We start from the raw sequence: 72089 nt of genomic DNA on the forward strand, positions 1-72089 counted from the left end.
ATGTTTCAATAAGTAAGGTGTGTATAACTGTATAGTTGAGGAATTGGAGGTGTGATTGATTCTTTGCATGACTGTCTAGGTGTATGAGTAACTCCATGGATGAGTGACAATCTGTGAGTGTCTGTTTTCACTGAGTGTATCTAAGGATATATCAGAGTCTGTAGAGGTTCATCGTATTAACACATGAATGATGTCATCTGTGATGTTGTCAGTGATGTCATTTGAGTTGTCATCAGTGATGTCATCAGTGATGTCATTTGAGATGTCATCAGTGATGTCATTTGAGTTGTCATCAGTGATGTCATCAGTGATGTCACTGACCATGTCATGAATGATGTAATATGTGACATCATCAGCAGTGGATTGCGGGTGCGCGATATATAGTTAGCGCATCTAACTATATATGGAATTTCAATGGTTTTATGCGAGTAAAATAAGGTTTTGTAAATGCAAATCCCTAACTATATATGGCCTAAAACCAATGGTTTTTTCATTGAATTTTCAAGGTTTTGTAAATGCAAATTCCTAACTATATATCCACTATAACCTATGGTTTTTTCTGTGAATTTCATTGGTTTTTTAATAGCAAATATGAAAAGCTTTAAAATGTCAAGTACGTGATAGATAAAAACATTTTCGTATTTATGCACGCTGATGTGCTTTGAACGCTGCACCCCCCCCCTCCCCTCTTTTCTCTTAGTAGTACTCTCTCTTTGCAGATAGTGAACGGTAGTTAACGCAGGCCTTTGCCCCCGTTGTAATCCGTCGTGCCTGCTTGTCTCTCCATTTGATTGATTGTTATCCAAGCATTTACTGTTTTAGAATTGGTTCTCTTTGGATCATTCTCTATTTACAAACAAGCACAAAGTCGCAATACTCTGTTTAGTCTTTGCAGATAGTGAAAAATCGTGTAAAAAAATAAAAGTAATCGAGCAAAATCAGTAGGCCACTAATTGGATCTCTTTTTGACCTCGCTAAAATAGAAATATTAGGAACAACCCTTCATGAGAAATACGAAAATAGTGAGATGAACTGAGCTCCACACCATGAGGGCTGCAAGACAGCTCGACTCCGTCACCCACCCCGCCCAAAATAACGACAAACCCTATGCAAATATTAAAAATATAGACAACACACCAGCAAAGAAACAGGGTAAAACATTTTAATAAATAACTATTTACATAACTATTTTATTTTTTTTATTGCCCGATCCGGCTAGCTCAATCGATCGAGCATGAAACTCATGCACTCTGATAGCAAGCGTTGCTACTGATGCTATGCAGACCAAAACTGGTTTTCAGTTTGTACATTTTTCTAGATTTTTCAATCCAAGGTTGGTTGACTTTGTAGAACGATGGCTTCAGATTTTCAACATACGGTGTGGTGGCGCGGACTGGGAGGGGGCGCTTCGCTCCTGCCCCCTCCCCAAGTAAGATTTTCATACGTGAAAGTACGTTAATTGTTTTGGTCCCTGAGTTGCTTCAATGTCACTGCCATTCTCAAATGGCATAAGTTCTGGATGTTGGGTGCCATAGTTAAGAGTTCTGAGCAGTGCTTGTAACACTGTCTGAAGCTTATTTCCACCTACTGCAGCTTCACTATTCTCAAAGTAAGTGAGTGTCGTTTGTGGACCTGACTGCAATAGAAAACAATGTGATATGTTACCTTCCTAAACAGCTTGACGGAGGCCCCTGAGGGGCGGTGTGATGGCCATGGACTCGGAGAAGACGCTTGGCTCCGACACCCTCCCCAAGTCTTATAGCACTGGTGTAGCCTGAGATCGCCCCCGACATAGGCGGCCGGCTCCCGGGGTCCGGCGGAACTTTTTGCCTTTTGATGACTCTTCAATTCTGGACCTTGTCCCACAATCCGTTTGACCTGAAGACACGCTGTAGTGGGGCGCCCCTTTACCGTTTCAGTTGCCATTCCGCCCGCTTTTGCTACACTGTGCCTCTTCCGCCATTCAGCTGTTTACCGCCCGCTCTTGCGACTACAGCGTCTCGCTCATCATGTAGTTGAGTTGCTCCCGCTCTTGCGGTGCAGCGATAGGCGGCTGCCACAGGACTCTCAAAATGGCGGCCGGCTCTTCGGTTTTGGGCCTGGTCCACTAAAATGGCCCTGGGACACCTTTGAACTCGGACGCTTGCCTGATAGGCCTTGGGCTCCATTCTCGAAAAGCGTCCCCTCAGCCGTGAAGATTCTACAAAAGTCTTGGGGGCCTCCGACTCCCGCAGGCTTCTGGTGGGGAGCGGCTGCCATGATTGCTCGTGGAATGGCCACGACGGAGCTACGAGATGGTAGTGCTCTCATGCTGATGCCAGCTTTAGTCTGAAACATCCAGAAACACTGTAGACTACCAATTCGATCAGTTCCGGTAGCGCCCCAACATGACCCGGAAGAGAAGAACTTGCCCTCCCCTCTTTGACTGATGGTTCTTGTTGCCTGTCCCCTCTGTTGTCATTTAACAGAACTTTTTGGACTGCTGAAAGGGGTTGTGTTCCGAACGCTGGTTGGTGGAGACATTTTGACTATATTCTTGACCTACGTTGTCGCGTAATGCGTTATATGACACGCCGCGTTAGCGCACCCGGAAGTGATCCGAGGCGCGGCGCGCAGCGCGTAACGTAAGCATAACAGGTCATGTGACTTGTTAATAAAACTTTTCATTGGTTCATTTTACTTTTGTTATTTTAATGATGAAAAGCTTGGTCATATGACCTAAAAATTACGCTTTTTATTGTTTTCGAACATTATTTTTTTTTAAACATATGTTATAATATTCCAGGCTAATGTACTTTCCCGGAAAATTTACAACTGTCCTGCAAGTAAAATATATTCCTTTTTCGAGAAAAAGGGCGTTTCTTCCTTCCATGACGGAGCCGTTGAGTAAAAGAGATTCGGCCTGCTGTCTTAGTCGCCGATACGCCTGATTATCAGATTCTTATCGATCACTTTATGTTGCAGAAATGAAAAACGCAACTGCCCTTGACCATTTATCTTTACTGCGTTCCTACATATTATACCTTTTATCCGTCATGTAATTGGACTGCTTTATTTCACTTGCCTTTTACTGATTCGAAAACAGTGACTAAAAGTAAAACTTTACCAATGTAAATACTACTACCGTGTTTTGTTTTAAAAACCTTTATTGTGAAAATGTCAGTATACAAATACGGGCCTATAACCACGTAGGCCGGCCACGGAGCAAACTGAAATCGTATATGATGAGGAGACATTTACACTGTAGAGTAACGTAACGAGCGGGCCATTAGGTTGCAAGAACAAAGGTGTCTAACAGTTGCGGAATCGGTGGACGTACATTTTGTAATTAAAATACGACAGGGCCACTTACAATAACATTTTCTAGATATACATTTGCGGGCAAGGAGTTACGAGTCCCATTTATACCGGCGCCATTTTGGGCGAGGCCGGGCAGGTCCAAGATATAGTCAAAATGTCTCCACCAACCATCGGCCAGACCAGAACCCCTTTCGGCCCTTTATGCTACAAGATGGTGTCTTCCATTCAGAAAATATTGTTGGCAGCATTTTGAAAGGAAACAGAAACAGCCGTTCTCCTAGTGAGTTTCACATTGTTACATTTAGGAAGAATGTTGAAGAGTGGTATGTGGAAAATCTGAAGCCATTTTTCTACAAACTCTCAATCAGACTTGGATGGAAAAAAAAATCCTGAAGAATGTACAAACTGAAAACCAATTTTTGTCTGTATAGCATCAACAGCAACGCTTGAGTCAGCTTTGTGTCAAGCCGCCATTTTCATTCAATCAATAGCGTCCCCCTGCACACATTCAGGGACCTGGTCGTGTCTTCAGATGAAAAGGATTGTAGGAAAAGAAGCAGAAAGGAAAAGGAAAAAAGTTCCGCCGGACCTCGGGAGCCGGCCGCCTATGTCATGTGCGACCTTTGGCCACACCAGGGCAACAGTGAAGCTGCAGCAGGTGCAAATAAGCTTCAGACAGTCTTACAAGCACTGCTCAGAACTCTCAACTGAGGCACTCAACGTCCAGGACTTGCCATTCGGATCTTGGCGCCTTGTGCTGGTTCCGACCTATTCACACATCGGTCCACTACTGACATCACCTCATAAGCCAACGGGGCACCCCACGCCGACTTTCGGCGCAGCATTGTAGGATGGCCACACCAGTGCGGCAACTTGCTGGACACAACCTCGGTGCCATCCGGATCTCGGCGCGTTCGACTCACTGTACCGCAAGAGTGACCGGAACTCAGCTGGACACGCCGTCTTTCGGCGCAGCATTGTAGGATGGCCACACCAGTGCAGCAATATGCTGGACACCACCTTGGGCAACAGTGAAGCTGCAGCAGGTGCAAATAAGCTTCAGATAGTCTTACAAGCACTGCTCAGAACTCTCAACTATGGCACTCAACATCCAGGACTTGCCATTCGGATCTTGGCGCCTTGTGCTGGTTCCGACCTATTCACACATCGGTCCACTACTGACATCACCTCATAAGCCAACGGGGCACCCCACGCCGACTTTCGGCACAGCATTGTAGGATGGCCACACCAGTGCGGCAACTTGCTGGACACAACCTCGGTGCCATCCGGATCTCGGCGCGTTCGACTCACTGTACCGCAAGAGTGACCGGAACTCAGCTGGACACGCCGTCTTTCGGCGCAGCATTGTAGGATGGCCACACCAGTGCGGCAATTTGCTGGACACCACCTCGGTGCCATCCGGATCTCAGCGCGTTGTGCTGCCTTCGGCCTATTCGCACATCGGTCCGCTACTGACGCCGCCTCACGTGCCAACGGATTTTCTACGCTTTTTGTAGCCCTATGCCGCATAACAGGTCATGTGACTTGTTTATAAAACTTTTCATTGGTTCATTTTACTTTTGGTTTCCTAAAGATGGAAGGCTTGGTCATATGACCTAAAAATAACACTTTTCATTGGTTTAGAACATTTTTTTTTCCCAAACGATGAAAGCCCCACCTTGTTTCTGGATGTTTCAGACTAAAGCTGGCGTCAGCATGAGAGCACCACCATCTCGTAGCTCCGTCGTGGTCATTCCGCGAGCAATCATGGCAGCCGCTCCCCACCGGAAGCCTGCGGGAGTCGGGGGCCCCCAAGACTTTTGTAGAATCTTCACGGCTGAGGGGACGCTTTTCGAGAATGGAGCCCAAGCCCTAGCAGGCAAGCGTCCGAGTTCCAAGGTGTCCCAGGGCCATTTCAGTGGACCAGGCCCAAAACCGAAGAGCCGTCCGCCATTTTAAGATTCATGTGGCAGCCGCCTATCGCTGCACTGCAAGAGTGGGAGCAACTCAACAACATGGTGAGCGAGACGCTGTAGCCGCAAGAGCGGGCGCAACTCAGCTGGATGGCCGCCACCTGGGGAGGCCTGTTCACGCCGCCTCCCCCACGCCCCCCCCCCCTCCGGGCCGCCCCACGCCAATTTTCGGAGCAGCATTGTAGGATACCAAAACCAGTGCGGCAGTTTACTGGACATCACCTGGGTGCCATCAACATCTCAGCGCGTTCTGCTGCCTTGGGACTATTCGCACAACAGACCGCTACTGACGAGGCCTCCCCCCGCCCCACCCGGGACGCCCCACGCCAATTTTCGGAGCAGCATTGTAGGATACCAAAACCAGTGCGGCACCCAGGCGACATCACCTGGGTGCCGTCCAGAACTCAGCACGTTGTGCTGCCTTGGGACTATTCGCACAAAAGACAGCTTCTGACAATTGTTGCTTTTTTGGGTGAAAAATGTTTAAATGTTTTTACAGTTTTTGTTCCGTTCATTATAGTTAAAAGTTAATAAAGTTTTACAATCTAACTTTGTTGGAGTGCTATATATGTTTAAAAAATCGGGTGAATGGGCCCTTGAATCGGGTTATTGTCATGTGTGGGCTTTGCAAGTGTACTGCTACAAGATCGGACATTTCAAACTCAAATGCACGTTCTTTTTCATACCTTTCCGAAGCATGGAGCGCAATAGCAGGCAGAGAAAGGGTGATGCACGTGTTGAACACTGCCTGGCCTGGCAAGTTGCTGGCAGTGCCCCCCCCGCCCGCTCATGCGCTTGTTCATGAGGCTTAAATGGTTTATCACCCCTTCTAGAACCCCTGCATCGACCCTCTGACGTTTCCTGGAAGAATTAGCACGTAACACAATACCAAGCCCTGTCAGCTGAAACCCCCGAGAAATCATGGGGCATATTATCAAGGGGGTTTATTTCCGCTTTTTGGGCTTTAAAAGCCAAAAAAAAAAGAGATAAAATTATCTCCCTATTACCAAGCTGTCGCTAACACCAGTTAGTGACATCTAAAAGGAGATAGCGACCATCTTGGGCCCCGCTTTGCATATCAGTGATATTTATCACTAATGACATGCAAAGTGGGCGTGCCAAGATTTTAGCGACTGGAAACAGTCCCCAACCATCGCTATCTCCTATTACCAACTTTTGGAGATATTCGCGCTAAGCGCGAATATCTCCAAAACCTAACACCTGCCCTGAGCAGTTTTAGCCATGTTATCCAATGGGAAGTGGATAACATGGCTAAGAGCATTTGCTGGATAATGCATGAATATCGCTGACTTTTCAACGATATTCATGCATTGCGGCCGTTTTTTATCGCATTTGCGATAAACCTTGCTAATAGCAAGGTTTATGTGCGATAAAATTCGCCGATGTGCGGCGATAATTTTTGTCTCTAAACAAGTTAGAGACAAAAATTATCGCTAGTTGTTGGTAATATGCCCCCGGGTTTTTGCTTGCAGGAATCGGGAGGCGGGAGACTAGCACTGAAATCAGTAGTCTCACGCCTGAATCGGGAGGGTTGGCATGTCTGGATACTCTACAGCTGGGGCCATAAACTACATCCGCAGGGCTAGGTGATAGCCTAGGTCCGGCCTGGACAATCGGACACAGAGGAAGAGGAGTGTCAGAGGGTGCGGTAGTGAATAGGGTGAAAGGGAGGTGTCGGGCGGGCACAGGGTGTGATTCTCAGAGAAGAGCAGCGCAGATGGGGGGAAGTATATGGCCCATGCATGAGAGAAAGAGCGGGGGTGACCAGTGCGTGGGGGAGATGCTTGCGAGGGTGGGGAGCCATGCTGAGGATCGGCGGCGTGCAGAGAGTGGCCCTGGTCAAGGCATCTAAAATGGCTGCCGTGCACGACAAAATTGTGGCATTGGACAAAAACGCAAGATGGCGCAGACAATGTTTATCAATAAGGATTCATTTATAACAAAATATTTACTCGCAGTGACAAAATGGTGGTCAACACTTCCTGATTTCCATCGAATCGAACGTTAACAAACGTCACGCAGCAAAAAAAAAAAAAAAAAGCTCACGCACAGAGCAGTTTTTAGCCATGTTATCCAATGGAAGGTGGATAACATGGCTAAGAGCATTTGCTGGATAATGCATGAATATCGCTGACTTTTCAGCGATATTCATGCATTGTGGCCGATGTGCGGCGATAATTTTTGTCTCTAAACAATTAAAACGAAGCACAAAATGGCGAATTCCCGTTTCGCTACCAGTTTGCGGCCCAGTTCGCGGCCCGTGAAGCGCTTCTACCGTGAAAAATCATTTTTTTTTATTTTCCCCACGGGACCCTTTAATAACCCCAACAACATTCCTAGGGGGTCAAGAGGGTTATACCTTGCCCCCTTTCAATAAATTCCCCCTTCGTTTTTCACCTCTTCTTCTCTCTCGATCCTACCGAGAGATAAGATGGCGGCCGCTCCGGACTGTTTAGAATGTTGACAGACACCGGAGAGCCAATCAGCTTTCTGCGCGCAAAGTTCCGTTTCGCGAAAAGTAAGCGGACCGGATCGCTGCCCGGAGCGCTGTTACAGATATATATCTTGTTTTGAACGTTAATTTCTCAAAAACTACTGGAGCACATATATTGAGACCTAGCAAAGGCACATCGGGCTAACAGTCCCTACAATTTTGCCAAGTTTCGTGCAAATCCATTCAGCCGTTCGAGCTAAAAGTGAGTCCAACCGCCCTATGGAAATTAACATGGGAAAAACGCGTTTTGGGACCCCCCTTTTTTCTCGGCCCCCCCTCGACAAAACCCCCCAAAATTTTCAAGGGCTGCTCAGAAACAAAATGTGCCATTTTCCTGAAAATTTCAGCCGATTCCGTCCACAAACGCCAAAGTTATTAGACATAGAATTTTCAAAAATCCCATAGGGAAAAAATCCTAACTATATATATATATATATATATATATATATATATATATATGTAAATTCTGCCTGGAAAGGAAGAAGCAGGAACCCAGGGGGACAGGTAGAAGAGACTTTACTTTAATGATGAGGATACTGCTCCAGTGGCGGTAAATGCATTTCAGAGATTTCCTTCTTCAGCGCCCTGCACGGGACCCAAGAATCATGGTGAGTATAATGCTGCAGTTAAGAATAGTTCCAACAGGTCCGCTCCTCCCACTTGATGATCGCATTCACCTGTTGCAGTTTTTTCACATCTTGGAACTGCAACTCCCACAATGCCATGTGGCAGCAAGGTTGGTCGATGAAAATAACGGGGATGGAGGGTAAGTTGTTTATAGCGGTTCCCAGTAGCTGGCTGGCACAATGACACCATCTGCTGAATCCTCCCACGTCCGGTCTCCCCTCGAGTCCCCTTTACTACCACAGCCCCCAGTGTCAAGAGTCAATAAAGCAGGGACTAGAATGCGCAATGCAAATTGTCCAAGAGAGGTAAATTACCTCAACTGCTTGCTTACTCCTTCAACCAGGGCGGGTGCCAGGAAACTCCTTATCCGGACAAGAAGAATAGCCGTGAGGCGTGTCAGTAGAAGCCTGAACCCAAAACGTGGCAGGGGTGTCCTGAACTGCGCTGCTGGGAAATGCAGGAAATATATGAAGGCAAATTCTGCCTGGAAAGGAAAAAGCAGGAACCCAGGGGGACAGGTGGAATAGACTTTAATGATGAGGATACTGCTCCAGTGGCAGCAAATGCATTTCGGACATTTCCTTCCTCAGTGCCCTGCACCGGACCCAAGAATCACCGTGAGTATCCTCCTGCAGTTAAGAATAGTTCCAACAGGTCCGCTCCTCCCCCTTGATGATCGCATTCACCTGTTGCAGTTTTTTCACATCTTGGAACTGCAACTCCCACAATGTCGTGTGGCAGCAAGGTTGGTCGGTGAAAATAACGGGGATGGAAGGTAAGTTGTTTATAGCAGTTCCCAGTAGCTGGCAGGCACAATGACACCATCTGCTGAATCCTCCCACGTCCAGTCTCCCCTTGATTCCCCTTTACTACCACAGCCCCCAGTGTCAAGAGTCAATAAGGCAGGGACTAGAATGCGCAATGCAAATTGTCCTAGAGAGGTAAATTACCTCAACTGCTTGCTTACTCCTTCAACCAGGGCGGGTGCCCGGAAACTCAGTATCCGGACAAGTAGAAAAGCCGTGAGGCGTGCCATTAGAAGCCTGTACCCAAAACGTGGCAGGGGTGTCCTGAACTGCGCTGCTCGCAAACGCAGGAAATATATGAAGGTAAATTCTGCCTGGAAAGGAAGAAGCAGGAACCCAGGGGGACAGCTAGAAGAGACTTTAATGATGAGGATACTGCTCCATATATATATATATATATATCCAACAAGAACAAGAGTTGTCCTCAAAGTCAACAGGAGCCACAACAGGAGGGTAAGTATCCGCGATTTATTGGTGGCAGAAACCAGCTAAGCAGGCAAAACCAGTCACCAATGTGAAGCGCCAACGTATTTCGTGTAATATTCTCACTTCAGAGGGAAAGAAACCACTAGTATGAGTTGAATAATAATTCCTACTCCAAATTATAGATTTGATTTCGCAATTTTTGGAGTAATGTTCCTCAGTGTAGAAATGTTCCCCAAAGGCTTAGTGTTTCTCCACCCCAAACAGTTGCAACTGGTAAGCTAGTGGTTTCTTTCCCTCTTTTTTAACTGGAATTATTTTCCTATTGTGTTGTCCCATACTTTGTATTATGAATTTTGCAATTTTTATAAATGTATTGTTTTTAATTTCTATGTTTTTTTAATCTTCAATAATAAAATGCACATTTTCATATGACTGTTTCATGTTGATCATTAGCTGCTCCTAGTTTACATGAGTGCATGTTTTGTTATGTATGTTAAGTGCTAAAACTGTGGCTTTCTTATATGTTCACCCAAAGGGGAAAAACTTTATTGACAGTTTGTCTTTCGGTACCCTACTCCTTTGGGTGTGTTTGGGTCCCTCTCTTTTATTAGAGGCAGCTCTAATCAACGCCACGTGGCCGTGGGCTCTTGCTAACCGCTGCCTCCTGCCTACACTGCGGTCTTCAGAGCTCACAATTAAATAGACTCTTGATTCATTATTTGCAAAGTACAATACCAAACTAAGTATAACACTTATCAAACCTATATAATATCTCTTTAGTATACCTCCTTCAAAAACTTATTTTATATCAGTTATAGATTTAGTTGAATAATAAAATTCACGCTGCAAGTGCAAAGGCACACTTAATGGCAATCTACACTGCAGACAGCACAGGTCACAATTTGAACCTCGCTTTTTCTTCATTGGAAACCTGAATTTCTCATTAATGTAAAAGTTGCGTTGTAATGGCTATCTGATGTATGATGATACAACGCATGTTATTACAACGCATGCCATTACAACACATTTTTTACAACGCATATACTGTTACAACGCAATATTTTACAACGAAAATTATTACTATGGCAAATATATATGAGCTTTTAGCTCGGGTCACCTTTCTCTGCAACTATACTTTACTCTAGTCTTTTTCTTTTGAATTCACTATGAATATACTTTGCAAATGCATTCTTTGTATCTTAATTATATATAAGCTCTTGACCCAACTTGGGCATAAACTGACAATATGACTTCAGACATGTGACGTTTTTAAGTTTGCAATAATCTATTTACATCTATAAACCTCCCTCCTCTCCCCTTGCAATAAATGTCACTATTGCAGAACATATAATAACTATTAACAAGTTTTAAACCTTTGAGTGCCTCTACCTTGCTTCTGCTTTGTCCTTCCTCGCAACACAAAATGGCTGCCTTCATGTTGAATGTCACTACATAAACGTCATACCGTAAATCAAAAAAAGAAAATGGACCAAATATTTTTTTTAATCATTAACTTTAACTTTGATTTCATTAAAAACAATATTTGTTTTAAATGATATGAATATAATAGGTATGTTTATAAAATGTTTTTTAAATAAGTATTTATTTTGATCTACATTCATTATTAAAGTATTTTTAATCAAAAAACAGTTTTGCATTTTTAAAAATAGATAAGGGTGTGCATATTTAACATATTTGCTTGGTATTGTAGGAGTACCAATTTCTATTTTAAGGTCAATAAGTACTGGAGAGTGTAAGAGTAAGAATTACTAATCTAACCTCAGGGGGGTGCATCTGTAGGGTAAGTGCAGGTTAGTGTAGGGGTAACAATTACTATTCTAACTCCAGAGGGGTGCATCTGCAGGGTAAGTGCAGGTTAGTATAGGGGTAACAATTACTATTCTAACTCCAGTGGTGTGCATCTGTAGAGTAATTGCAGGATAGTGTAGGGGTAACAATTACTATTGTAACTCCAGGGAGGGTGCATCTGTAGGGTAAGGGCAGGATACTGTAAGAGTTGCAATTACTATTCTAACTCCAGGGGTTGCATCTGTAGGGTAAGTGTAGGATAGTGTAGGGGTAATAATTACTATTCTAACTCCATGGGGTTGCATATGTAGGGTAAGTGCAGGGTAGTGTGTTGGTAATTATTACTATTCTAACTCCAGTGGGGTGCATCTGTAGGGTAAGTGCAGGATAGTGTAGGGGTAATAATTACTATTCTAACACCATGGGGGTGCATATGTAGGGTAAGTGCAGGATAGTGTGTTGGTAACAATTACTATTCTATCTCCAGGGGGGTGCATCTGTAGAATAAGTGCTGGATAGTGTATGAGTAAAAATGTATATTCTTAAACCAGAGGGTTGCATCGGTGGGGTATTTGCTGGATAGTGTATGAGTAACAATTACTATGAAAAAGAAAGGAGTTAAAGGAGAAGCAGACACGAACTTTCACGGTCAAGGTGGACGAATTGAAAGTGGTGAGAGATGATTTTTTACGTGTTTAGCCTTGAGAGCCTCGATAATCATTATATGGGGTCTGGCAGATAATTGGGTTCTTATTCTGCAGAAGCCTTTCAGGGTCTTTCTAAAGCAAGTCATCCTCAATAATTCACATCGCACTACAATTGTTATACAAATGTCACTCATGTTCTTTTTAACTTTGAAAGTGAAGTACGTAGCGCCAGACAGTGGTGAAACGTGAGTCTGGTAATTGATCGGTAATGCAGCGATAAAGTTAACGCCATGCCTGATAATAACCCCAATAATTTGTTAAAGATTGTTGATTATACTTCACCATGGAAACTTTATTTCATCAAACACATGTGTGTTTTTTTCCAAAGCGCTCTTTTAAACTACCCTTTTTTTTGTTTGTTATTATGTATTGTAAGCAATAATTGCCGCCCCCTGTGCGTACTTGCAAAGTTATCTGATTAGCTCGTATGTTAAAAACAGAAACATTCTGTTTGTCTTTTTCATTGATTGTGAAGCATAATAAGGAGACGTTTTACCAACCAATCCCTTCCCTAGCGCAGATTTTCAAAAACATTTGATTAGCTGGTGTGTGCTTAACTGTAGCTTCCTGAGACTAATGTTGATTGGCTTGTTTTTTATATGTGACGTTATGATACCCTCACCATGTACAAAGCCATTTTGTAACGCACTTTATTTTGACAATGCATTTAAAAAAACTTGTTGTGGTAGGGTGTTTTTAACTCACACTGTCTACTGCTTACGAGTTTGTTGACTGTGAAGGTATTTAGAAATATTTTTCTAACTTCTATTCTATCATGCTTGTGCTGACTTTTCTCCAAATATTTTTATTGAGTCTTTTTAAATCATCACATGGGTGAGTTGCAAAATCTTTTTTTCATTCATTGGTATTACGCGTTGAACCACATTTTTTTAATTTTATCATAAGCACTCCTTCCTTATGTTTACATCATAGAAGTTTTGTAGAAGTGCTACAACAAACACTCCCTCACAACTGCATCTTTCTATTTTTATGTACATTTCATTTCATTATTACATTTAACAATCATATTTAAAAAATAAAAGCATTATTAATTAATATTTGAAGGCACAATTATAATATTTTTTTCATAAAAAGTGCTTGCGAAGATAATCCTCCTGTTCTTTTCGAGTGAAAATTGGTAAAAGCACTACTCAATATAAATACTTTTAACCCATTTTCACTCTAGAAGATATAGAGTATTCTCCATTATTCCAAATTATTTCCTTTTCACGTCAATAGTGCATTTATAGTAAATTTTTCAATCAATATAAGATACTTGCACTCTTAAAAAATTGATATTTATTATTCCTTCAAATCCTCTGTTGAAAGTCATCCAACTCCACTTGAGGGATCATAAAGTTGAATGTAAATTAAATTATACATTAACAATATGTTCCCTCTGTGGAAATGAAAGATAAACTCAAGATGATACCATCGCTTCGAATCATTACCTTGCACAAATTCCTTAATTCATCTATATTTCTTGTAATGGTTCTTTCGTCAACTCTTTATTATATTCCATTTAAACATAAACATACTACATTCTATAATCATTTAAATATTTTTGCTTTCTTTTTAAAAATATCAACCATACACCCTTTCACATAATTTACCTCTCTTCGATATTCTTTCCTTACTCCATCGTTATTCATCCAACTCCTCTGGAGGGGAAATAATGTTTTATGTATTTTTAAATATACATTAACAATATGATCCCTCTGAGGAAATTAAAGATATTCTCAAGATGCTTTCGCAGCCTCGTATCACTACCTTCCTCGTAGTTTCTTCACCCGTATTGATTCTCTGAAACAAAACTAATCATCCCACGGGTGTGGTTTATATACTTTTTGGTTAGTTAACACTCTATGGGATCAATGTATTGCTCCTCCCTGTTTTAACTCACGTTTTCAGTTGACAGGTGCTCTCATTTCCACTGAATAGTACGTCACATGTTTATGTAAACGTGCCTCTTTCCATACTTTTTAACTTTCTAATAATTTCCAAAATGCTTTATTTAAACTCATTTTTCTTATAAAAACATTTCTGTAAGGCTAATCTCTTTTTTTAATACAAGTATTTACATTCATTCCCCCTTTTTTTCCGACTCATTATTCTATTAACTGCCTTTTATCCTAACCTTTTTTTAAATTCTGTTCACCACCCTAAACCCCTATTTTCACTGCATCCCATGCCAAAGATACTCTCTATTAATCTTTGAGTATTCTAATTCATACCCGAGTATTAATTTATTTCATTCCATTAATTAGTGTTTTCATACATTTCTGTAACTAATATTTATAATCTTTATTTATAGTTCCTGCCTACATTTGTTTACACTACCCCATCCACAACCCCTATTTTCCCTGCATCCCCTGCCAGAGATACTCTCTTTTGTTCTTCAAGTATTTTAATTCATACCCTAGTATTAATTTGTATAATTCAATTAATCCGTGTTTTCTTACATTTATTTATCTAATATTTATAATCTTTCTTTATAGTTCTTGTCTTGATTTTAATACACTACCTCACCCAAAACCCCTATTTTCCCTGCATCCCCTGAAGGAGATACTCTTGCAGGGCCGAGTATTTTTATTTATACCCGAGTATTGTTTTAACTAATTCCACTAATGCGTTAATTAACTAAATTGTATATTATAAAATAATAACTATGTATTATTTTTTAAAGGGTGTTCTTATTTTCATATTTTTTTTAATTGCGTTGTAATGGCAAGAGTTGTAATTGAATTATCGTTGTAATGGCATGCATTGTAATAACATGCAGTGTAATGAAAAATACGATGTAAATGTTTTGTTGTAATAGCATTACGATGCATGGTCTGGACAGGCCGCACTGGGAGTAATGTTTTTTGCCTACTGAATTTTCCCTCAATAAATAAAATCCAAACCAGATTGCTTTTCCACATGCATGTTAGCAGCTCCCCATGTGGAAAAGCAATGCCAGGTCGCGAAGAGCGCAGGGAGCTGGCGAGGCCGTGGGGGTATTGGGGCTCCCCCCACGGTTCCCAACATTTTTTTTAAGCCCCAGGGGATGGTGCCCCTGAGGATATTAGAAATGACTGATAGGGGCTATTTTTTTACAATAAAATTTGAAGTTGCGCACCCATTGCGGCGCTTAGTGCAGCCCCCTGGTGTGCACGCATTAGATGCACAATTCATAATCTGTAGGGTGCGAGACTCCAGCCCGTTTGGTGTACAACTTCTACGCATTTGGGAGCCGGCATTGCTTTTCCACATGGGGAGCTACTAACATGCAGCTCCCCATGTGAAAAGTAATCAGCTTTGGATTTTGAAAGAGAGAACAGATTTCCCTGCTCTCTCTTTCAAAATCCAAACCAAGTTTGCTATGGGATGGCGGGAGCCGTGAGACTCCCGCCCTCTCATAGCAACCAGCAGTGTCGGGGGTAGGCACGCCGGGACACTGCAGGAGCCGGCCCTGGAGGGTGCCGGACCCCAGGGCCCTCAAGGGCTCCAGGAGGGGGGCTACACAGCCCCCACCACAATCCAGAAAGCCCCAGGGGGTGGTGGTCCCAGGCGCTTTGGGGTGGTCATTGAAGCCCCCCACCACTAATTTTGCAGGGGGGGCCTTGAATCCCCCCAACCATTTCTTTTATAGCCCCGGGGCTAATTATAAAAGACGGGTTTAAAAAACAAAAAAAACATTTGACTTTTGAGCCCTAGGGTCCCATAAACAGGTCTAGAGGATCAGGATATTTCTACCCCGCCCCCTTTATATGTTTTGCATACTTGTTCCACTAACTTCTTCAGCCTCGCTTCTACCGAGGCACAAAATGGCTGCCAACAGTTCCCGGTTTCGAATGTTGACAACCAATTGACAGCTAATTAGCATTCAGTGAGTGATCGGAAGGGTGCGCCTATGGTACGCTCATGGTGCGCTCATGCTGCGCTCAGGGTGCGCGGATCCACCGCGGCCATAGATATATAAATGATTTTAACTGTCATTTTCTCAGGAACTACTGAACAGATTGACAATATTTATGCAAAAGGCACAAGTCTGAACTGAGGACTACCTCTTTACCAAATGTGGTGTTAATCCGTTCAGCTATTCGGGATGTAGGTACGTCAAAAGGTCCTATAGAAAATTGCATGGGGAAAACACGTTTTGGAACTCCCCTTCTTTCTCGGCCCCGCTACACGAATCATCCCAAAACTTGAGTGGGTCTTTGAGTGGGTACATGACTCTCTGAGTGGGTATGTGAGTGCATACATTAGTGTCTGAATAGGTCTGTGAGTGGGTGTGTGAGTGTCTCACTGGGTCTCTAAGTGCATGAGTGTCTGAGTGGGTCTATGGGGGAGTGCATGAGTTTCTGAGTGGATATGTAACTGGAAGTATGAGTATCTGAGTGTGGATGTGAGTAGCTGCATGATTGTCTGAATGAATCTGTGAGTGGATGCGTGAGTCTCTGAGTGGGTGAGTGAGTTGGTGCATGGACATCTGAGTGGGTCTGCGGGTGATTGCATGAGTCTCTGAGTGGGTCTGTGGCAGGGAGTAGGAGTTTCTGAGTGGCGGTGTGAGTGGCTGAGTGGGTCTTTGAGTGGGTATGTGAGTGTCTGATTAGATGTGTGAGTAGATACAAGAGTCTTTGAGTGGGTTTATGAATGGGTGAGTTTCTGAGTGGGTCTTTGTAGGACTCTGGCTCTCTGTATAGTGCACTAAAATGACGTACACTGTGTAGAGTCCAGTGATTCCCCAATAGGTATGCAGTGGTAAAAGTAGATAAATCAATTGCTCTTTTTGTGGCAGTGTGGGCGAACAGTTAGAATTATTAGAGGGTAGTGCTATGCATGTGTTGTCACACACAAAGGCAATAAATGAGACACACACTCAAGAATAAATCTGAGACCAATTTGTAGAAATAAATACTCTTTTTATTGTTGGAGTCCAAGAACACAGTTCTAAGGTGAGTACCTTTCGAGATATGATTATTAAAGAGTTTGGAAAATGTATCACATCTGCCCTCTGCTGCCAAGTCTGCTCTTCTGGGGTAGGCCCGAGCAACCCCTTCAAGTGTGGCCCTGAGGCAAAGTGGCACTCTTGCAGCAATCTCACTCCATGCTGGCACTGCCTTTCTCTATTCAGCTACGCTGATGGTTGGGAAAAGCCACTCGGCGGTACGCAGCGTCTACCAGGAGCTCTTTCATCGCAGGCTGCTGTTCTAGGCCATCTTGCTGCACCAGACTCCGTCATTAGCCAGAGCAGCCTCGGACTGGAGGAGACAGCCCCCACTCTGAATCATTCTGCTGGGACACTCCCTGGTGCTGCTCGGTGGTCCCACTGGGTCCCCAATGTGCTGGAAACGGCCACGGCCAGTGGCGAGGATGTGAGATGAGAGAGACGCATCCTACACACCTGCCATCTTGTTTAATTTAGAAAATCCAATATTTAAAATAAATATTTTAAATCTGCACAATCCATCTGTGAATGTTTTAATCTTGTTGGAAGGTAATTCCTATTTAGATTTTTCAAAGATTTTGTTCTTTCTTCAGTCATCTGAGGAAACCGCATTACAATCCAGCACTAAATATTACCCTAAACCTTCAAACTGGTTATCTCTAATGATATATGCAAGATTCATAAATATAACAATGCCAAGATGTTGAATGAGAGAGATCCACAATCTGCATTGTTTTCGCTGTACTCAGAGAATTACATATGCTATTGACTGCTAAATGTAGTTTGTGTGTGAGCATCCAAGTGCTACTCTTGGCTGATTGTATTTTGTAGCAATGGTGTATCCGGGAAAGGAATAATCACAAGGTTAATTTCAGATGAATGACTGTCTAGATTAATAATTCAACTCAAGTGCTGAGATATATTGTTACCTGCAAGAGCTACAGGAACCCCGACTGTCAATGTTTGTGCTGTTATAGAGCATCGGCGACAGGCGAGTCACTATCCTTTCGGTAATTCCAGGACTTCACTCTGAAGTGTTTACTGCGAACGAGTGTGAATAATGCGTAGACATTCATCGCTTACGGGAGTGACGACAGGAGGGGACTCCAATTTCCAGCTGCCCCACCCGCACCTGGATCTTGAGAAGCATACAAAACGCCAACGTAGCCCCGCAGTGGGTGTAGCTGCTTTTGCACTGGGAATAGCTTACCGGGAGTGATGGCAGGAGGGGCCTCAAATTCCCAGCAGCCCCAGCCGCACCTGGACCTTGGGAAGCGTACAAAAAGCCAACGTATGCACGCTGCGCAGGATACGCATGGGGACGCACACAGGCGAAGCCCGAAGGAGGCTGGGCTGGGCCCACCCTCCAAGTCCCTGCTAAATCGAACAAGGTACTGGCTATACCCTTCATTTCTTTATACTATTATTAAATAACTAACAGTATTAATGTAGGGGAGACTGATTAAACTGCATAGGATCTCCTTGCTTGGTGCATGATGTCCAGACGTAGGGGCCAGGGAATTGTGGGGACACTCGATTATGCAGAGGGAACCCACATTAGGTGAAGGAGAATGGAGCGTATTACCCGACCAAACGACATTGGCAACAAAGACCGGAATAACCACCAGGGGCACAGGGGGACAAAGGCCAGCGGATGCACTTTGGAGAAAACGGGGACGAGAAAAAGAGGGGGAGGCGCACAAAACAAAAAACCGACAAAGGCGCCCGGCGCAAGCTAAAGTCAAGGATAAACTAGGAGGGAACTGTGATGAAGAACAAACCCCCCAGAATACCCAGGAAAAAAAATATATCCCAGTAGCCCCTATAACAATTATTGACCCTTTGACAAATGAGAATATGTGGTGTATCATGGAGACTCATCTGTGAATGTTTTAATCTTGTTGGAAGGTAATTCCTATTTAGATTTTTCGAAGATTTCAAAGATTTTGTTCTTTCTTCAGTCCTCTGAGGAGACTGCATTACAATCCAGCACTAAATATTACCCTAAACCTTCAAACTGGTTATCTCTAATGATATAACCAAGATTCATAAATATAACAATGCCAGGATGTTGAATGAGAGAGATCCACAGTCTGCATTGTTTTCGCTGTACTCAGAGAATTACATATGCTATTGACTGTTAAATGTAGTGTGTGTGTAAGCATCCAAGTGCTACTCTTGGCTGATTGTATATTGTAGTAATGGTGTAATAAAGGAGTAATAACTAGGTTTGTTTCAGATGAATGACTGTCTAGATCAGAGGTCTTCAAACTTTTTGATGCCGAGACCCCCTTTTAAAACCTTTTTAGGCGTAAGGACCCCCTTCCGACAAAAGATTCTAGAAACTGGTACTCTTCATCATCAACAACTATCGACAAACATAAATGCGCCTGTTAGACCTCATCCATCCATCCATCATTCATCCACCCACACATCCAACCATCCTTCATCCATCCACCCTTTCATCCTTCCATCCATAAATCCATACTTCATCCATCCACCCTTTCATCCTTCCATCCATATATCCAACCTTTACCTATCCACCCATCCATCCATCCACCCATCATTCATCCACCCATCTTTTCACACATCCATCCATCATTCATCCATGCAACCTTTAATCCATCCATACATCCATCCTTCATCCATCCACCCTTTCATCCATCCATACATCCATCCTTTACCTATCCACCCTCCGTCCATCCACCCATCATTCATCCACCCACCTTTTCACACATCCATCCATCATTCATCCATGCAACCTTTTATCCATCCATCCATATATCCATCCTTCATCCATCCACCCTTTCATCCTTCCATCCATACATCCATCCTTCATCCATCCACCCTTTCATTATTCCATTCATATATCCATCCACCCTTTCATCCATACATCCATCCTTCATCCACCCACCCTTTCATCCATCCATCCATCAGTCATCCCCCACCTTTTCACACATCCATCCATGCATCCATCATTCATCCATGCAACCTTTTATCCATCCACACTTTCATCCTTCCATCCTTACATCCATCCTTCATCCATCCACCCTTTCATCCATCCAATCACCCATCATTCATCCAGCCACCTTTTCACAAATCAATCCTTCATTCATCCATGCAACCTTTTATCCATCCATACATCCATCCTTCATCCATCTACCCTGGCATCCTTCCATCCATACATCCAGCCTTCATCCAGCCACCCTTTCATCCATCCACCCATCATTCATCCACCCACCTTTTCACATATCTATCCTTCATCCATGCAACCTTTTATCCATCCATACATCCATCCTTCATCCACCCTTTCATTTATCATCCACCCACCTTTTCACACATACATCCATCCTTTCATTCTTACATCCATCCATCCTTCATCCTTCCTTCCTTCCTTCCTACCATCCATACATCCATCCACCCACCCATTCATCCTTCCTTCCATCCATACATACATCCTTCATCCATCCACCCTTTCATACATCCATCCACCCATCATTCATCCACCCCCCTTTTCTGTGCCTCTCTCATGGAGGGGGGTCAGTATCTCTCTGCGTCCTCCTTCTTCTTCCTCTCTCATGGGAGGGCATCTCTGTGCCTCCCTGCTTGGGAAGCGGGGGGGATGGGGCAGACAGGCTGTATAAACATCTAACTGTGAAGAACAGACTCTCATCCACATTTCTCCTGCACAGGCGCCAGATATGAGGGGGACTTGAACCAATGATTGTAATGTCCTTCTGCTGTTTACTGTGTGTTTGTAAAGCACTCTGATACCTTCGGGTTAAACTAGCGCTATATAAAACGTTAAAAATAAAAATAAACCCCACAGCTAAGTCCATTGACCTCAAAGGGCTACAGCCTTCTCCCCCAGCCCCCCCCCCTCCCCCAGCTCGTGTATGTGAGCCTGGCTGAAACAGCTTCAGGGACACACACAAAGGCACACCAGAGTACTTCACAGGACTTCAAAGGACCTTTAATTGTTAATGAGGCTTTGATGTTTGTCGTGAGTACCCTCAATCAGACCAACGCCAGAAACTGCACTCTGACAGAATCTGCGACCCCCTTCCCAGGACTCCACGACCCCCCTGGGGGTCGCGCCCCACAGATTGAAAACCTCTGGTCTAGATTAATAATTCAACTCAAGTGCTAAGATACCTTGTTACCAGCGAGAGCTACAGGAACCCCGACTGTCAATGTTTGTGCGGTTATAGAGCATCGGCGACAGGAGAGTCACTATCCTTTCGGTAGTTTCAGGACTTCACTCTGAAGTGTTTACTACGAACGAGTGTGATTAAAGCGTAGACATTCATGCTTCTGTTTGCTTTTGCACCGGGAAAAACTGAAGGGGCGGGGGGAGAGTCGCAAGTCTCTCAAGCCGGATGATCATGGCCAGAAGGGCTGTGTGGGTGGGTCCAGTGAAAAAGGAAATGGCGGGAGGCTGTGTTGTATTACATTTTAATAATGAACTCATAGTCAGATACATATTGGAACATTTGGGAAATGGCACCATAATAGATTCTGAAATTGTCGTACTATCGCTGAGTTATTTTTATAAACCTTCCTATCTGCCACCCCAAAGGCCTAATTTATTTCAAAGAGTTTACCGCCCGAGGAAGAATAAAGGCGTTCCCCCGAGGATGCAAAGTCTAACTCTTGAAAATCGATTTGCCCATTAACTGACCTGTAAGAGTGCGATTAACTACACTGACCCACCCAAATCACTCAAACTAATTTTGAGAGCCAAGGGCTCCGGTCTTGCCCAAATGAAACAAATTCTTATTTAACTGAGCCACAAAATGGGCCCAGTAAAAGACTCTTAAAGATAGTCTCATGGAACTTGGCATTTTTTTTCCCAATAATTAAGTGAGGTGAATTGGTTGAAAATGTTGCAAGACCATGATATTACATGCTTTCAGAAGACATGGCCCATTGATCCTGTTTATGTGAATGGCTATTGCTCTTATCAAACCCCTGCTAAATCTTCATCTTCAGGAAGGGCCAAGGGGAGTATTCTGACTTTAATCCCGAATACCTTCCCAGGGAAGGTATCAAAATTCGAACATTTAAGTGAAAATTCTCATATTCTTACACTGGAGATACATAAAGAAGGCAGATGGCTTTTAATAAATACTTACAATAACGAGACCAGCCCAAAGAAATATGCTATTGCGGAAGAGGTTGATAAGGTGGTAGAATAGGCCATAAATAATAGTAGAAACTGTGTTTTTAATCTCGTATGGGTGGGAGATTTTAACATATATTCTTGCAAACACAATACTGCTCCAATATGTGGTGTAGAGGACCTGGGGAGTGACAGTTTTAATCTTTTTGCGCATAATGAATATGGCAATTGTTTAAATAGGATCCTAATTGGTGAATTAGAACCAATTACTGGTGAATTAGGGAATATTGGAGAAACCTTTCATAGAAATGACTTGGAGTCAACCATTGACTATATGCTAATCACTGCCCCCATCAGCTTAAGAGCCACTAGGTTGGCAAATCAATTTACAATTTATAGCGATCATGCCATCCTATCACTCCAGATAAAAGTATGTAAAGGGGAACCTTTAAAAACTCAAATTATTGATACTCCAATAGTGGCAAGGAGGAATGGGATACAGCTAAAATGGGCCCATGTTAATCAAACAAAAACGACTACAAAATTCATGTCCACAACACTTAGCAATATAGCAATCTGTCTAGACCCAGAGACCAAGGCGGGAGAAATGGTGAAGGCTTTTAGCGATCTCCGACAGCAGGCAGAACGAGCTCTTACAGGTACTAAAGTAACTAGTAAGAGACCTGCAAAAGGGTTGGTTTGACTCATCTTGCTCAGCAGCAAGGAGAGCTTTGATGCATGCTTTGAAAAGCAGACCCAGAAACCAGGATGAAATTAGGGGTTTCCGGGCTACTTACAAACTCAATAGGAGAAATAGAGAGATGGAAATTAAAGAAGATATAAGGGAGGATCTTAGAAAGGCAGCAAAAATGGGTAACACCCATGATTTCTGGAGGTTAATAAATGTACCACACTTTAAAAATCCTGCAGATCCTACAGTAGATAACAATGTAGATGTGGAAGCTTGGGTTGCCCAATTTGAGAATATATTTGCCTCAATACTCCAACTTCCATCTGTCAATATAGAACAAGGTCAACATGCTCCCTTCTTCTTCTCACTCAGGGAAGCAAGGAAAAGCTTGATGTCATGCACCTCAGGCAAGGCCCCTGGACCAAACAGTGTCCCCATAGACCTTTACCAGGGAACACCAGACCTATGGGCACCATTACTGATGAATGTGATGAATAGTATAATTCGAGTCGGTCCCCCTCAATCTTGGTCTACAGGTGTCTATTTTTAAAAAGGAGACAGATCTGACCCAAAAAACTACAGGCCAATTTGCCTACTAGATACGAAAACGAAACTTATGGGCCGGCTCCTCTTTTCTAAGCTGGAGGAGAACAATATCCTAATTCAGGTCCAACATGGTTTGCAGCAGGGAAGGGGAACCGTTGATCAGTGCCTACATTTGGCACTCATAATAGAAAAATACACCAGGATGAAGGAGGGGAATATATACATGGCTTTCATGGACCTGTCGACAGCATTCAACTGTGTGATACATGAAAAGCTGTGGACTATCATGAGGGAGATCGGAGTTGATCAATCATTATTACATTTTGTCAGAGACAACTGGCCCCCGTCCTTTTGTGGCACTCAATTTGGAGGAGGGACACAGTCCCGCTGACACATACAATAATACAAAATGGTTTAAATATGGATACTTGTAGAAGATCCAGATGGTTGTCCTATGTAGAAACACTCCTGAAAAAAATTGACCTACCACAACTGTCCAAGGACCCACTTGAATGCAGAAAGGTCTCAAAGGAAAAGATCAAAATATGTTTATGAGGAGGGTGGAGTATGAGAGAAAGGAGCATCATTGACAGAAGCAGGCAGTTGTTAGCTTTAGATCAATTCCTTTAGTGGGAGAGAGAGGACATTTATTTTATCTTGCCGACGTAACAAACGCACACCATAGATTTATATTGTTAAGGTTTTGTCTGAATATGATCCCACTTATGTTAGGTTACCCTGGTAAAATATACAACCATGCTGATTTTTTGTGTGCCCATGTGACAGAATGTCAAGACAAACTGATTTGCACTTGGTTTTATTTTGCAAATTGTATAAGAAGGAATGGAACGATTACTTAAAACCGTTATTACAGAAGATGAATTTTAAACAATGCCGGGTGGCATTACATTTTTTAAAAAGTTTATCTGTTCCTTAGGCTTGTTTTACATTAGCTTCGTTCCTATGGGCCTGTATGAAAAAAAGAAAAAAGACAACAATAGTGGTAGCTACTGGATGAAAATCACCTTATAGGACCATATCGGAGATTGGGTCATTATTTATAGCGTTGTTTGTCAATTTTTACTGTGGATAAAATGAACTATTGTATTTTAACACTAAAACTGGAATTGTATATTCGGAAATTGGTTTTTACACATATACTTTTATGATCATTTTTGTATCTGATCGAATACAGGATTTGACTATGACTATGATTGCTAAATGTGTTAAATACATTGCAGAGATCTAGGGTAGCTTCAGGGTATATGTTAAGTTTCAATAGAAAAGCTCAGAGTATTGAGTATTTGCACCAGAGAAATATGTGACCAGCAAGTTAATGCTCCTCTATGGCACTTATGTGTAACTACCAGGATACTGAATTCAATTCTGTAGAATACTGTTTTTAAATAATATTATGTGAGGAACAATATTTGTAATCTGCAGCTCAAAGATATAAATGCCAGTCAAATAGGTAAGTGCAATTTTTCACTTGTTGAAAAAGTTTGTTTTAAAGCTATCAGTGGTGTGTTCTGGTATCAATAAAACAGCAAGGGGATGAACTGCAGAGGTGTGTGTGTCTGTGTGTGAGTCACTTTTAGGTCTCATGTTAAAAAAAAACTGCACAGCAATATGCATACAGCAAGCGTTTATATTGATGATGATGTATGCAAAGATACATGTGTGCATAAAAATGAAATTGAATCACTGTTGGCAAAATCACCCAATATGACCTCAACCCCGAGTCAGAAATACATGGTCAGGCAGCCTAGGACTGAGGCAACTGATTGACAGATCGCATGTGGGGTGACACATAACCAGCAGAACAAAAGTGCAAACAGGAAAAATCCAGATTAATCCCACAGTTAGGCAGTGACACCCCAATGATTTGGGGAGGTGGCCCCAATAAAGCACACATGGCAGGAGGGGTGCGCATTCCCAAAACACCATAAAGTTATATGCCGTGTGAAGTTAGGAACACTTAGCCAATCAGGATACAGCACATGCAGTGATCACATGCTCCCCATGCAGGACACCTAAAAACAATACCCACTGGCCCTCATTATGTCCAGGCAAGGTCGAGACCCTCCTGCATTTGGTATCAATTGGGAACAATTTATGACTCCATGATTAGGCCTACCTTCCTCTACCTAAAGAGGATCTATGAATTATTTTTTGATGGTCCAAGAAAAGTATATAATGGTGCTCAAATTGATTGTACTTTGATATAGTCCTCAGACCCGCTTCTGTAACTGTGCTCCCAGCCGAAGTATTTAATTTAACCAACTATTCCAGTTTTGCCAAACAACTCTTGCCTTCGGGTTTTCAAGTTAAATTCAGATTGGAGAAACACACACTTTACTTAAAACTCATTTCCTTCAAGGAAGCTGGAGGTATGAAGTTGCTGCATTTATTTACCTGTAATTAAAAATTTACAAGTTCCAGTCCCCGTAAAAATGTTTTGAGTTTGATCTTGTGTTTACCCTGAAGAAGTGTATCAGGTGTATGAGGCGATAGGACCATATTCCTTGTTGGGTTTTTTTAAAGAGGAAATTCTCTAAAGCTTTGTGGTGCTGGGCCTGTATTGCCATCTTGGAATGACAGTTCTAATGTGACAAACCTAAAAATAACTTCTGAAGTCTCTGAATTGGAGAAGGATTGGTCCTGAGGGAAGATCTGAATGCAGAACTTTCCAGGTCTTTGCTGCTGCCACTGTAATGACCTTATCACAGTACGTGGCTGTGAGCAGGAATGGATGTGATAAGCAAAGAGCATGGTTCAGAATATAGTAGTGTAGTAGTACAGTGTTTTGCTTGAAATTTCAGAGGCTGTTGATTGTTCACTCCTTGGACTAAACTTATGACTTTGAAAATGTTCTAACTTTTGATGGGTAGCCAATGCATCTGATGTAGCACATCCTTCATGATGTAGCACAGAAGGGATGCATGAACACGTAGAAAGATTGGAAATTATTGCATGGTGGCATTTGCCACCAGTTGAGGCTAGTGGAAGATCATTTCTGGGGCAGTTAGATACATTGAGATCCCATTATCTAATTTCGAATGAAAAAGACCATTCAAATTTGGAACGTGGAAGTTAACATCAATGAAAGGTATTAACATTTTTAAGCTCTTCAATTGCTGGAAACAGGTCATACAGACAATAGCAGCCTAGATTTTCACAGACTGATCGGAGTTGATGCAGCTACCCTGAGTGCAGACTGAGCTGGAGTTGCTAAGTGGTCTATAGCAGGAGGGCAGTAAAGGACTTTATGTTGATTCAATTGTAGAGGTCAGAAGAGATTGGGTTTGTGGGATTTAACCACTTCGATGGATCGGATACACCCCGATTGTCCAACGTCACGGTGGTCGTTTGCGGAGGACGACCCAGGGTCGTTCGAATCGTGCATGCGTCTGATTTTCCAGCACCGTGGGGGAATTCCAGCCGCAGCGAAGCGGCTAGTTTCTGGAAGTTGCTGACAATCCACCACAGAGTAGGTGAGTGTTTTTGGCAAATCCAAAGATAGACTGTGTCATGTACATACACATAGAAGTGTGCTTCCATCTGATGGATTATCTAGGCATGGAGGTACTTGTAGTTTTTAAATAGGAGGACTGACAGTATAGCCCCATGAGCAACACAGCTGAGAGTACTTGGGCCAGAATGATGGGAGGAGTTCTACAATTGTTCACCTTGCTTCAGAAAGTATCTTAACTAATCAAGGGCTCCTCCAGAGATAACAATATCTGTGAGTCCAGAGAGAACAGTGTAGTGATCAATGTGGTATTAAGCAGCCAGTGGATCAAGAAGGATAAGAGGCTCAACATCACCTCCATCCAATAAACTATATCCAATACACTTTGTTGGTCATCAAGGACTGAGACAATGATTAATTATTTCCCTCTAACAGGCGGACACCAGCCTGGTCATTATCCCAAATGTGATTAGCTTTAAAATACCTCTGTAAATATTAAACACTAACTTCTCAAGTACCTTGTTTCAGAAGGAAGTAAAATAAATGGATCTACAGTTGTTATTGCAATCAGGATTTAGAGAGTTTTTAAATGTAGGTTTAGAGATGAGCTATTTCCATAATATTGACATTATGCTAAAGTGGGCAGAGATTATATTGAAAGATAAAAAAAGTGTTGGGTTGTAGATTGATCTTCAATTTCACCAATGTTACATCGCATACATTCCCTGGATATGGATAGTAGTTTTACAAACTAAGGTAATCAGTCACTGCACAGCAAAGCAAAATATTAAAAGGATTCTGTAATTTTTGAACCCAAATATTGGGAATGCTGATGGAGCAAGGATTCGCACGAAAGGCGACTTGCTTGAATTCATGAACCGCGAATAACCCTAACTATGTAATCAACATGTTTGTCTTACTCATTTACCCTTTTTTCAATTGATATTGGGTATCCGAGTGAAGCTTGCTTATGTGTTTTCTAATTCTAATACGCTTGCAGATAAAATGGCTGCTGCTTTGCAGGAATTTCTACTGCGCATGCGTCTGTCATACCCACGTGACATGACGTACTCCCAGTCTTTGAGGGAAGTCTGTCGCATCTCCGCACTAGTGTTAATATGGCTGCTCTGTGTTCTCACATGCGAGAGGCTTGCATTGCTGCTTTTGCTAAGCTGTTCGTTCTGCCTAATCCTAATGCTATAGTTTATTATAAATAGGTATAGTGTCGAAATTCATGGTATACAGTGTAATCATTTATTCTGTGTTCTAAACTGTTTCTTTTCCATTTCATTTTACACTTTAAAAACTGGCCTGTCCCGTAACGCTGTACTCCATCTTTGTTGAAACTGTGACTGCGCGACAACCGCAAGTCTCAAGAACAAGTGACCTTTGGACTATTTCAAAGGAGCTGACTGACTAGAAGATGCTCCTGAGAAAGTCACTGAATGAACTCTAAATTGTATACATTGTAATCGACAATAGAACATCCATTGTTGGGTGTAAGGAATCGGCATGAGAACCTAAATTTGTTGGGCGTGGACATAAATTTAGACTTTAGAAAGTCTAAATTTTAGGTGGTGTGATGACCTGTCCTCCTCCTTTGCCCAATCGAAATTGGGGATCCTTACACTTGCAACATTGAGGGGTGGTACACTGACATCGAAAACAGCATAACTAGCGTAGATTTAGCTAGAGAAATTGTCCGACTTGTCTGAATAGCTGACCTGTCACTGACCCAACGCACTCAATAGGTGACCGAGAGCAGAGGGCTGCAGAGCCCTCTGTCTGAAGGTTCGAGAACCCAATCGGGGTTCTGGGAAGTTGAAGTGCTTGCGAAGCAGTTTGCTGGTGAATGCTGTAACCCAATCGGGGTTTTGGCTGATTCCTTGCAGAGTGGGAGTAACGCAGGCGTTGCAACCAAAACTGCGGGTGCTGGTCCTAACCTTTGGTGGTCTGATCCTGATCCAAATTCTGGGGTTATCCTGTCCTGATTTTCCTGATCTGCACCTGCTCGCCTACTGGCACTGAAATCTTTTTGGGGTTTTCTATCCTTTTCGAACTGACCCGTGGCCAGGGTTGGTCTTCACAACATTCTAGGTAAAAATAAATCTGTGTGTGTAATTGTCAATATAACTTGCGTCCTATTCTTTACCTTCCCTGAATTTGCAAAGCTTTGATTGCATATGTTCCTTTTTTCTTACCCTTCCCTTAGTAAATGATGAAGTCGTGTTTGTGGTTTATTAGCGTGTCCCACTTTTCTACCCATCTTTAGTCAATGCTAAATGTATTTCATGATAGTGCAATTGTTCCTTCTCTTTACCCTCCCTTTAAGGAGTTAAGTTTGATTATCTGAATTCATAGTGTGTTCCAATTTCTTCCCTTCCCTATAGTTATATGGTAAAATGTAGTTTTGTTAGTGCACCTGGTATTCTTTCTCAAACCACAAACAATTGCAAAACTGTTGGTCTAGTATGTTCCCTTTCTTTACCCTCCTTTAGTCAAGTTGCATAAGCCTGTTCCTCGAAATAGTATGTTCCTTGTTTTACCTTCCCTTTATTTCAAACTTACTAAATGGTTGGCATAATCTATCTCATGCATAGTTTTACACTGTTTTTGATCTTGGTTATTGATAGTTTAAGTGCTTTTAATCTATGGCTCATGACTTTTGATGATGATTATATAAAGAGTTTGAACCTACCCTGAGTCTGTGGTTATTATATGAGTGCAAATGTTATGGTATTTTGATTGCCTTTCTTTACATAACTCCCTGATCCATTGTGGTCATAGGTAACAGTGACAAGCATTGGTAAGTCAATGGTATAGGAATTAGTGGAATAAAATAAACTGGTAGTAGAGTGTGGGTTACCTGATTGAATAAATGTGAATTTGAATTATGGGCCCTGGTGAGTATTTTTTAAAATTATAGTCGGTTGACCTGCGCACTCTATAACTGCGAAAAGGCTCATATTACGCAATTAGGGGGCTGATTAGGATGACGGGTGGACTTTCGTCTGCCCGCCACCCTAGTAGTGCTGGGACCGGCCGCCAGATGTGCGGTGGTCCTGCACCACTGATTAGGATGAGACAGCCACCCTGGCCGTCACATTCCGTATTTCCAACATTGCGGCGGGCACCGCAATGGAGTAAAGGCATGTTGTGCATTCTCATGCACAAGGTGGCAGGCACCGCGCGGTACCGGCCACCTTTTGCATGGGAATCCAGGGGGGGGCATGGGTACCACCCAAATGCACCCCCCACTACCGCTAGGGGCCTGCATTGGGCACCCAAAGCACATCCCCGCCAGCCTTTCCATGGTGGCATCAATGCCATGGAAAGGCCTTTACAAACAGCCACCATATTATGCCCCAGCTCCGCCCGGCCGGCAATCATAATGATTGACACAGTGATTCTTTTAGAGGTACTGTAAGGATATTTTCAGTTCTGCCATATACCTTTTTAATGGACACCTTAACAAAAGTTTGCACAGTCAGATTGTGCAATAGCCTGGATTCAAATCAGGAATCTTTGTGTTACATACAGAGACATTTGGAGTGCTTGCAATAACCATCTGTGCTATCCTACCAGGACATTTTATTTTCACGAGTTATCTTAATTTGCAATATTGTTCATTTAAGGTGAGTGTTTTAAAGTCTATATGCAGTTATTGGTGAGTGAAAAAACAAGCAAATAGTTAAAGAAGATTTAGAGGCTTATTTTTAAGAGCTCAGCTTAATTTTGCACCACACGTGCATTCATGACATGGGGCTCTCATGAAGATTTATGAAGCCATACAGAGTGACCCTGCATGGCTTTCAGTGGCCTCCTAAGCTCATACGTCATGAGTAAGGTCATGATATGCAGATCTCTGCGTCGCCTTACTCTGACTCACGTGGGCATTCATGAACGTTGCAGTGGGTTTTCCCTCGCAACAACTACAGAATGTGACAATGCCCCAGATTTACAAAGTGATGTAGAGCTGAGGAAGTGCATTCTGCAGCATACATAGAAACAGAAAAATGCCTTGTAGGGTTAATTTGAGAAGGAAGGTGCCCTCTCTTGCACAAAAACAATCCTGCCTTCAACGAAGGCAACCTTGCACCATTGTGCAAGGGCGCCTACGTTGGCACTGGACTGCTGAAACGGCACCGGCGCGGAAAGCAATGCACCCTGTTGCTCAAATATGATGGATTTATGGCCTTTCACTTGTGTAGGGCAGTGCAGCAAGGCGCCAAAACGTCATAAATAATACACATTGGGGCATATTATCAAGACAGGAGATTCAATTATCGCCGCTTTATCGGCAGAAAACTGCCAATAAAGCGGCGATAACTGGCTTGATAATATGCTCTATGGAATTTCAATAGAGCATATAATCAAGCTCATTATCGCCGCTTTATCAGCAGATTTCTGCCGATAAAGCGGCGATAATTTTATCTCCTGGCTTGATAATATGCCCCATTGTTCTTTATATCTAGATCTCTGACACCACTCAGACACAATGACCCGCTCCACTTCAACTCAGCATTGTTGTTTCCATAATTATTTTTAGGGGACCACAATACTTGAGTTTAAATTAAATTTCACGAATGAGCTTTTCATGATAATACGTAAACCGTGAATTCTCTTTAGATTTATGAGAGGAATGTTTTGAGAAAACAAATGCAACCTAATTTTCTGGCAATTCAGTTCAAAGTAACACCGATGTCGAGAAGATTATCTAAGATAGTGCGTTTTACCGACACTTACATATATTGGGAATCTGTGGCATTCTAAGCAGGTAATGATGCATTTGCATGTACATTTTGCAACTTTCCTTGCAAACTTCTCTTTTACATTATTTACAAAGGAACAATTTTTTTAAAAAAATCAGTCACTATTTTTTTTCGCTGAAGTCTCGTGTATTGGTAAACAGAATATCGATGACTGATAGTTTTATATAATTTGCCAAAACAAATGTATATTAAATCATACAAGCTCGGTTGGCTGAATGTATTTTGAAAATGAGATTTAGTGCGATCTGTAAAGCTCTTCCAAAGTCTATGCGGATATTTCCCAAAGCAAGATCAGCGGGTCTAGCAACAGGAGCAATTCAAATTGAAAAACACTGGCGTCTTAGCTGCTGCACACAAAAGCACCCTGGAGGACGTTTCTATCTGTGATTTAATTCAAAGGCATGAAGCATGGTGCTGTTGCCAGGAAAAAGTCTTCATATTTGTTCAATACATCCTATGTCCCATTACTAAACCTTTATTAAACCCCTCAAAGCTTTAAACTTGGTAAGCTGCTTATTGATTTATTGGCAACATCTTAGAAAAGTCACATTCACATTGATTGAACTTAATAAAAGAGATGAACCATTTTTTATCTAAACAAAAAATAGTTTGCCATAGGACAGAATACAGTAGCGGCTCTTCATAGAGTATTAATGTGAATTACTCAGTGTTAAGGAAAGGAACAAGAAACGAGGATTTAGTTTCGTTTCTTGGATTTCGTTTGACAATTGACTGGAATTAGTTTAAAACCTACAGAAAATGTTTCTCACGTGCCATAGGCATGTCTTTGAAAAGGTAGGCGTTTTATGCTCGCAGCAATATCGCACTAACCACGATTTAAACACTTCCAATGCATAAAAATCAGTTCGTAGATTGCAAAACTATCTGCACAAAAATATAGCAGCCAGTATTTAGACATTATTTAAATATTGACCAATAAACATTCCGAACTGTTTTAAATTCCAAAATCCAGCCAAACTCACTCCCATTGTAGCTTTGGTTTGATTTAATGTTTTCACTCCAGTCAATTTTCATGCAAATATGAGTATAGGTGCTTATCAAGATTTTTGCAGAAAGGTATTTGTGTAAAGTTGACATGTTTTCTGTTTCTATTTTTTGGTGAATGGTTTGCCTTTCTGCTTTCCTAATATTTTTTTAAGTTGTCATCAAAATTACTTGAGGACCGCAGTTTAGTTCTGATCTCTAAATGGAATCATGGCACTGCCCCAAACTTCCCTGTAAATTAATCCTTTCATATGTACCATAAGAAAGACAGTTTCTTTCAGTCACTCCCTTTAGACACCAAGGGCCTCATTTATGTTTTTTGGCATAGGGCGGTGCAGAAGGCTTTGCTGCACTGAAACCCAAAAGAAAAGGGTAGGAATGCACCATATCTATTCAATATGGCGCATTCCTGTCCTTTTCTCTTGATATGGCGCACAATGGGCTGCCATGGCACCAACTCACGCACCTTTGCACATGATGCAAGGGTGCCTGTGTTGCAGGGATGATTATTGTTGTGCAGGATGGTAAACCTTTATGACAACAAACACAAGAGTCTTTTTACTCTTTATACACATAGAAAAAGGAAAAACAAAGAGAAATAAAGATATTTCTTCTTGTTGTTTATCCCATACGCTTTGGGTCAGTGTTAAAAAGCCATGGATGTTGCTGTGAACGGCCCCAGCAATATCCATGGAAGTCACCTTTCATGCAGTTTTCTGCGTGAAAGGGACACATATTTATAAGGCCATGAAAAGCCATGCAAGGTGGCTTTACCAGGCCTTATAAATATGGCATGGGCACATTGATCCACAGGAACCTCAAAAAAGTGACATTCTGGAAGCGCAATATTGCCGGTAAGGCTTCATAAATGAGGCGGGAATCGACGTAGGGCAGTGCTGCAAGTCTTCTTGCAAAGCTGCTCTACCCCAATGTGAAAGGGCAGCAATGCACAGTACTTATGAATTATGGTGCATTAATCTCCTTCCCTCTCTGTTGGTGCACAATTCGATGCCCAGCGACAACGTAGGCACCCTTACAAGGGTGCTTCCATTGCAGGCAGGCTTATTTTTATATAGGAGGTGGCATGGGTCTGCACAAAACAAGCCTGAAAGGCATCTTCCACCTTTCTATGTCTGCTGCAGTAAGAACATTAGGCAAAATCTAAATATTTCTCCTCATTACACCTGCTCTTGGGAGGGATAAGGTTTTGCCATTGCTCCAGGTTTAAGTGATTGAGTAAATCAGGGCAGCATCAAAATGCATGAGTGTTGCATGGAAAACCCCAATGTAATGCCCATTTAATGCCTCCTTGATGCAGAGTAAGACATGGCAGTCACCAGTGCTGCCCTCTGAAAGCGCAAGCCTTTCATAAATAAGCCCCCTATAGGGTTATTTATGAGAGCCATGCTTCACCTTTGCACCACATTAATTGGTATATGCAGGACGCAGGGCTCTCAATCGAATTCATGAAAGCCACCTTGCGTGGCTTTGAGTGGCCTCATAAATCATGAGTAAGGTGATGCAGCACATATCATTGCGATGCCTTCTCTGAGCCAAGATAGCATTCCGTGGGCATTTCCGTTGGTTTTCGAATGCGGCACCCATGGAATATGATGCTGCCCCAGATTTACAAACTCTAGTAAACCTGGGGAAGTGGCATACACCTCCTAAGGTGAGGCATAATGAGGAGAAATATGTTTGCACACATAGAAAAAGGAAAAACCTCTTAGGATTGTTTTTGTGCAGGAATATGCCCATTCCTGCACAAAAACAATCCTCCATGCAATGGAGGCCCTCTTGCACCATGGTGCAATGGAGCAAAAATGGCACCAGCGCATGGGGAAAAGACAGGACTGCACCATATTGCTTAAATACAGTGCAATCCTGTTCTTTCCCTTTTGGCATAGGGCAGCACAGCAAGGTGCCTTGCGTTCTGCCTTGATCACTGCGCTACACCAAAATCCCATCAATGAGACCATAACTTTGGCCTGCCTCTTGTTTTAAGGATATTGTCAACATGGTCTCAATAAAAGTATGACATTCTTATTTGTAAGGAGAACAGAAAATAAGTACACATTGTAAACTTGATTGAAAATGCCATTTTCATGCGTTGCTAGTAAGGAACTATTGAATTGTTATTCTGTATCACAAGCATGCAGCTATATTTTCGATTCACCACATTTAGACTCATTAATAGGAATAGCACATACTTCTTCTCAAAGGATCAGGAGTTCCATGGTGGACATGCCCCATTAAGTTTTGGATCCCCCAGAAGTACTTATTTTTGGGATATAAAAATGCCCTTTCAGATGTAGCAAATATTAGCATATTACTCAGTGTCTGAGAGCAACAGCCTTGCAAAACTCCATAAGCCACAAAAGTTGGTTTACTGTCTTCATTTCAAATGGAAATCCCGGAAAGCCCTTCTAAAAACTTGGCAGTCGATGTAATTTTTCACATAAGTGCCATTTGGCCATTTTGGTCTTCTGACAATTATTTTTAAATATAACATTCACTGAGGAGAGGGTAGCACTGGAATGAAACTAGATTGATTGTGTTTGAGCATCAAGACTCTGCCATAAAATCGAAAGGACTGATGTACAGTTGAAGGAGAGATTACCATGTCACAAACACACTCCTTACCAAACTCTAGGTGCACCTCCCTCATTTGGAGAGAAGTGGACTTAAGTGCTCCATCGTTGGAGATCCAGTTGTCACAATTGATGGAATGCGTTCTCTTACAGCACAATGGATTTGGAGTCGTTGGCGACAGGACATTACACCACTCACAACATGCGGTTTGAGAGTAGTTGCATATCATGTGTTCAGTCTGACCTTTTTTTTGTAATTGCAACATGCCTACAAATGAGTAGCTTTGTTTGCATTTACTAACCATCTTATTGGGCATAAGGCAAATAGTTTTGAAAATCTATCTTCTTAAGAATGTTTTTTGCCTTAGTCAAATACACTAAATTTAAAGATAGCCAAAGGCTTGTAGATGTTGCAAAATATCTGTTAAAAATGTATTCACATGGTTATGCAAATAAAAATCCCTCTTTGCACAAACCTTTCTTCTCCTTTGAATGCCTGCTTCCAATAAATGTTTTGAAAATATTTATGTTACTATTTTTAAAACTATAATCATTTGTATGTAAGCATTACCATTAGCACTAATGCAATGTGATTTGGTTGCGTTTTACTGCATATCTATTGGGATTGTAAAGAGAAGATAGCAGAAACCGGCTTTTGAAATGGACATGGAAAGCATTGTGATACAGGACTTCCATTAAACTACTCCAAACAATGCAATATATCTAGGGGGTCATCTGGCAGTCTGCCCTGCCAACTGCGACTCTCACGTCCACAAAGGGTGCTAAAATGCAATCTTGCACAATTTTCTACTTTTGAGTCAAGCAAAATATGAATGACTTTAGCGATTTCGTACAGCACAATATTCTGGAAGATGTTGTCCCTGTGAGGCTGGCTAAAATAGGAAATATTTATTTGAGAGTCTTAAAGACCTGCATTTTCCAAATACTGATTATAATTTTTCAATTATTGATTGGTTATATATGATTCTTATTTTGCACTCCTTAGATTGAAAACACAATTTTAAGCCATGTATACGTTGCTGCACTGTGACTGGAACACACTCTCAATAGTACACACTTTGGGCCCCATTAGGATGACGGGCGGACCCTATCGTAGAACGGGACCGCCCGCCATAAGGGCGGGGGTCCCGTGGGGGGAATTAGGATGTGCCCGCCACAGTGGCGGGCACATCCTGTAGTGTTTGCATTGTGGCGGGCGGTGCACTCTGCATCGCCCGCCACAAAGTAAAATATGCTCTTTTGCATTTGCATATGCAAAGCAGCAGGTACCGCGCAGTGCCTGCCGCTTTGCATATGCAAATGTGGGGGGGTACCATAGGTACCCCCCATGTGCCCCCCAGACAGAGGCGCCAACCTGGGGGCCCTGCAGGGGGCCCCGCAGCAATCACCGCATGCCTTTCCGTGGCGGCATTGCCGCCAAGGAAAGGCCTCTGCTTTTTGCAATTGTAATATGGCTGGTGGTGTCCATTGGACACCGCCACCATATTAATCTATTACCGCCGCGGTCGCAAGCCGACCGCGGCGGTAAAGTGGCGGACGGTCTTTCCGTCCACTGCTGTCCCCTCGGCCATCCTAATCAGGCGGAGGGGAACACAAGAGTGGTTGTCGGGCGGATTGCCTCCGCCTGGGTGGCGGTGGCCACCGCCACCCTGGCGGAGGCAATCCGCCCGATATCATAATGGGGCCCTATGTTTCTCTAATACAGCACCAAACACCAACACTAATAGATTATGAATACTACCAAACCCTTCACTGATGTATGATCTACAGATGTTCTGGCTTTTTCTAAAAGCCGAATGTACTCGGATTGGTGTCAGTACACCAATTTATTTTTATTTATAATTAATAATAATTAAATCAATTATATAATATTAAATAAAATAAAAAAAATTATATACTTACCAATACTTACGATGTAATGGTATGCGTTGTAATACCATCTGCTATGTAATGCCATGCGTTGTAATGGCATCCGATGTAATGGATCCTGCGTTGTAATAGCTGCGTTGTAACAGCATTACGACGTACAAGTTGCGTTGTAAGTGATACACACCATGTACTCAACCCCCATGATACATCAGTTGACATGTTTTTGTATATGAAGCTTATGATCCTATCATTACATAAGTGATATTCTTTGGAACACAGTCTCCAGGAAGTATACACATCAGTATACACATCATCAGAAACTCAATACTATAGATGTTACTACTATCAACACACATCTCCCTTCGTTAAACTAAGTACTCAGTAATTATTCATCTGATCATTCAAAAAAGCCCCTTATAGCAACAGTAAGAGGTAGAACACCGCTATTTAAATCCACAAATAAAAGACACGGCTTAGTAAAACTATTTACTGGTTAAAGTTTCATATCTTTAATATTCATGTACAAATGTGTTGTTCAACAGTTCATCAATAAGGATAACGTCCTTAGTAGGATCAGAATTCCCATTTTGTCCAACTCTACAGATAATTGCTGATTTTTGTTAATTTTATTTTGGAAATCATCCATAATGCCTCCAGAATAAAGTGAGATATTTATTTGGACCCTTTTCAGAGCCTCATTCTAGGGTGCATTTTCGTCTTCCGCAGTACTTCATTTGAAAAAGAATCAGTGTGGGAGATAGTGTTTTGCTCAGAAGCTGGTTTTATTTAGTTTTTTTGTTTTTTATATTTGTTTGCATGCCCAATAGCAAGGCTTTGTACTTCTTATTTCACTTCACACATCTTTAATACACTACTAGATGTTCCCTGCACATTTATTTCACTCTTGTAGGTCCCTGCTTTCTCCTTTTGGCACATCTGAAGCAATGGTAACCAAAAATAGGTGCAAGTGTACCCCATCTGCAACAACTTGCTGAAAATAAGCACTAATCCCCAGAATATTGACAATAAAATGTTGGGGAATTAAGTACTGCAAATCTTCTATTTTAATCGCCTTAGTATTTTGATTACAGCATTTTCTTAGGGGTTTAATCACACTTTCCGTATATAATTGTTCTTTGACTGTACTGTTGAATAATGAGAGCAATAATAGTATGGCAAACTAATATTGTGGACATAGGAGCGATGGATAACATTTTGAAAGGAAAGTGCTTAGAGTGTAATATATCTCTACTATTCTTGACTTCACATCTCTCTACCTTGGCGATCTATACTTACATGTGAGTAAGGTATAGAAAATCTATACATACTTAATTTTGGATATTTTTCCCCTTGATATTTTGTCCACAATGATAATGTCCTTCAATATCCTTGACTCGATATTCAGGACCACACTTTTTTTGCATGTGCACTGTAAAGCCTCTACTACACGTGAGAGGGATTTAGCTCTGCTTATCGGCAAATATACCAGGGCAAAGGCAGGCTCCATATACCTTTGCTTTGTGGATTTGAGCAGTGCTTTTGATTTGGTAGACAATAATTTGCTCTGGACAACCCTAATTTCAATGGGACCACTTATGGCAATTGTCGGGTTTCTTTCCCGGCTGTAAGCAAAGTTATCTAGCCAGGTCCGATTTGGCCCCCAGGGAGAATGTACACCTAAATTTAGAGTGGGGCCGGGGATAAGACAAGGCTGTGTTCTTGCACCAATCCTATTCTCTCTATTCATTATTGGCATAGATAAACATTTACAGACAATACAGGCAGAAGCCCCTACAGTGGCAGGTCGCACGACACCTGCCTTATTATATGTGGACAATGCCGTATTGTTAGATAGGCCTATAGAGACTGATGGATGCATTTTCTAGCTTTATGGTACAGAAGAAAATGCTTATAAATAAGTCCAAAACTTACACCATGATCTGTGGGCCTAAACCTCCCAAGACCTTTTTTATTGAAAAAGCGCTATTCAGACTGTCACCTCCTTTTGCCTATAGAGACTGATGGATGCATTCTCTAGCTTTATGGTACAGAAGAAAATGCTTATAAATAAGTCCAAAACTTACACCATGATCTGTGGGCCTAAACCTCCCAAGACCTTTTTTATTGAAAAAGCGCTATTCAGACTGTCACCTCCTTTTGCCATTTTTTTTTTTTATAGATAACGGCTCTTGGTCCCAACATGACAAAAATATTAAAGCCAAAATGAACTGGGCAACCCAGTGAATTTTTAAATTTCATTCCAAACTAGGGAACTGGTTGATTTATGAGATGGTAGCTTTGTATAAAGCCAAAGGTGCACGTACAATCCTATATGGGCCAGGGCTATGGGGCTACACAAATAACAAGAACTTGCCAATTCAAGAAAACCTGTTCCTGAAACGCTTGCTATATTTACCGCCATCTGCTTCAAACACCATTGCACATCATGAGGTGGGTCTTCAGTTTATTGAAGACCTACTACTGATACAATCATTGGTATTCTGGTGCTCAGTATGGAAAAGGGAAGAAACTGCGTTTACAAAAGGAAATATTTTAGATTGTCTTAAACTGCATGCTGCACTTAAAATACCATGGTGGTCATATATTAATTCCGCCTTAGAAAACGTGTATAAGCTAACAATATGGTCAGAAATTTCTAAAACACTGTTATACACAAAGAAAGAGATTAAAAACACCTTTCTAATGCTTAGGCTGGATCTGAGATCTAAGGCTGAAAAAGACAAACATATTGTTGTTAAGAATATAATAAATAGCATAAAGGCAAGCACTAATAATTATCTGTCATACGTGATTTACGGCCATCATCTTTCTGTGTTAAAAAGATTAAGATGTGGCATTGTCCATTACCTTGCAGCTTTTCCTACTATGCTGCTTTATCCGCCTGAAGATATGCTATGTCCATGTGACAAAAGAAGTAAACAGAGTATAATGCATTTTATGCTAATTTGTAATTTTTTTAAGAATCTTAGATGTTTTCATTTGAAGCCTCTCTTTCTCATCTATAATATCAGGTCACATAAAGTAGTGATGACATTTTTGGTGACATTGGGTGACCCCTTGACTTGTTATAGTGTTGTCCTGTTTATCTTGAAAGCAATCAACATGAGAAAAATTATGAGACCATTGTCGAGTTCCACTGAAATTGATCTGAGGAGTGCAGCCAAATTAAATGATTAACAGCATCAGATGCAAAGAGAACTTAAAGACCAGCATGTGAGAGAGGGTGCTGTTTCATTAAGAAAATGTTTAGTATTATACCTTAATGCTATTAGTTCTAGTTGGCAGTCACATGAGGTGGTTTTTGTCACATTTACTCTCTAAGTACTATTAACACATTTTTTAAATAAATAAGTTAGCAATGGTAGAGAGACCGGCAAATATTTTCATAAGAGTCACATCAAAAGCATAGGCAATTGCACTTCAAAGTTTCCCTTTTATAAATAACATGTCAGAAAATTCCCTCTTTTCCTCATGTTGTATATCAATCATATAGCAGCATTATGCCTTATCTAAATCAACAACAAAAATAACTGCAATATTTGATCGCCTATGATGGTATTTGTTTGATACTGTTCTAAATACAACGCAGAGCTATAAGGAGCTTTTAGGCAAAGTCATATGAAAGGTTTGGGTGCATAATATTGTTTTGTGAATCATATATGTATTAACCATTACATTATATAAATAAATAACTTCTGAATAAGCTGAACAAACAAAGAAACAAGTGGTCAACTGCAACAATAAGACAACTTCAAGGCACAAAAATGCCCTTTCTATTGATGGAAGGCTAAAATATTCACAAAATACGTAAGTAACCTCATCTTCCTATTGTATATCCTCATATTTGTGGCTTGATTCTTCCTCTGTTTTTGCCCTCATCCAGGGCTGAACTCTCTAGGCTACAATGTGTTGTGAAGTGGATTAGGGATCAATGGTACATCATGGCACAGTAGTTAAGTGTAATTGGAAAGCAGCTTGATGTTTTGGGTGTACAGTTTAGCAAATATACACACAGTATACCGGATTAGCGCTGGGATGATACAAAGGGTCTTATTTACGAGAGCCCATCTTCACTATTGCACCAGGTAAAGTGGCACATCCATGATGCAGTGCTTGCAATCTGATTTATGAAGCCACACAAAGCCACCTTGCGTGGCTTTGAGTAGCCTCATAAATCTTGAGTAAGGCAACGCAGCGGAAATCGTTACGTCACCTTGCTCTATGCCATGGAGGCATTTCATGGGTGTTGTTGTGGGTTTTCCATGCAACACCCATGGATATTGACTCTGCTTCAGATTTACAAAGTCATGTAAATCTGGAGAAGCTCCAAATCTGTACGCCTCCTGAGGTGAGATGTAACAAGGAGTAAAATGTATATTTCATCTTGTTTTATTCCGCTTTCTATGTGTTCTGCATTCTGCAGCATAAATAGAAAGAGTAAAGCACCTGTCTCTTCTTCCACAAAAACAATCCTGTGTACAATAGAGGCACCCTTGCACCATGTTGCAACAGTGCTACATTGGCGCTATCCTGCAGAAATGGAGCCATTGCAGAGAGAAAGAACATGAATGCACCATATTCATAAATACGGTGCATTCCTGGCCTCCCACTTTGACATATGGAAACACAGCAAGGTGGCTTGCTGTGCTGCTCTATGCCAAGATGAAGGCCATAGTATACAAAAGGGTGTATTTGACCAGCATACAATTCACTGGTGTGGATTGATATTATATTGTATGGGAAATTGTTGCAGGTCTGTGGAATTAGAATGTTGTGAGTACTGGGTTATTGGTCACAAAATTCAGTGGAATACATAGATTAGTGCTTCTATGATGCAGCACTGTGATGGGTTTGTGTATAGTGCAATACACCATGGTATGCTACTGCCCTTAGATACAGTCCACTGTAGTCAGCTAATGTCACCAAGGTGCAGTGCTTTTGTTCCCATAGCAAAAAGGAGGTATATTGTTGTTGGAAATAGGGCTGTTAGTGGTGTGGGCATCAGAAGTAACAGATCAACAATTGTCTTCAGTGGTAACCATTGTAGCACTTGACTCTCACACAGAAGCGAAGCTGAGCAGTCCAAGGTCATTAAGAGAGGTTGTGTGGGCTACTAATCACCAATCACTGGCGCACAATAATAACACTCAATACATGATTGTCCAGCCAGTACTTTTTCTTCAGAAAAAGGAGACATACATGTATTACCCACTCACTCTTAATCACTATGCAATAATGTACAAACCTTTACATTGGCAGATGGAACACACCATAGATGACATTGTGTAATCACTGGTGGCCCCCTAGAGGAGTCACCCAAACATATCAAGTGAGTTTCAACGGTCATTGTGAAATAACTATATTACTTTGGCATAAATCATTGTCATAATGATGCATTAATAAAACATATGTGCTCATCATGAAAACCCAACTAAACATTTATCAGGAATTAATTTTGGGTTTGTGCATCCTTTTATTTCATTGGCATTAAACTCTAATGATCAGAACAACCACTAGAGTGCATCACAATAAAACAGCATTGCACTGCATAGAAGGGTGTCCCCTCTAGAGGCATACATTCAACCTCTAAAGAGCATAACCACGGGAACTGTGCATTATACAAATGTTACTGTATCCCAAGCCCATAGAGAGCATCTTACTTCCAGCTGTATAGGAAAAGCTCCAGCCATGAGAGAGCTTGAAAATTAATTGAGCAGTAGGAAAGGTGATAATTTTTGGGTCTCCTCCAACCTAGGCTGAGGAACCAGAAGATTGTTTGATGAGCAAGAGAACATTTTGCTGTGCAATTTGGTGGCGGTCCCATTGTCCTAGAACCACCACCGACTGAGATATGGGTGCAAATGTTTTTGGACTAAACGGCCCTGGAAACTATCATGGGGCAAGTCTCCATGGAGAGGTGAATATTATAGCAGCGGCTCTACCCCTGCACTGGGATATTTTCCTTGTTGCTTTTGCTAATAATGTAGCCTCACGCATTTTACTTACCAAAGGGCGGTCAGTCCCACCCCTGCACCCCAGAGCTTGCCATCGCTGGAGGTCATCAAGGGGGAGCCCACCCCTGGGTGCAGCCACGGGTGCAAGCATGAGTCTTCTTTAAGTCTGCCTACTCCAGCGGGCAGAGAGATGTTGAAGGGGCTGCCTCTTGGGCTCCGGGAATACACTAGAGCCCAGAGATGGGATCCTAGTTCCCTTCTGGATCCTAAGGGTGATGTGTGACGGCATCCCCTATCCATGGAATAGCTGGAAAATACAACAGCACTTTCCCACAGCTGGAAGTACAATGGAGTTGGGGTCCTGACCCTGCAACGTGTATCTGCCCTAAGGATGTGGTCCTAGGGCAAGATAGGAATTTGGGGAGGGGGGCCAACACAGGCCCTCTCCCCCAAATGCAGCTTTCAGCGGAGCCCCATGTGCTCCAAGGGAGAAAAAAAAGTCAAAGATTGCCAAACTTAAGAATACCAAACCTCAGCCCCGTTGGACTGATTTGGATAATCCTGCTCTCATTTTACTCCTAGTGGTGAGCTATATTCCCCTTGGGCAGTTGCAACAATCCCCCACCTCCAAAGAAGTGCAGTCCTACAAAAGCTGATCCTCCTATCTCCCGGCGCAAGTTCTTCGTGGCTTTGTTGGTGGCCCGGTATGTGGTTTATTGAATGGGTGTGTGTATGCATGAATATATGTGTATTTGAACGTGTGCTATGAATAGGTGAGTACAAGTGGGGAGCATGTATGTGCCTGTGAATGAGTGGGCGTGAATGTGTATGCATGTGTGTGCTTGTGTGTGCTTCTGAATGGATTGGTGAGAGTATGTGTGCACTTAAAATGAAGGGTGTGAGTGTGCTTGCGGAGGGTTATGCGCATGTATGCCCATCCTCCTACTCATGCAAGTTTCCAGACACCAGTGCCTTATGTTGGGCCCACACACAACACCATTATAAACAACAATGCAAACAGCAAACATCAACATATAAAAACGGCACATTTTAAAGTTGAATTAGCCAAATATGAATATTATTTTGCAAAATCCAAGCCCAATAAGATTCCAGAAGGATTTACTGTTGAAGCCATTTGCGTAAACAAATGCGTATATGTATGTGAGAACGAAAACTCCACTCAGCCATGCCTAAGATATCAGTTAAACGGGAGCATTCAGTGAACAGAAGTCTCATGGTATATATACCTATTTGTGACGCATGATCCTTCAATCGCTGGATCAGAAGGTACCATTTCTCACAGAGGCAGTTGATGTATTCCATCTGTACGATGAAACGAAGGCGAATATCTAGGAATGTTGAGATTTCGTAATTCCTAAAAGGGTACAAGATTTCAGAACTAGAGGTTTCCAGTCGTATTTATTATCGTTCTCTTAGATGCAATAATAGGTTGGAGGTTTAGTAGTTAGGTTGTTTCTGCCGCTACACGTGTCAGTCGCGCGAGTGCACAACTTACATTGTATGAACACCGTTTTTGTCTACAACATTGTCGTTCGTTTTTCACAGATCTGATTCATCCAAGAGACGTGCTTACTTTAATTTTTTATTCAAAACAACTCAGGAACTATCTCTGATGCCACTCATTCTGTAATTTGTTAAGTAGCCCTCTGGCACGCCTGAAGGTATGTTAAATAACCTTCAAAAAGTCATTTTTACACGGGAAAAAAAATCAGATGTTTGAATACATTCCAGTCCCAAAAGCAAATTATAAGGCTTGTTTTGTTTCCTGCTGACTGCTGCCAAGTCAAGCTGCTTTGTCTTCTTGAAAGAGACTGCTGCAGCTCCAGCAGAAACACCAGCAGGAGTTAGTATATCAGAAAACAATTTTGCAATAAGCATTCCCCCTTGTTGCTAGGATGTGTTATTGAAAGTTGAAAGGATAGTAATTTTAGCCAGCCAAGCTATCTATCATATATTGCTGTAAGAATGCTTTGCACAAGCGTGTGGTCCCTTATTGAGAAATGAGCACTGCGTTTTCATAAGGTCAAGGCAGCATGGAGCTTGTCATTGAAACACTTTTGTTTTATCAGTTTGTGATGGAATGTTCTCATTCTTGCTTCCTGTGAATAAAACTATGTCTCTTGTTATTATTTCAGGCCTCAAATTGACAACATCGAAAAACAAATATCTACTTATTGCAAATAAATCTATTTATTTATTCAGTCCTGTACTTAATAATAGGTGCAAGCACATGCACTTACAGACTCATGCTCCCAGACACACATGTGGGTACACTCAACCAACACACACATGCATGCTTTACGCCAATGCTACTATTGCAACACCAACACAGACCACAGGGCAATCACAAAAACATTTTGACTGGCGTGTTTTTTTGTCTTTTCTAGTAATTTAAGGGAGTGCTTAGTGCAAAAACACTTACCAGTGTTTCGGAAAGACACTATATGGAGTGTAATGTGCAACGAGGAAGTGCATATTTATTGTGGGCCATTTTGCTGTGGTGCTGATATGTTCTTTTGCTTTTCTGCTGCTTTTTGGGATGCATTATTACCAAGTATTGTTGTGGGATATACACTGATTGCTTTGCTGCCATCAGTTTTGACCCCTTTGATATCCGGTACTTTTACTTTGCATTTGTTATTTCCATATGTTATGTTGTTTACTTTAGATATTTCAACCAATGCTGCTACATTTCCAGTCAAAAGCAGCACATGCATTTTACGTTCCAATTGGAATCAACCATTTGCCACAGAATGAGGCGGTAAAAGAGCACTGCTTCCGCTCTTCTTCTGCTTAAGATGCTAGTCAAGTCAGCCCAAAACTGTGACAAAGACTGTGGGTCTTACCACATAAAGTGAGCACTGAGAGGGCTTAATTAAAGTGAGGATATCAAAGAAAGTACATCCTCATTTGAGTTAGTTTCTTCAACTGTTTATAAGGGTTTGGAATGATCTGTGAGCCCAGTCATAATGCGGTTGGAGCTTTAAGTACGTATTCTTTCAAGGAATACCATAGCAACCAGAAACTCGAGGATGGCCCTGATTGTGACCAATAGACTGGCTGTGGTAAACCCCACCCTACTTACGGCCAGGAGCTGTAATTACATTATTCACATGTGCATGTATTGGAGCCCAGTCCACCACAATTGCAGTATGTCCCATGTTCCTTAAAGCAGTGGAAAATTGTTAATTTCTGCAGAGTTTTTCCAGGGAATGCCTATGCTTTGGAAACAGTTCAAACTGGCTGGTGTCAACTTCAACTAGATTATTGTGAGTTCCATATAAACATATCTGTTTAAATGTAACTTTCCCTGTTAGAATAGTCCTTCAGCCTTCTTCAAACAGGTGGTAGTGTGACATTTTTCAGCCTACCTCCCCAAGGTGAACCATATCAAAACATATAAAATTGAAAAAACCTGCCACGTCTATGTATACAGTGTTTGCCGTGACCTGCCATAATTAGATTCATTGAAAATGTTAAAGCTATTTTTCCCCAGATTGCTTCATCAATTTCCTTCAACGATTTTGGTATATCTACAATTGCCAGTAGTTATATTATTGCAAGCATTTTGCCCTCAAACATTTGTGCGTTTGATGTAACACTCTAAGTTGCCAAGGATATGCACAGATGTGGGACCTTTGCTCACTGTCACAGTAACCAAGATACACCTGACTGAGAAGGCTCATTCAGTCTGAAATTGGTTGTTCTCATATTGCTTTTGTTCTCGTTTGAGAGGATCTGGCTTGGCAGTTTTGAATTGACTGTTCCTATTGGAGAAGGGCTCAGATTGATTTGCATATTGCTGGGTATAATCTGAGGTGGCATGGTGGGCAAAAGATTGATGGTTATGAATGATAACCCTAGTGATTTCCAGTGATTATACTTACAGCAGGCATTCCTCACATCCCCTTATGTGTTTCATATCTAGTTAAAAAACATGTACATTTTTGGGAAATTCACTTTTTATTTTCAAAGCTCTATTCTTCTAACTGTATGATTTTGGTTATGTTTAGACCTGTCACCCTTAGGGTGGTCTTCCCTTTAAAGTCTTTCCTTCTCCCCTCCTCTTTTGATGAATTTGCTATTTTTGACTTAGGACTTCTAACCAATGCTAAAGTACTTCTGCTCACTGAGTAAAAATCCTGGTGCAAATGTCTTGTAGCTGATTTACACATTTAATTTGCTTATCAGTCCCTAGTAGCAATATACCTAGGCTGGTAAATTAAATGTTACCAGTGAGCCTAAAGTACTTACAGTGCCTCCCACTTAAGTAACCCCTTAAACCTGCCACAGGCCTTCAATTGCTGCTGGTGTGCAATTTTAACCCTTTGCCAAGCCTAAATCTCCCTTTTTGTTACATATAAGTCACCTCTAGGGTAGGCCCGAATAGCCCATAGGGAGAGTGCATTGTGTCTAAAAATGTTGGGCATGTACCTTTAAGTTTTACATGTACTGTACTGGTGATGAAAAACTGATATTGGATAACATCAGGTTACCTTAATACATTTAGTAAGTGCTAACGTTTGTTGGAGAAAAGGTAGTAATATCATGTTTATTGTCTAAGGAATTGTAATCTAAAATCCTCTTTAAAAGTTTGATTTTAAATCACAATTCTGAAATAGCCACTTTCAGAAAGTTAGCATTTTCACCTCCTAACCATTTGGTGACTTCAGCCTGTTTTGTGGGTCACATGACAAGGTGTAGTTGGCAGGTAGCCTTTGTGCATTTCTTCCAGATACACAAAAGGGGGGCTGGGTGTTAGCAGGATTGGCCAGCCGATAGGATGGGCGGGACGAAGCTGTGCACAGTAGACCTACCTATTCGCATTTCCGCCTGATGTCTGCCTGACCTTTTGCTACCTCCCACTATGTTCTTCTCCGCAGCAGCAAATCCGGCTCAGTAGCTTTGTTGTTTGATGGGTATCCAACCTCCTTGAGCCCTCGTCAGCTATAGCATGCAGCTTCAACCAGCTGGAGATTTTCAACTTTCAAAATTGAGACTAAAGGCCTGAATTAGATGTTGGTGGTAATGGTTCCACTATCACTTTTTCAATAGAATTCCCACCCGCCTACTTGGCAATCCGCCTGCTCCATTTAGATGTTGGCGTGTTCAAGGACAAAAGACCACCAGAGTCCCGCTGACTTCGCCAGGAGTTCTCACTTGTGTCAACAGTGCAATAGGTAGAAGCTGTTGTTTGTCATGAGTCCAGCCAAGATGACGGCAGACCCAATCATGATTTGGCTTTCCATCAAGGCAACTCTTATGAGTTGGCAGAATCGAAGGACATGAGTTAAGACCTTTAGACCTTACCTTTTTACTATTCCCCAAATCCATTTCTGTTGTCAACCCCTCGTGCAGGGCCCTTTTTTGCTGCTCTTTGGAACTTTTCTTGTGCTGTGTCTTCACTTTATTACTGGTAAAGTGCTGCATAAATACTTTACACATTGCCTCTTACTATTTGTGGTTCAACCTGACACAGTTTGTGGCTGTTGTTTCTCGAATAGAGCTCATACCCCTTCAAAGAAAAACCCAATTTCTCACAGTTGTGCAAGAGAAACCCTCACGCTATGGACCTGATTCATAAAGGCAACTTACACTTTTATTTATGTTTACTATTGTATTCACAAACTAAAGCTTGTGAATACGAATTTCGTTGCACGCACTGTATCGCATTTGGTGATGCAGTGCACGCAATGAAATTCGTTTTATTTATTTATATGTTTACTTACCTGTAAAACTCCGTAATACATACATTACTACCCCCCACCCTGCCCCTCCCTCTCCTCACGTTACCGCCCTGCAGGTCATCCCACTACCGACCGCGGCTGAATAGCTCGGTTTAGTGTTCTATTTGTAGGTTGTGTGTATCAATGGAAAACGGGGTAGGTAGATTCCTTGGCTCAGATGAGGAACCGGATGTGGATGATACCTAAATTAAGGTCAGCAAAACTGTTTGTGATAAAATGAGAAGTCAGCCGTGTGTCCGTATATGCTGGATATAGTAGCAAGTTGAGTTGGTGTGTGGCAACACCAAACAAAATTATGGATGATAGAGGCACTTACATTTCTTTGGTGGGTTATACTTCATGGAGACCCACTTTTGTCCATGGGAAATGCCTCATTAGTGAAGAGGACTCAGGATGGCGCATGGGAAACTAAGTAGCTGCTGCGGTGGAAGTGCATCATCAGCCGTGGACTGTAGAACCTGTAACAATATATCAGAGAAAACAATGCCAGAATAAGTCTTCAGTCCGTATTCAGTGGCAAGCAAACGAAATTAAGCCACCTGGGGCCAAATTGCGCGGAACAGATTGAAGGTGCCTCACTTTTATGTGTTGCAGCAGGTTTCAATGGTGACCGAGATTTATTGCTACAGATATTTTGGTTGAGTTCCTCTGCTATCTTTATCACAATACCCCATTTAATAAATTTCAGGAAAGAGTGATCTAGTTGCTGCCCTGGTCGATGGGTGGATATGTCATCACAATGAGAAGGTTTATGGGCGTGGGGTTGTTGAGGTGACATGTCCATGCAGGTATCATCCAAACCATCAAAGAATTTTCAGTGTTCTTCCGGGCATTCATAGTCCTTAGACTTGCTATCAAAGTAGTCCACATGATCGCAGGGTAAATAAGTCCATACTTCATCTACCATTCTCTGAGTCTCGACCAAAGGGAGAGAAAGGCCTTACATTTCTTGTTGGTTTCGGAAAAGAAATCAGCAGTTATTTGGATTGCCTCACCATCCTATTCGTACAGGCCATGTTGGCATGACACAGACAAGAGTTGACACACCTGAGGAAGCAGAAATACTATAATAGGCCTAGGTCTGTCCTAGTTTGCAGAGGTAGGGATTCGGGCCCGATCATTTGTACCCTCTGACGTTTCAGTGGTGGGAAAAAGGTAAAACCTGTTAGATGTGGTAGGAGACTGATCAAGAATGCTTTTACATCATCCTGTACAGGCTTCCGATAAAAGCAGACATTATTGTGCTGTTCTCAATCTTAAATGTCTGTTTTTTTCTGTCTAAGGAGCTATATTCTGGATCCCCATGATTCTGCCTCACATTGAGATTTTTAAAAGCAGTGAGTTGGGAGTCCATTCCTTGTACTTTATCATGGGGAAGGCCCACCTTAGATTCCAGAGATTGTACTTCAGAGATGAGTACAGCCATTTTGTCATCCACAGATTAAATATGTGCACCTATTGCTGTGCATTATTTAGGAATAGCCTCCATGGAGACCTCCCAAGGCCTGAGAGAAAGAGTGGTTTTCCTGGCAGATTCGGCATGGCTAGAAGAGAGACTGATCACTTTACGGCTCCTAGCTATCTCATTGTCTTCAGATTCTAGGGATGTCCTTAGATGATGTTAAAAAAAGGCAGGTGGGAGGAGAAGCTCTGTGATACCACACAGTAGAGGCCTCCAAGAAGAGGGAGTATTGTAAATATTCTCACCACAGTTAAAATGGGGAGCACAGGGCAGGATCTTCCCTCAAACAAGTTGCGGAGCTAAGCAATATACAGTTGTAGAACGCTGGCTCCCTATATAGTGTACTAAAATTAGGGACACTCTACAGAGAATTCAGTGGATCCCCAATAGATGTGCAGAGGTAAAAGCAGATAATTCTAATGCTCTTTTTGTAGTAGTGTGGCCGAGTAGTTAGGCTTATCAGAGGGTAGTTCTAAGCATTTGTTGTCACGCACAGAGGCAATATATAAAAAACACACTCAAGAATGAACCTGAGACAAATTTGGAAAAATAAACTCATCTCTTTATTTTTAGAAACAAAGAACTACTTTCAAGTGTTAATAATTGCTTTTTAACCAAATGCCGTTCAAGGCACAAATGCTTATAGGATTTCAGCAACAGTGGTCAATACTGTCAGGCAGAGACCGTCACTGTCAAGGATAAGAAAGCATAGGCTTAGGTAGCGGAGTATTGGCAACACATTTACCATTGTGGTTGATGGAAGCAACACTCCGCCACAAAGATTTGGGGGTCAACGCCACCCATTGCTTAATTTGTGCCGGTGCTTAGCACTGGCACTTATTGTACAGCACCGGGTCTATGTGATCTTTCTCTTCCAGCAGATGGCCCAGCAATTAGTAAAAATTAATTACTGCTCTTCCTCTGTTGCTGCCCGGTAGTCCTCTTACGAAGGCCCACCCCGATCCAGGCATGTTAAAAGATTGACATCATGACGTTCATCACGTTAGTCATGTCACGTCAGCAGATCGTGACTGCCCTCTACGAACAACATGTTTTCATTTCCGTTGGGGAACTGCCGAGGGCTGGCTTTTGTCTGAACTGGGCAAGGCAGGCAGGCTGGAATTGTGCAACTGAAGGTAAGCCTCCACTGTTTCCTTTGCCTTCGTGTGCTTTGTGTCACTCCTAGTCCTCACGGCTTCGCAGTGCTTTGCACGTTTTAGCTTGTGAACAGGGTTCTGTCGGCATTTGCTATCACTGGACACGGTATCGCCGTACTGCTTCATGGATGGTTTCTGCAGTTGCAGAAACTTTCCACGTTTGAAACGCCCCACTTCTCCCTTTGTTCAGCCTCCCACTGGTTAACGGAGCTCTCCTGACAGAGGGTCATGTGTAACACGCTCCGAGCCTCCACAGCAGAACAGTAGCACAGGCTCCAAAAGTTATGAGCACCACTGTGCCTGACACAGTAACTTTCAAAGGAGAAACCTGGCAGTTGGTGTGTGTGCTCTGCACTATCTAGCATATATCTGAATCCACTCCGCATTGCATGCACATTATTAATCTCGTCAGTATGTGTGATATATCACTTCAACCATTCTGCCAGTGAACCAATTTAATAAACATTTCTGCACAATTCCACAGCAAGTATTTCCTGGTATAGTGTAATTTGTATTTTACAAAATGCCGACAGAGTAGACATTACAGAAAGAAATGGATCCCATGCGGACCTTGGCATATTGTTAACATGTGACCGCCGCATCATAAGAACCAGTCCCATAAGCAAATGTCATCATCTGTAAAACAAACTGACAGGCCCAGCGCTTTGAAATGCAGCATTTCTGAGCAAAAACAAGCAGAGGAAGAGAAATTGTGTATTTAACAAAGGTAGTTTCAATTAAATAGTAGCATGCCAAGAGGCACCTAAGGTAGAGAGCTAGGGAACTGGGCTGGAATTTAAGTGGATCTAAATAGTGTAACCTACTTCAACTCCTTGTACATTCGAAAATAAGTTGCAAGTACTAAGATCTTATGCTGCCTTTTGAGACGTGGATGTAAAACTTGCCTTTACAGAACATGAAATTACATGTGGGGGAGGGATGATAGTGGAGGCACTCCCTTACCCAAACATTTAGTACATCCATCAGTCAGCGAGCCCTAGCATATTATCGGGCCCCTTACCAATATTTATAAGGCAGGGGGTAGGACCTCCTTTGGTCTGACTGCAGACCAATTTCACTGTTCGGAAGACCTCAGGTTATTAGTTCTTCAAAATAGTACAATATGGAGTACGGTGAGACAGTGGGCTTTGGCACAAACCCCGTTAGTGTCTACATTGCGTCTTTCATGCTGAGGGCCTGTGCTTCAGATTTATAGCCATGTGAAATCCTGATGGTTGCCAGAAGTTGCACTTGAGTCTCATAGTTTGGGTTTGATATGCTATGAAATCCTCTGTAGATTTAGTTTGCTGGCCTGCTTTTCTTAAATTAAAAAAGGTTGACATGGAGAGCTGTCTGTAATCCTGCTTTTGAACTTAGTACTCATGGCCCAAAACTAACTACAGTTTGCATGTGCTCCTCTGCACTTAGAAACTGCCAGCACTCTAATTGCGTGGCACAGGACCTGGCAGCATTACGAGGAGCAGCTGGGCAGCAAGCATAGCAGGACATGCTGAGCCTAGTCAGCACAAGGTGACGCAACAAAATGTGACTAGCCCAGGGGTCTTCAACCAGTCGATCGCGAGATACTGGTAGCTCACTGACACCCTGTCAGTAGCTCGCGACCTGACTTTTCAATTTAGTATCCTATTGTCGTCGTTATGTTTATTTTTAGGCTTTTTTCAGCCCTCTTAATTTTGTCCTCTGTCAAAGGAACCTGCTGCTCCTGCTGACTAATGGAGCCTATCTGGGGTGGAGCTAAGTGACTGATGCAGGCCCTGCGTGAGCAGTGTCAGCCTGCTCACAAGAACCACGAGGCCTGCCTTAAGCTGCCTGCATCGTGCTGTGACCCTGCCTGACTTGGAGGCAGGAATGGGAGCCTTGCAGGCACAATTGTTTCTGCATACAGCAGCTCAGGAGCTGTAGCACTTTCCACATTAGGGACAAATGGACCTGCATCAGGTTTGTGGACAAGATAACTTTTTTGATTCAAATGCGTACGCAATGCTTTGTTTGTATTTTGGGCTTTTTCAGCCCTCCTATATGTGTCCGCCGCCAAAGAATCCTGCTGCTCCTGCTGGCTAATGGAGCCTATCTGGGGGAGGGTGAAGTGGCTGATGTACGCCCAGCATGAGCAGTGTCAGCCTGTACACGAGAACCACGAGGCCTGCCTTATGCTGCCTGCATCATGCTTTGACTTGGAGGCGGGAACGGGAGCCTTGCAGGCACAATTGTCTCTACATACAGCAGCACAGGAGCTGCAGCACTTCCCACATTGGAACAATCGGACCTGCATCAGGTTTGTGGGCAAGAGAAACTTTTTTTCCAAATGCGTGTGTGCATTGCTTTTTTCTGGCATCTGAAACAAGAGCCGTTTCCAATGCACAGGAATCTTGTATGCCTAAAAAAACACTTGAGGTGAGATTATATGATACAATTTTTCTGGGTAGAATAGATGAGCATTGAATTTAATCAATAACAAATTTAGTTTCAAATCACTAAATATTGTTTGTCAACTTCTAAATGTGTCTTTCAATACCTGCAATTGCATTTGCTACTGCATACAATCTGTCATAGATGGAGCAGTCTGTGCTCAATAACCTTCCAAACGTGGCTAATGCTCTTTTTGTAGTAGTGTGGGCGAGCAGTTAGGCTTATCTGAGGGTAGTGCTAAGCATTTGTTGTCACGCACAGAGGCAATATATGAAAAACACACTCAAGAATGAACCTGAGACCAATTCGGAAAAATAAACTCATCTCCTTATTTTTATAAACAAAGGACTTCTTTCAAGTGGTAATAATTGTTTAATTACCAAATGCCGTTCAAGGCGCAAATGTTTAAAGGATTTCAGCAACAATGGTCAATACTGTCAGGCAAAGACCGTCACTGTCAAGGATAACATGGCATAGGCTTAGGTAGTGGAGTACTGGCAACACATTTACCATTGTGGTTGACGGAAGCAACACTCCGCCACAAATATTTGGGGGTCAACGACGCAATGCTTAATTTGTGCCGGTGCTTTCCGGTGCTCAGCACCGGCACTTATTGTATAGCATCCGGTCTATGCAATCTTTCTCCTCCAGCAGATGGAGAGCTGTCTGTAATCCAGCTTTCGAACTTAGTACTCATGGCCCAAAACTAACTACAGTGTGCATGTGCTCCTCTGCACTTTAAAACTGGGCAGCAAGCATAGCAGGACATGCTGAGCCCAGTCAGCACAAGGTGACGCAACACAATGTGACCAGTGCCCATCATCCCTCAAAGATCAGGTAAGTGAAGCAAGTCATTTTCTGCGCTGGGAGGGCCATTGCTGATTTTGTTATTTGTGTGTTTGCCTTGAAAATGAGGACTCTGTGTATTTTTAAAATGTTTTCATTGCGACAGGTCGTTTGCACTAGCTCAGCTCTAGTATGTAAGAAGTGCACATTTGTTAGCAGAAATAGCCGAAAGAAAGAGCAGATACCTGAAAAGAAAGCCGTTTCTAATCTACAAGTTGCTTTTGACTTTACCGAATTAATCCACCACTGCTTCAGTCGGGAGTGCTGTCCCGGTTACTAGCGTCTTTTCTGGCCGTTAAGCCACGCCTCGCGGCCCCCGCTTTGCGGGCGCCGCTCGCAGGCTGCAGACTTTGGCTGTGTTTGTTTCTTTGGACCTTCCAAGTGCATAGGAGCACCAACGCCCTCAGAGCAACCTTCATTCGTCATCCAAGGCCAGAGGCGGGACTGCGAGGACCAGCCTGCTCAGCGGCGCTGATCGGCCGCAGCTGGTCCTCTTCCCGCCCCCTACACCAGCCAAAAGGACTGCAGAGTGAGCGTTTGCTGGGTTCCACCACTGCTTCAGTCGGGAGTGCTGTCCCGGTTACTAGCGTCTTTTCTGGCCGTTAAGCCACGCCTCGCGGCCCCCGCTTCGCGGGAGCCGCTCGCAGGCTGCAGACTTTGGCTGTGTTTGTTTCTTTGGCCCTTCCAAGTGCATAGGAGCACCAACGCCCTCAGAGCAACCTTCATTCGTCATCCAAGGCCAGAGGCGGGACTGCGAGGACCAGCCTGCTCAGCGGCGCTGATCGGCCGCAGCTGGTCCTCTTCCCGCCCCCTACACCAGCCAAAAGGACTGCGGAGTGAGCGTTTGCTGGGTTCCACCACTGCTTCAGTCGGGAGTGCTGTCCCGGTTACTAGCGTCTTTTCTGGCCGTTAAGCACGCCTCGCGGCCCCCGCTTCGCGGGCGCCGCTCGCAGGCTGCAGACTTTGGCTGTGTTTGTTTCTTTGGCCCTTCCAAGTGCATAGGAGCACCAACGCCCTCAGAGCAACCTTCATTCGTCATCCAAGGCCAGAGGCGGGACTGCGAGGACCAGCCTGCTCAGCGGCGCTGATAGGCCGCAGCTGGTCCTCTTCCCGCCCCCTACACCAGCCAAAAGGACTGCGGAGTGATCGTTTGCTGGGTTCCACCACTGCTTCAGTCGGGAGTGCTGTCCCGGTTACTAGCGTCTTTTCTGGCCGTTAAGCCATGCCTCGCGGCCCCCGCTTCGCGGGTGCCGCTCGCAGGCTGCAGACTTTGGCTGTGTTTGTTTCTTTGGCCCTTCCAAGTGCATAGGAGCACCAACGCCCTCAGAGCAACCTTCATTCGTCATCCAAGGCCAGAGGCGGGACTGCGAGGACCAGCCTGCTCAGCGGCGCTGATCGGCCGCAGCTGGTCCTCTTCCCGCCCCCTACACCTGTCCCTCCCCTTGATAACTCTTGACAGTCTCGCGCACGCGGGACGCGTGCGGGGCTAAGGCCGGGGCGAAGACCGGGCAAAGACAGGGCCGTTTTAGGCCGTTATAGACCGATTAAGACCGGACCGGGCCATCCCTCTTGGTTTTCTTATGTGAGTTAGTTAGTTGTGTTCTTTGCTTTGTTTTAAATCACTTATTGCTAAATAATGTCTGCCCGTGAAACTAGGAGTAAGTCTACTAAGACATCGAAAAAGGCTACAGGCACCCTAGATGATTTTATCACTAGGACTAGTCTTTCAATTGATAACGAGATAACCAAACTCCAGCACAGAGTATCCCTGGAGCTGGAGTCTGCAAGGAGGCTTTCTACCGAACTAGCACTAAAGAAAAAATCCTCCCTAGGTAGTATTGCCGCCTCAAAAACTCCTGAGCGCACTACTGGTCCCACACCAATCATCACTCTGGTCGAGGTTCACTCTATTGCTGAGGAAACAACCCCCTTTACTAATCACGACCTCGCACCCACTGGGCCTTCTGTCAGTGTTGAATCCGAAAGTGTTCCACCTCCGGATCCTCTGATATGGAATACCGAGGGCACCAAAAATGGCAAGAAGGAAAAGGCACTGGTGGAAATAGAGTCGAACAAAAGCCAGGTGCTTGCTAAGGCATCATTAAAACACAAGAGAAAACGCAAACATTTATCTGCATATGCTAGGAAAAAGGCGAAGGTAACCCTTAGCCAAAACATTATAGGGGGTGCCCCACACACACCTAGTGTAACTGTTGATAACAACATGTCTGACCAAGCGCCTTTAATCGTAGAAAGTTTTAATGATAGCATAGATGAGCAAAATTCGATTATAATGGCTGACCATTCTGTTCATGAGGACCAGAGAAACTCTTTGAATATGATAGAACAGGAAGGGGGAAGGGAAGAGTTTCTAAAACTGGTGTGGGAGACGCTTAAGAGATTACTCAGGCCGCTAGAAGTCAGGTTAACTGGCATCGAGAACCAGCTGCTTGAGGTAGAGAAAAGTGTCATCACATTATCTAGCCTAAGTCTTAATTGCACTGATGTACCCTTACTCTCTAAGCAAACTCCAGCTACTGCTCCTGTGATACCTCCGAACAAAAACCCAACTAACGTACAGCAGCAAAAAGAGGGAACAGTTAAAAACATAAATACAAAACCAATAACTAACACTACTGATAAATCAAATTCACTACCTTCGACCTCGTCATCTGTAAATACCACTAACAAACCCCTGCTGAAAGGTCATGTTCAAAGTAAAACGTCTCAACTGCCAAATGCTGCTACCACCCACTCTCCTATCCCGAATACACTGGCTCCACAGAAACCCCCATCTAATCCTCCTGCCCACCCTCATATTATCCCCGCCAGTAGTAAACCCCTGTCTGATAGATCTTTTGCCAATACTACTAGCAAGCCAAATTATCAATCTGGCCATGCTTATAACAACTTTAAAGGAGGGTACATAGACTTGCCACCTGACGCCAGCCCATTTGTAGCTGTTCTTACAGGGGTCCCTGAATTAGAAAACCAATATGAAGAGAATTTTCAATCTCTTAAGAATAAAGAGATATATTGGTTAAACTCAAATAAACCCATTCCGAACCACATGAAAAGTAAAATCCTTATGGTTCGTAGGGTGCCGTGGGTAGGACGCATGGCCAAATCAATTATGGGTGACTGTATAGTCATTTCTTTTGAGGAACCCCATAGTGCCGAACAGATTTGCAAATGGAAATCATATGGAGACACACCACCCATTGAAGCTAGGCCCCTATCGTTCTTCTACCCTCCACCCAGGCCTATACAATATGGGCCCAACTGGAACACTGTTAATCAGTATCATGGTTACGCACCCAACTTGGCTAGACAGGTTGATCGAAATATGTGGTCTGGTATTCCCACCTTCAATAGGTACAGTTGCCTAGATGCTGTCGACTGACTTGGGACTATGCCAGATTGTATTCCCAAGTTATACGACACCTACTGCACTCTTGGTAATGATAATTTTTATCCCAGAGCAGACAAACGAATGACCGCAGATAGTAAGGGTGTTGTAGATAGGATGTGTAGTAGAATGTGGAACCACCAGAATAAGGAACTGTCTTTACCAGCTGATAAAGTATGTCACAGCCTGGATATGGGTTGTTTAGACGGGGGAACTAATACTGTAGTTAGAGATGTGGTCAACGAGGCAGAGAATCAAACTGCCGATTTACAGTTAGGTAGTGTACATCACCAGTCAGTATCCATGCCGGCCTTTGATGACCAAACCTGCTCCAGTAGTAGCCTAACACCACGTTTGCTTATTCTGTCATGTAACATCGCTGGTGTTGGTAAAAATCTAAAGGATCCTGAATGGGCTGATTATGTTGACACCAGTGACCTTTGTTTGCTGCAAGAAATTGGGCGATTGATGTTCAACATAGGGTCGGATATAAAACCTATGGGACTGAGGCAGTCCAGTCTGACAGAGGGAGACCATCAGGGGGTTTGATCATATGGCTTAAAATTACCTTGGTCATGAAGGTTGAAACTATTGATACAGGTACTCCTGACATTCTGGCTCTAAAAGTTGTACCCTCAAATGGAAACGAATGTTTCATTGTTAATGTCTACAATAGACCAATTGGCCATTCCAAGGTCTCACCTACCTTGGAAACACTGGATCTCTTTTTGAAAAATGTTGTTGGAGATACTCCGGTAATCTTGGGAGGTGATTTAAACTGCAATTTTGAACCTGTTTCTGGCATCAATGATGTTTTTGAGGACGAGGACCAAGTGTACAAAATTCCCCAGCTTGAAACTTCAAAATTTGTTAAGTATTCTACCCTGGCCGGCCAACTGTTAAGGCTAACTGCAGATCATGGCCTTAGAGCATGTAACGGCCGCCTCCCTTCGGACCTGATAAAACAACCAACCTTTGCGAAAGCCAATAGCAATCTAGACTTCATACTTGTTTCACTTAGTATTTGGCATTATTTGATTGACCTAAAAGTGGCAAGTAGGGAGGAAAGTGATCACTATCCTTTGGAACTTTACATTGATGTGCAAATGTTTAGTGATATTCTCGCCAACTCAGCTACCTCACCAACTGAGAACACCAATGGCAAAATGTGTGAGGACGTACACATAAATAACAATAGACGTGCAGTAAAATGGCCCTATATATTTGGCGGATGGCAAGGCTCTAGCATCGGTGTACTCTCTTTTTGAGAAAACGTTTGAACCTGTAGCTGGACAATCCTTTTTACCTGTACACTTTGAACACTTTATCGAACTCCATAATGCTTTCTTTAGTGAACTAAAAACATATTTGTCAAAAATACCAAGGAAAAAACAACAAAATATAAGAGTGGGAAGTCACGGAAAACTATGGTACGACCACTCATGCAGGATGGCTAGGAGAAACCTCTTGCTTGCTATTAAAAGTAAATCAAAAGAAGGAGTTAAACTTGCAAGGGAGGTATATAAATGTGCCCAAAAAACATCAAAAAAACTATTGGAGGAGTCGATTTGGGCTGAAATGCTAGTTGCTGCAAAAATTAATGACAACGTTGGCTTTTGGAGGTTGGTGGCAAACGAGGGGCACGCAGGCAGAGCTGTGAAGGACACGTTTCTGGACGAAATGACATGGGTGACCCATTTCACATCCCTCTACAAACAATATGATGGTGATAATAACAAGATTCCATGGTCTCCTCCTCCTATTGAACCCCTTGACTTTACACTGGAGGAAACAATAAGGGCGATTAATGAATTAAAAAACACTAAAGCACCAGGCCCTGATAAAATACCGGGGGACCTATATAAACATGACATTGAGGTATGGGCTCCTTATGTGAACCGTTTGTTTAATGTTCTGTCTACAAATTGTCGCTTTCCAGATAGCTGGCGTGCAGCGGAAGTTGTGTTGATTTTCAAAAAGGGGAATAGACTGATACCCTCTAATTATAGACCAATTAGTCTCATGGACACGCTGCAAAAACTATATGCCAAACACTTATTGTTTCTGATTAATGACTGGCTGGAGGATTCTAAAATAATCTCCAAATTCCAAGCTGGGTTTAGGAGTAAGACCAGCACCATAGACCAAATATTTAGATTCTGTTGTTTGATCTGGAAGTACGTGCATATTAGGAAAGGTCATTTGTATGTAGCTTTCGTTGATCTGAGAGCTGCATTCAACCTTGTCCCTCGCAGCTTGCTCTGGAAAACCTTAAGTGAAGTAGGCCTACCAGGGTGTCTTTTGGCACAAATAGTTGAGCTGCATGCTGGAAACTATGCAAACATCAGGTGGGGTCCAAATGGTGAACTGACGCGCAATATTCCTATTGAACGTGGGGTTCGCCAAGGGTGCGTCTTGGCCCCTACCTTGTTTTCTTTGTTTGTTAATGATGTTCCAGATTATTTGAATGGTTGTACTAATGATTCCCCGCAGCTCAATGGAGAGAGGGTGCCTGCGTTGCTCTTCGCGGACGATACCATTCTTATATCTCGGACCAAGAAGGGACTCCAGGCACTCCTAAACACTTTTAGCCGATATTGCATGACAAAGGGTTTGGAAATAAATGCAGATAAAACGAAATGTATGGCATTAAATCCCAGCAAACCAGACAGAGGGTTTTTTACTTTGAATGGCCAGAAATTAGGAACTGTGGAAAACTTTTCTTATTTGGGTGTTGCATTTGATTCAAAACTAAGTTGGAAAGCCCAAATTGAGAAAAGTAAGATATCATATGCCCACAATATTAAGCCAATCATATGTAGATTGAACGCTAGCACAAGCAAGAGTGTAACCCCTGTTTTAGAACTTTTTAAATTCAAAATCCAATCTGCTGTGTTGTATGGCGCGGAGATATGGGGACCTTGGGCAAGAGATAGCTTTCAGGGCTTGGACAATAAATTCATGAGAGCCATTGTAAGGGTCCCAAATAGTACACCCTTAATACCCCTCCAGCTTGATCTGAACTTTAAAAGAACAGATTACTTTGCCATTTTAAGACCATTAATGTTTTGGGTTAGGTTATGGACCACCCCTGAACTGTTAGAGTACAGAAATGGTCTACAAGAATTGCTGAACCTTGACTCTTTTAATTCCATTCAGTGGCTTGTACATATTAAAAAATGGTTTACTCTCCTGGGCCTGTACTCAATGTGGGAGAATCCTGATAATCTACCGGCCTCTTCTAAACTAATAGTAAAACGAGCCTTTTGGTCTCACATGAGTGACAAGCTCATACATGGAAGTAGAGTTGGGTCTGCAATTCAAGATTTTCTATCCTTTAAGGATGAATTTCGCTTCGAATCATTTTTGGATGAAATAGAGCCACCTATTGCAAAGTCCCTTTATTTGAAGTTTAGATATGGGATTCTCATGCTGAACTATAATACAGAACGATGGTCACAGAAAAGACTGGGAGAATTGATTGTGAAAAGCGGGTGTTGTCCCATGTGCTTAAACCCCTGTATGGAGAATGAGGTTCATATGCTGTTCATATGTAGTGCCTACATGAAGGCTCGAAAGAAATGGTTAAAACCCATCTGTACCCTTTTAGGAACCAGATCCTGTTCTATAGCATATAGGATCATAAAAAGCAATACAACCCAGTTCATTGTATTTAGTATAAGCAGGTTCCTCTACTCTGTTTACATTACTCGCAGGAAACATGGTCAGATACTCTGAGTAGGACCTCTGTATATGTTTACAAAAATTTACAGCCAAAATGAAATGTGTTTTAAATTGAGGTGGTAAAAAATATTTCTTGCACTATATTTTAAATTTACTGACTGAAAATGTTGTTGTATGTATGTTGCTATGATCCTCTGCATTTTAACGTGTATATGTGTCTTTTATGGACAAAATTGGCCGAAATAAAGAAATAAATAAAAAGACTGGCTAACGAGAACCCTAAACAAAGAAAGCTTTTAAAAACGATACTCTAATCCAGAATCACAGGTGTGTGCACTTTCTGATTTAAAATTTGTTGGTAGTGGACTGAGGCATGTTAGTTAATAGCAGGAAAGTATTTGTGTGTTTAAATTTCACATACTTGCTGCATTGTCTCTGCAAGTTGGTCCTTTCATTTAATTTCCAATAAACTCAATTACTAGATGAATGAACACAACAGCTGAAACTGATTGATCCAAACATACATGCTGGTTGATTAAAGTGTCCAAAAGCAAAATGTGCAATAGTATGCTGCGGAAACCATTGTCCGTCTCCTTAATTAAATCCACTTATGGTAAAATGCCACCCCTGACCCACTACATTATATGTAATTTGCGTATTATGAAATGGAAACGGGTAAACTGTTTTGAAAAAAGATTTATCATTTAGGAGCTAAATTGAAAGAGTCATATGACATTTTTGTTCTTCCACCACTGTTGCCTCTTGAAGACTATAGGGTCATACATGGTCTGCAAATGATTCAGTACACACTTGTTAAAATATGGACTGTTTAGAATACACTACAGCAAGACCTTTATAAACAAGCCTGAAGGAGCCAAATTGTAAAAGGGAGCTGTAATTAAAAAATATGATATTGTTTCTATCTTCACATGGAGTTAAATTGTAATGTATTTTTCAATACTCAATTCAATGTGAGTGGATAAATTATTGAGTTTCTAAGTGAACGTGTTGGCAGCACCCACTTTAGCGTTTCTGGTGCCTGATGCAACAATCTCTTTTGGGGGCGCGTACACCAAGCTTGAGGAGGTGGGGGCACCGCCATGTTCACAAACACCTTATTGTCTTTACCTTCCACACTCTTTTCACGCACTCCCCGCAGTCTGGTCTTCCCTTTCTCCTCTTTACTTTTTTCATTCTCATCCTGTTCCACTCGAATCTTGCACTTCCCATCTTGGCTTTCCTCACTTCTCTTCACATTCTTTGTCTACCGTATATATCTTTGCCTTCAGACCTCTCCTCCTTCCTCACTCCTCCTTTTATGTCCTTCTTGCAAAATTTTTTATATCCACTCCAGGAATCAGTGTTTGTTCTCAGGGTCATAAATTTAAATCTTGGTGGGGCAAATCAATCTTTCATCTTCATGAGGTCGATAACATTTGTGCCATTGAGCTGGAGCACAACATTTTAAATTCATTATCAAGGATTCTTTTGGTGAATATGTGCTTTAGAAACATACATGGTATGTTAAGGACACAAATGTATATCAATCTTTTTTTTCAATTTCGTTTCAATATTGAACTGCCATTATTCTCTCTGTACCTTGTTGACCCAGAACCTTTCATACTCACATCTGTTACCCTGACCTCCTTTCTTTCCTTCGTCCCATCTTTTTCTTTTCCATTTTTCTCTCCCTCAGCACCTCCAGCCATGCCTCCCTTCCCCTCTTGTTTCTTGCTTCCTTACACCCTCATTTCCATTCATGCTTCCCTATACCCTCATTCATTATCCACCCACCCTCCCTTGGTTCATTTAATCCTTCTTCCTCCATTCATTCCATACTTTCTTTTTTTCGCTCCTTCCTTCATCCCTTCTTTAATTTCTTCCTTTCTTATACCCAACCCTTCCATCTGCGTTTCTTCCTCATTTCCTTACTTCTTTCTATTCATTTATCACATCATTGATTTCCTTTCTCCTTCTATCTCTTAATTTCTTCTTTTCACATTATTTACTTATTTCTTCCTTCTTTTATCCATTACTTATTTATTGCCTCACTCCAGCACCCCCTTCCACCCTGCATTTGATGCTGCCTTCTTTAATGCATCCTTCATCCCTTCTTTTCTTTTAAAACAGCACAGTGCAAGCGCATCCTCTTTAGTTTGCAAAATGCCTCAAGTCCTCTAATGACCTTTCCTAAAGCTGCATTTTGAGATTTGCACACATTACCTCATTTGAGATCACCTTTAAGTGGATGTCATAGGCTTCCCATATGTTACATTGTGTTATGTTGTAGTAGTGACTTGTATAGCACACTAATCACTCAAGAGGGTATCAGGGCACTTAGGCAGGTGTGTAGGTGGGAGGTCCTCGAAGTGCTTATGTGAAGAGCCAGGTTTTCAGCTTCTTGCGAACTCAAGATGTGAGGAGGTGGCTATGATGTGTTGAGGCTTGGGTGGCTCCAATAAAGGAAGTGGGTGGAGCCTCTGGAGGAAGTGGGCGTAGCTGGAAAAGTGGGTGTGGCCTCCCAAAAATATTTGAGCACCTGCACTTAATATTTTACAAATTAAGCACTGACGTCACCTAGAGTTCAGGGAAAGTTTTACTCCAGGGGACTTAGAGTTTTGGGAGTTCCAAGGCTTGGGCACAACAAGCAGTTCTAGGTTACCAGGATCAGAGGTGCTGAAGGTTTTGGGATCCAGAATTCGTTCTTCAACAGCAGTGTTCGGCTACAGGTGCATTGATGGCAGTCTGTCATTGTCGGGCGGCTGTGCCCAAGTTGCTGCTTTCACAATGCCACCAGAATATGGGTAAGGCTCACAGAAGCAGGTTTCTTTTCAGCGCCGGTCGCAGGTACTCTGAGGATCCCTTATGATGCTGGGTGCATTGTAGGGGTTGGTTACTGGTCTGGTCACCAACAAGCCTTGGCAGCTGCAACTTTTGGGTTGGCAGGGTGAATCGCATTAACACTGTTATGTGGCGTTTTAGGACCCAAGCGTACTTTTCCTGATCCATGCTCATATATAGGTATAATTCACCCTATCCTTATATAGACATAGAAATCATAACCATATTTAGACTTAGCCTATGCATCCCGAATACGGCATGGCTACTTCCAATAGTTCTGAAAAACCACAACGGTTTCTTGGAAAAACCCACCTTCAGCAGTCAGGGACTTCCCTTTGCTTGAATATTGATTTATCCAAGAACTCAAGGAGTTTTCAAAGAACTGAGTCTTTGATGACGTTATTATGTCCAACCTTACGTCAATCTTGGCACCTTCAAGGTATAAATATTCCCACATTTGCCCAGACAAACACACAGTGGTTTGGAGCAGTTCGACTATCTACTTGCCCGACGCCCTGCTTCAGCAAGTGCCGAAGGAAGCCAACCTTCCAGCTGACGCACTGAGAGAGAGACGCTGTCTTTTCTCTTGCCAAGAAATCCAGCTCCAGTGTTTCAAGGCTACCCTTGCGGGTTGCTGGGAAATCGAGTCCTGAGAGAGAGAGAGATACAAGACCTCCTTCATTCTAAATAAAGGTACGTAGCTGATTAGACCCTTAGAAAATTCTTGGAATAGATTCTTGGCAAAGAATACTAAAACTAAGCTACACCTCTCTTACATCTTCCCTTGTACTAGACCTAGGTTAGGTATACTGGGGTAGGCGTATTTTAGAAGCACCATTTGAGTACTTTTTGTCTTTTTTTATTAGTATATGTATTTTATGGCTTAGAAACCATATCATGCTTTTACCGTATTATTTTATAATACTCTTCGTACTGTATGCATTGTACTTTATAACCAGTATTATGATTGTAGCAGTTAATTTTTTATGCTTGAGAAAGAAGACTGTGCAATAAATATCCTTTTATTAAAATCGCCCGCCCTCTATTTCTCTGCACCTCTGGTGAAATGAAGCATGCACAATTGACTCAGTGAAATAACTATCTATTGTTTCCGCGACTCTAGAGATTGATTTCTTATTCTTGGGAAACAAAGTTGTCATGTTTATGTGGTTGTCAGAAACGAAACCCTTCTTGTTTTTTCGAGAAAGTTTCTAGTGACCTCTGAGCTAGCTGGCACTCACAATTAAGTCTAGTATATTCGATAGAGACCTATTAGACCTCAGTCCTATGTCAAATCTATAGGATCTATTATTCCAATGCTCAGAGCCTATTGGGTATATAGGAACTACACTACATGGCGCCCAACGTTTGGTAAGGCGATAATTTAACGCTAGATACTAGAGTAACTCAGTCGTGCTTTTCACACAGATCCCTTTTTTTCCTGTAAAAAACTCCAATAGACCTCTGGAGTGGGTTAAAGGATATAATATCCTCCAAAACTGAGTAGGACGAAAATCCTATATATTAGTTTTTGGTATGTTCAACGTTTAAGAATACAGCGTTCCAAAATATTGTGCACCTAATGTTTGTTTCCTTGAAAATTTCTCTGCAAACTCTCGGTCAACAAAATGAGTGACGACGAGAGGGGGAGAGCTGTAGCAGCAGCTCAGGTAGTGTTAGATTACACAAATCTCCAACAAAATGACCCGGATGCAGTACTCATCCCGGCAAATATAAGGAAAACCATAACTATAAACTTATAGAAAATGGAGTATCATAGAGAGGTAATAAAGAAATCTTTGTAATAGAGGCACATGAATATCGGCAGACAGAGGTATTCTATTCATGGATTCTGTTTCCTACAGCAAATCCAGTAACACACGAGTTCCACTATTACAAAGTAGAAGAACCTCCAGTGGAATACGTTCCTTTCGAGGACGTTGAAATTCCACTAACTTACCAAGAGCATCAGCTCTTGTTTATAGGCGCCCTACAACATCAAAATCACATTAACAGGCTCTGTCCACTAGGTAGACCAGGAGCAACATGGCCGATACTAGCCAGCTATACACCACATCCTGACATTGAAAACATGACAGGTCCAGAACTGTTAGCACAGCTAAAACAGTTAATTAAAATACACAGACAATTGGTTCAATATGTCATGCAGACTTTAACAGTCCAACCAGCTGTAAGGATTACACGGCACACCCCTCATCAGGGAAACACAAACAAAATAACACCACAGACTATACAGTCAGTCATTGGTAAATTGCCCTCAAAACAGGAACAAATTCCATTCTGGTTAGCACAAAAAATTACTCAAATGGAGGCAGTATTCCCCGATAGTACACCCCATGAGAAACACAGAATTCTGACAATCTGTTTACCAATGGGGATCGCACCACACGTGGAGGACTGTGAAACTTGGGGTACAGTCTTTGCTTCAATCTACACAAAAACACATGGCGTCCCGTCTATGGCGGTAATACCAGACGTTCTAAGACAAACTCAAAATGAATACGGTCCAGAACCTGCTTTAAATCTTGGTATGAAGTTACTAAAAGATTTCAAACAGGTCTCGGCTATACTGTTAGCCAAAATTAAAGGTGAAGCAGCATCTGTGGCAATCCGCCATAAGCTAAAAGAAACAGATATTACTGAGCAACCATATGAGCTTGCGAGAATTATTGAAAAATCATATGAAGAACTAGGTAGAGATAGTTTGGGTGGGAAACGATTAAAACCCCAACTAACAGAAAATCCTGAAAACGTTTTTATTTAAAATAATCTCACCACTCCTAAAAAGAAGTGGGAAAATACTAAACAGACACTTCCTAAAGAGAAGCGTTCTCAGTCCAGAGGAAGATCTCCCCAAAGGGGAGGTAGGTCTTCACAACGGGAGCCCTCTGAAAAGAGATATAACCTTAGAAATAGGGATAATTTAAGAAATCTGATAGATATCAAGACATTGATACACGTTCCTCTCGTACCTTTCAGACTTCCTCGCAGAAATCCGAAAGAAGAGGACAATCAGAACATAGAGTAGAACGCATGAAGTCCAAAGACGAACATCACGTTCCAAAAAATAAGAAAACTCAATTCACCAAGAAGAAGGTAGCAAGTGTAAAGATCAGAAATGCCGAGGATCTTGAGGACACAACTCAAGAACGGGGAGTGAGCCCAGACAATGCTAGACAGCGCAGCAGAGATAACCATAGGTCGCAAGATCTTGATGGATCATCTGGAGACAGTGGACTTGAATGAATGCATTCAAAGGAAAACTACCGACACCAGAGTTAGTGTACCCCACAAATGATATGAAATAACACTCCGAATGGAGGGGGACATACCGAGGAAAATAAAAGCACTCTTTTGGGAAAAGCTTTCTAAAGTTTATGACATCATTCTAGCTGAACAAGACTGGCCACCTGAATTTGTCAGGGAGTGCCCACATGGCAAAGATATAATGATTCCAGCCTTCTCAAATCACATTCCAATTCATAAAAAATACACATATGCCAGAAAATGGGCAGTAGCTCAGACTCCAGCATTATATAATAAAGTCACGTAGGATGGGATGAGGATTCTCCTCACCATAAAGTCCAGTTAAAAACTCAACCTACTGCTCAGAGGCAGTATCCAGTTAAGCAAGTAGCTAAAAAACAGGTCAGGGAGATTTTGAATCAACTTGAATACCAAGGGGTGATTGAAACGTCTTCAAACCAGACAATTCATATCGTCTAGTTTTGGACTACAGACACTTAAACTCTTGTTGCAAAACTTTTGCAGTACAAAATGCACACAGTGAAGCACTGATGAACAACATAGTGCGTAAAAAATATAAAAACACATTAGACATTTCAAAAGGGTTTTTCTGTCAAAACATTGCATCAGAAAGCAGGTACTTGACCGCTTTCTCAATTATGGGGATACAGCTACAATTTTGCCGTCTCCCCCAGGGATTCAATAACAGCCCAGGGTTATTTTCAGCAAGAGTAACTGAGTTACTACAAACATACGATGATGAGGCATTATCTTATGCTGATGACATCTATCTTACAGATGACGATTTAGACGTGCACTTGAAAAGAGTGAACACCATAATACTGGGGTTCCCTTCTGAAGGTACAAATTAAATTTTAAGAAATCACGAATTGCCCACCTCAAAGTCCTATTCTTGTGATATGAACTTTCAAGTGAAGGCAAAAGCCTGGCAGAAAACTTTCTAGAGAAATGTGCGCTGTTGCAACCTCCAAAAACGCTAAAAAACAGTCAATTCTAGGTTTCCTGAATTTTGGAAGAACTTATGTTCTAAACTATGCAGAAAAGGTTAAACCTCTATACGAACTAATCAAATCTGATTTCAAACCAACTAATTGGACTCAAAATCAAACAAAAAATTGCGTAGAGTGGAAACAGCAATTCTAGCAAAAACACAATTACAGACACACGACAACGTGAGCAACCTTGTGATCCGAATCATCCCAGATAGATGCGGATTCACATACCTAACCTTTAATGAAGGTGAAAAGATACCAATAGCATACAAATCATACTTGTACACACAAGCTGAAATGAAATTCACTTCCACAGAAAAAATTCTGACAGCGGTTAAAACTGCAGTAGCAAAAGAGAGCGCTCTCGAACATTGTAAACGCATAATGATCGTTACACCTGTACCTGCCTTAGAGGCAGTAACAAAAGCAAGCATTCCAAATGCTAAGGCTTTACATCTGAGATGGATACAATGGGTTACCTCTCTTGCTGCAACAGACGTTGAATACTTTTTGACCCTTACTTGAAGACACAAGAATTTCTACAATACGAACACAAATGTCCTCTGCCGAACGAGATTCTGCCTCTAGAACATTACGACTGTATAATCTATACAGACGGATAAGCACAGCCCGCAATTGGGGGTAAACAAGCCTATAGTGATGCGTGCGCGATTGTTGAAGGTCGCTGGCGCAATGGTAAATTTAGACCGATGGTCACTAAAACTCAATCACTCGGAGACTGTACAGCTCAGCGAGCTGAACTCCAAGCTTTCAAGATGGCACTTGAAAATACAGATCGCGAATTCCCCACACTCATAGTGTACTATTCGTATTTCTGCGTCCAGTCTTACAATGAAAATCTGCAGAACTGGGTTCAAAATGATTCAAAGATGCAAAAGGTGGCACAATTAAGCATAAAACGCTTTGGGAACATGTAGTTCTATTACAGAAAGAACTTAAAAAGACTCACGTGACTCATACACTGAGTCATCAGCGTGATGGCGTTCACGTTGCAGGGAATTCATTGGCTGATGAAGCCGCAAAGGCAGCTGTGCAAGCGGCTTTCATAGCTCCAATCACTCAATCAAAAACGAAAATAGACAGTGAAATAATGCAGGCTGTCACCGCTTCTGTAAAAGACAGTGGTAAAACACTCCCAAAAGGCTTTCCAGTAAAGTACTCATATATAACTGATGCAAATAATGTTCCTTTTGCTCGAATCCCTGGAGTGGGGAACACATGAAGGGCTCGCCCTGCACATGCAGTTGTTTCCGGCACAGTATCTTTACTAAAACAAAGATATTGGTGGCCGCGCATGAGGAAACAAACTAGCAACTATGTTCTAGAATGTGAAATCTGTCAGAAGATGAAAGTCTCAACTGTGAAAAGATCTGCACAGACGCCACTTCTGATCTCAGATAAACTATTAGCGTGCGTTTACCTGGACCACTATGGTCCCTTACAAAGGGATGGTAACTATAAATATAACATGGTTGCAGTGGATTCCTGCACAAGATTCATTTGGATGTGGCCTCAGCGCTTGGCTGATGCCCAAACTGTTATAAAAGATTTGCGAGTCTTTATCGGCACATACGCAATTGGCACGCTACATTCTAACTAGGGTCCTGCGTTTAGATCTCAGGCTTACAAGGAGGCCATGGCCAGCTTGGGTGTTGCATTGCGGTACTCAAGTCCATTCCATCCTGAGGGAAATGCGGTAGTGGAGCAAAGAAACTGTGACATAAAGCAATCTATAACAGCTAGGGTATTAGGTTCAGGTGACGGATGGGTCAAACATCTAATAAGTGTCCAAAATAGTCTTAATATTCTGCCAAGAAATTCTCTGGATGGAATCACTCCATATGAGCTACCATTTGGTACTAGAATGCTGATCCAACATCTTGATTGTCAAAGTTCAGTGGTGGATTAAAAACCCTTTAATATCAAAGACTGTTTGGCTGTTTTACAGGACTTAAATGAAACAAAACAAAAGCCAACGACCACTGAAGAAAAACCACCTGTCCCAGCAAGATCTGTCTGGATTCCAAAGATTGGGGGTCTAGTCAGGGAAATGATCGCGGTGAAGAAGGAATTTGGGCTTTCTTACAGAAAACCAGTACCTGTCTTAGCAATCCTTGGAACAAGATCAGTGTTACTACCGCTGCTTGCTGGTAAAAGGGAGAACAGAACAGTATCCATCGACCTGGTAAAACCAAATCATGTGGCCGATAATAGGTAGTAGGCCCAGTGGACTCCCAAATTGTAGCAGACGACCAAATCTTGCTACAATCCAAGAGGTTCAAACTGAAAGACTAATCAACTTGGATAAACCTGCAGTGAGAAAAGAAGGACTATGCAACAAAGCCATGGAACTTGTGCCTCTTGAAACCAAAATGAAAGTTCATCAAGAAACACCTGTCTACAACGATGTCGCATCTGACTATAAAAATATGTCCAAAGAAGAAATAGCTCCAGTGATTCCGAAAAATCCGGATGCAATCCCAACAATTGACAAAACTGCCTCTGACTATTTTATCACCTTTCGATAATTTTTCTGAGAATCCCAGTGAACCTGAAACAACACTAGTCAATAAAACTTTCAACGAAAAAATAACAGAACTCTTTCATCAACTTGAAAAAACATATCTGGTTTCACCATGGGTTGAATTTTGAATTGTTTTAGGTGTACTTTTTCTCCTGCTCTGGCTCATTCTTGTTTTAAGTTTGGGAACATTGATAGATGGCAAATATAGTACAATGGACTCAACAAGTAAGAACATCAACTTGCTCCTGCAACCTTACAAATCATCTCATCGTGAGCGAAGAGACCTGTTATCAGTGAACATAACAGCCGTTCCTATACCTGGTAGTATAGCATGGGACACAACTGGTTATGACATTTATGGCCCGGTGGAACTTTTGAAGATTCCACAGCAGTTTAAGGTTTCTTTGAGTGACTTTGTTGCACCAAGCACGTTTTCTGATGATTGGGACTTTGAAACTGTTAACAATATGATGTCAGATTTAGAAATGTCTGCTAGATTCACAGAAC

Source organism: Lissotriton vulgaris, chromosome 4_1 (genome assembly GCF_964263255.1).
Source record: "Lissotriton vulgaris chromosome 4_1, aLisVul1.2, whole genome shotgun sequence".
Taxonomy (NCBI): Eukaryota; Metazoa; Chordata; class Amphibia; order Caudata; family Salamandridae; genus Lissotriton; species Lissotriton vulgaris.